The 72,089-nt window shown below is 46.4% G+C and overlaps 1 protein-coding gene across 1 annotated transcript; it reads right to left on the minus strand.

Annotated features, from left to right (window-relative positions):
* Positions 1-26,375: 26,375 nt before the first annotated feature.
* On the minus strand, positions 26,376-53,108 carry LOC132389805 (NACHT, LRR and PYD domains-containing protein 3-like). Its single transcript, XM_059962355.1, has 10 exons — positions 52,996-53,108; positions 36,432-36,524; positions 35,628-35,794; positions 34,543-34,714; positions 34,378-34,443; positions 28,662-30,399; positions 27,759-27,845; positions 27,433-27,603; positions 27,149-27,316; positions 26,376-26,984 (listed from the first exon to the last, which is right to left on the minus strand). Exons 2-10 carry the CDS (start codon positions 36,490-36,492, stop codon positions 26,897-26,899), a joined length of 2,718 nt encoding a protein of 905 aa, XP_059818338.1. The 5' UTR covers positions 36,493-36,524; positions 52,996-53,108; the 3' UTR covers positions 26,376-26,896.
* Positions 53,109-72,089: the final 18,981 nt, after the last annotated feature.

Below are 72,089 nucleotides of genomic sequence, written 5' to 3' on the forward strand. Positions count from 1 at the left end.
AGAAACCAGAGGCGAGTCTGCACAAGGCAGAGTTTTGGGATCTGGATGATGGTCGGGGTAAGAACGTATGATGAGGAAAAGGGAATCAGCAGTGGGGCGTGACAATGAATGATAGAGTAGCAACATTTGAAGCTGATTGACAGAGAAAATATTTAGGTTGTCTGACTGATGACACAAACAACGCCTGTGGTGAGGTGCTACACTGGACGAGGAGCAAGTGTGTGCTGGGAATGGTTTCATCTATTTAAGGAGTTGTTCCTGCTTGTTTATCCTGCAATATTATAACTGGATGGTTATTATGGATTGTCGTATCTGAGATAATGTATCGATTATCATATAATTTGTAAGATTTTGACTTTAAAACTGGATCACGCTTGAATTTGTGGTGCCTTTTTGAAGTGATGGAGGTCATTCATGAGTTTGTATTTTAAAGCAAGATTTCGGTGAATGATATTTGCCACTTGATTGTACCTTTGTAAGTAATCTGATTGAGTTAAACTGTCGCAGGATCCGGCAATGTGTTGGATTGTGTCTGCTTTCTCTTGGCATTTTCTGCACCTACTGCCTTGTTTGTATTGTATTTCATCTCATCTGGTCAGATCGTTGGGATGTCTCCCGTGGAGGGTCATACTCATTCCACTGGTTAATGTTTTCTTTCAGAATGATTATGTATTTTTCTGAGTTGGCCTCTCATGTACATGTTCTGGTCTGTATTTCTTATCACGATTGCATAGACACAGATGGAGTGCTGAATCTTGTTCATTTCTGATGAAAATATATAATTAGAACTTTAATCTGACTGTTGTGTGATTTTTTTTTCATGTGTATTATTTCTCTTCCTCTTGTCCAAAGTACTGTTAATCTAAGTGGGTTTGAGTGTAAATAGTTTTTTTCTAAAGTTCCTACTTATCTTTGTAAATTTACTGATTGAAATGGGACTAAGATATTTTTATTAATGAAAAATTAATGTCTGTATTGATGAAGGTTTATTGCATTTGTTGTATTTGTTAACTATTTAGCTCTGTTTGACAGGTTCTTTTTAAGCATTGAACTAAATTTAGTCAAGGGTTTTCCCAGATACTTGGGAATCAAGAGTCTCGATGAAGGGTCTTGGCCCAAAATGTTGATTCCCATCCATTAATGCTGCCTGACATGCTGAGCTCCTCCAGCATCTTGTGTCTAGTTCTCTAGATTTCTAGCATTTGCAGGTCCTCTTGTTTCCCAGATACTTTTATGTTTCTTGAAAGAACAAGCTGGTAGTGGGGTTGTGTGGCTCTGTTGGTAAAATATTATATAAGATCATTAGGAAGAGGTGGCATGGGGTTGGAATGTGTAGAATCTCTTTGGGTAGAATTAAGGAACAGCAAATCTAAATAAAATCCCTGATGGGAATTGTATGGAGACCTCCAAACAGTGGTCCATAAATTACAATGAGAGATGGAAAATGCGTATCAAAGAGGAATGTTACAATAGTCATGGGGGATAGTCATGCAGGTGATTAGCAAAATTCGGAATGTGTTGGGCTCAAGAGGAGGAATTCCTAGAATGCCTACAAGATGCTTTTTTATAGCAGCTGGTGGATGAGCCCACTTGGGGATCAGCTGTTCTGGATTGGGTGTTGTAATGAACCGGAAATAATTAGGTCACTGAAGTTCAAGTAACCCTTTGGGGCCTGTGATCTTAATATGATCAAATTCACCCTGACATTAGAGAAGGTGGCATTTATGTTACCCTGACATTAGAGACAGATCTGGAATGAAGAGAATTTGAGAGCAAGAGAGAAGAATTCGTTAAAATTGATTTGAAAAGAACACCGGCAGGGATGAAAACAGAGCAGCAATGGCTGGAACTTCTGGAAGAAATTCAGAAGGCTCAAGATATATACATCACAAAGAGGAAGTACTATTCTAAAGGTAAGGTGACAAAACCGTGTCTGATAAAAGAAATCAAAGGCAACATTAAAACAAAAAGAGAGGGCATAGAGCAAAAATTACTGGGAAGTTAGAGGATTGGGAAGCTTTTAAAAACGAACATAATGCAACTAAAATCATTAAGAAGGAAATGATGGAATACATAGGTGAGCTAGCCAGAAATATTCAAGAGGATACCAAATTTTTCTTCAGGTACATATAGTGTAAAAGACAGGCGGAAGTGGATATGTAACCGCTGGAGAATGATGCTGGAGAGGTGGTAATGGGGTTGGGGGTGCATGGGAATGGCAGAAGAAATGAATAAGTATTGTACATCACTCTTATCCGTGAAAGACCCTGTCAGGAATATGGAAGGGTCAGATGCGTATGACTACTGGGTCAGAATGTGTAAAGTTTCGTTACTCAGGAGATGGTTCTTGGGAAACACAAAGGTCTGAAGGTAAATAGGTCACCTGGACTGAATGGTGTACACCTCAGAGATCTGAAAGAGGTGGCTGAAGAGATTTGGAGGAATTAGCAAATGATCTTTCGAGAATCGTTAAGTAAATTATATCCTTAGACGTTCTTTCCTTCAGTACTCCCACTCTCCCAATTCCACCTGTCACCGACCACTTCTTCCACTTCTCTCACCCCAACGCTTCTTCCTCTGACGTCTCATCTCTTTGTTCCCAGTCCTGATGAAGGGTCTCGGTCCGAAACGTCGACTGTTTACAATTTCCAGTATATGCTGCTTGGCCACCTAGCTTCCTCCAGCAGTTTGTGTATGTGTTGCTTGTATCTCCAACATCCACAGTTTTTTTTTCCCGTTTTTGATAAAAACAAAAGCGGGGTCATGTAATAAAGCAAGAATATAGTGGGAAGTTAGATGATTGGAAAGTATTTACATAACCAACAGGAGACAACTAAAAATAGAACACAGGACAGACAAGGAGAAAAATTAAGGTAAGTGAGCCAATAATATCAAGAATCAAGAGCTGTTCATATATATAAATAGTAAAAGAGAAGCAAGTTGATATTGTACCGCTGGAAGACGATGCTGGCGATAGAGCAAAGAAATAGTGACCGAACCGAACAGGTATTCTGTGTCATTGTTCATTGTATTCTTCACACAGGAGCAGCATTAGGCCATTCAGCCCCTCAAGTCTGCTCCGCCGATCAATCATGGATGATCCCGAGTCTCACGGAACCCCATGCACCTGCCTCCTCGGCATATCCTGTAATGCCCTGACTGATCAGCAAACTTTTAGATTCTGCCTTAAATGTACCTACAGACATGACCCGCACTGTTGTCTGCCAGAGAATTCCACAGAATCACTGCTCTCTTACTAAATAAAATTCTCCTTAACTGGTCTGAAAGGTCGCTCCTCAGATTTGAGGATGTGTCCTCTGTTATGGCTATCCCCGACATACGAAAAGACCAGTCCTCATCCACCCTATCGGGACATCTCCACATTCGGTGGGTTTCAGTGAGATTTGCGACCCCACCAGGCCCAAGGCTGGCAAACGCTCCTAATATAATTAACCCCTTCATTCCCGGCATCATCTTCTTGAACATCCTCTGGACTCTATCCAACGACAGCACACGTTCTCCGAGATATGGGTCCCAAATGTTCTAAGAGTGGCCTGATAGGGTCTTATAAACTACCCGCATTATCTCCTTGCTTTTATCTTCTACTTTACTCTAAATAATTGCCAGCTTTGCATTTACATTCTTTACACAGGCTCATCCTGTAAATCAACCTTCTGGGAGTCTTGCCCGAGGATTTATATTTCCGTCTGTACTTGTGTTGCTTGAAGCTTCTCCCCAATCAGATAATAATTCACTATTGTTCCTTTTGCCAAAAAGCACCATGGTACATTTCTCAATATTGTATTCCATCTGCCACACGTTTGCTCATTTGCATGTGTCCTTCTGCAATCACATTGCTTCCTCAGCACTATCAACGCCTCCATCTATCTTTCACAAATTTGTCCCATAGACCTAACTTCGGACTGGGTCCACGTCCGGATTACCTTGGTTGTGTCAATCATAATTTTTGAAGTGAAAGCCAGTATGTCATTCTGACTTCGCTTGCTTTCTGTTTCTCCGATTCGTCCAACCACACAAGTTACTGGTAAAAGTAATCACATATCTAGCATATCCACTTTCCAACCTGACCTGATCATCCGGGGAGACTGACGGCACCAGCGGATCCCCCAAGAATTTCTTTACTCATTCAATCTTCTAGTTTTTAATGGAGAATCCTGTCAGATAGATCTTCTGGAAATGTTTGAAGAAGTTACACGCAGGTTGGTTACAGGAGAAACGTTAGATGTTGTGTACTTGGATTTTCAGAAGACCTTTGAGAAGGTGCTGCTCATGAGGCTGTTTAACCAGTTAATATTCAATGGCATAAGACCCTGAGACCAGCATATGTAGGAGCAGAATTAAACCATTTGTTACATCGAGTGTGCTTCGCCATTTCATCATGGCTGATCCAATTTTCCTTTCAGCTCCAGTCTTCTGTCTTCCACCCGCATCCACTCATGTCCTGAACAATCAGGAATCTGTCACACTGTGCATTAAATGTACAGAAACATTTGGAGTACACATATGACTGTGGTAAAGAATTCCACTGATTCACCACTCTCTGGCTGAAGGAATTCTTCCTCCGTTCCGATTTAAAAGGATTGCCTTCCGTAAAATCCTTTCCACACTCACTCTATCAAGGCCTTTCACTATTCGATAGTTTTCAATGAGGCCACTCTTAGTTTTTCCGAATTCCAGTGAATACAGATACCAAGTGGTCAAACATGTTTCAGGTGACTCGCCATCCAATCCTGGAATCACTTCCGTGAAACTAATTTGAACCATCTCCAGTCAAACACATCTTAGATAAGGGGCCCAAAACCGCTCATAACCCTCCAGGTGAGGCCCCACCAGTTCTTTATAAAGTGTCCGCATTATCCTCTTGATTTTATATTCTGGTTCTTTGGAAATCCACGCTCACATTGCAGGCCTTTTTCACCGCAGACTCAACCTGCAATTTCCCCTTTATGGACTGTTACACAGGACCTCACAGGTCCCTTTGTGGTTGAGTTTCTGTTTGTATTTTCTCTCCATTTAGAAAAGAATCATTGCTTTCATTTCTTCTACCAATGTGCATGATCAGAGACGGTACTACCTTCCATCTGCCATTTCCTGACCCATTCTCCTCATCTATGTAGCTGCTTCTGTAGCCTCTCTGCTTACACAAAGCTCCCTGCCCATCCAGCTGTCTTCATATCGTCTGCAAACATTGAAAATAAAGGCGATGAATTCCATCATTGAAATCATTGACATGAAACGTAAGAAGAATCGGTTTCAACATGGAGCCCTGTGGAACCCCACTCTTCACCGGCAATCATCGTTTCGATTATTTGACTGTTTACCCAGGTTCATCGAAACTTAGTCTGCTGTGCACATTCAGTTGCTGATTTAGCTCAGACAATAAAGGTACTTGTTAATAAATACAAGCTCCTTCTGTAACTAAATGATCGTTATTGCTGATGGGTAATCCTTGTAACGCATTGTCTCAATTGTTACAGCTGCATCTGACATCATCCGAAAGTCAGCACACAGTAGCATTAAACAATGAGGCCTACACAGCAATATCGATATCAGTCTCCAGAACGCCCTGATGGTTTACGCGAATAGAGTGGCTGGAAGTAGGTGTGTGCGATTTGCTCGTGCCTCAGGATTTAGCAGCTGGAGCTTAGAGCAAAAGGGGAAAAAAACGTGCGGCTGCAATAATACCATTGATAATAATTTACCTGTTTACAAACGGTATAAAATTGTAGCATCATGCATCCCATAGCTATTCGACACTCACTTAGGTAATCACAATATAATTACAGAAGAGCAGAAAGTATGCCGTAAGAGTGTGAAAATATGTAAAGATAACTGATAATAGATTCTGTAATTCTAAATCAAGCCCGAATGAATATCTGAAAGCTTTCATGCGGTTATGTTGACTACAAAAATCATTTAATTCTGCCCCACACTAGAGACCATGTCATTTGGACTGGACAACCGCAGAACATTAAACACATTGAACGGTGCAATAGAGCGAGTAGAGCAGCAAGGTCCGATACTCCCCATGGATGGATATGAAACATATAAACACCTGGGATATCAAAATGCAAGGAAATTAGATCATGGCGTGATAAATGGAAATAAACCACTTCAGTGCTTAAAAAAATGCGCCAGAAAGAGCTCAATAGTGAAAATATTACAAAGGCAACACACAGCTTTGCTGCAAATACATTATATTTGTTTGTCAAAACCTATCTGGAAAACTGATAAGGAAAAGCAACAACGGAAATGAAAATTTTAGAAAACACTACATGCACTTGAGAGCAAGCACCTCGGACAAAGGCGGAAGAGAAATAACAGACGTAATAAGTTTACACACTACCCAGATGAAACTTAGAAAGATAACGTTTCATCCAGGAAGACAAGCTTTAGTAATCAACGCGAACATGTGGAATTCTCATATGGAAACCATACCATTAAACATAACTGAAAGTACAATATCGGAAAAATAATAAAATTGTCACTTCAGAACAGAAGGTTATCCGACGGAAGAAAATGACCTTCCACGGAGAACATCCCCACGATCTGAACAGAGCCGATGTCGACAAGGAAACGGAGAAGGTTTGGCTCAGATTTGGAGTCCTTTTCCCAGGAACGGTGTAACACAAGGTGGTGAACTCTGAATCAATATAAAATACAGAAGAAAAGAACAACAAGTTCAAGCCAACAATGTCACGAGAAAGCAGAAACAATCGAACGCGCACAGGATCCTGCAGCAGGTTAACTCAGTTTGATTACTGATACAGGTGAAATCAGGTGGTAAGCGTCATTCACCAAGTTCTTGCTTTAAAATGCCAACTCATAAAAGGCAGCGTACGTTACTACAGAGAGAACCTGATCCAACAACAACTTATAGCCATTCCAGACACACACAACTTCCATAAATCAACATGAACAACACCGGCAATGTGCTGACTTAAAAGAGAATATTGAAGTGCTATTGAAAATGATCAGGGAATAAGATCATAAGACAAAACTGCATTGCACAACACCGAATCGAGAACAGCTGATCCCGCAGTGGGCTCAACCAGAGCTGGTCGTAAAGCAATCTCGGAGGCATTCCAGAGATTCCCCCTGTTTGGATCTGGCACCAACCACATTTTCCAAATCTACCTGTATATTGAAATCGCTCATGATCATCGGAACATTGCCCGCTTGGCATGTATTTTCCATTCCAGAAATTCCCCCTGTTTGGATCTGGCTCCAACCTCATTTTCCAAATCTACCTTTATATTGAAATCGCACATGATGATCGGAACATTGCCCGCTTGGCATGTATTCTCTATCTCCCGTTGTAATTTGCACTCCACATCTTTACTCTGGTTTGGACGTCTGTATATACCTCCCATCAGGGTCTTTTCTTTATTTTCGCAGTTTGTTAGTTCTACCCACAATAATACAACACCTTTCAACACTATGTCACCTATTTTTTATGATTTGATTTCATTTTGTTTTTACCAACAGAGCCACCACAACCACCCGGCCTATCTGCCTGTCCTCCAAGTACAAAGTGAATCCTGGGACATTAAGCTCCCAGTTATAATCTTCTCTCAGCCACTGTTCAGCGATGCCCACAACTCCTTGCACGCCGATCTGCAGCTGTGCTGCAAGTTCATCTCCCTTATTCCAGATACTGTGCGCTTTCAAGTATAACATCTTTAGTCCTGCATTCACCCTTATCGATTTTGTCACCTTTTGCAATTTTGCCCCATGATCAGCCTCTCCTTGTTATGAAGTCTCTCTACCCACTGGCTCTGTAATGCGACCAGTTCATGATATGCACGTTCACTTCTTCCTCCGCCAGATTAGCTTAGACCCTCCCGAACAGACATTGTCCAGTTTACATTGTCCAATAGTAATATTCACAACCGGTCTCATCCCAATGACACCATGCATTAGTAAAAAACAATTAGACTTACACAGCAATAGACATGTAAATCTCCAGAAAGCCACAATACTAAACAACTCCAGATTAAGTGTCCTCGGCTATGCACATACAGCAAATTGGACCAGCTTGAGCTGAAAAAAAAACTAAATAAAAATCAGAATAAAAGAGTTCATTATGCTTGAGATAGACGGGGTTGGTAATGCAGATTAACTCCCAGTACATAACAATTCTCTCAATGGTGTGTTTCCCAAGCAACCTCTGGGTTCTCTACCGCGTCTGAACAAGTCCAGCTCCTGACCATCACATGATGTTTAACTACTAAGCCCAGCGGAACCATTTCTATTGACAGGATCAGGAGCAAAGGCGGCTCACCATGGCTTCGGACGGATGGGGCTTGTCAGCCGGGGTTGGCACTCATCACGTGATGAAAAATTCTGTTCTCAAACCTACGAAAAAAAACCCAGTCCTGGGGAAAGACTCGGTAGCAAACGACGAGGAAAAGTCCGGAGCAACAGCTATACGGCCAAAGCGTGCTCTGTGTATTCTGGCTTTCATATTGTCTTGTGTATCAACTCGGTCGCATCATCCACGGTAGACACTGCCCAATGGAGGGAGTCAATAATAATGGAAAACAGTAAATAAATAAGTAAACAAACAAATAAATGAATGAATAAATAAATACATACGTACATTACATACATACGTAGACAGATGATAGATAGATAGATATAGGTAACTAGAGGTTTAGACTGACAGAAAAATAGACAACTTGATAGATGAATACATCACATTAATATTAAGAGAACATGACTTTCAGAGTCATTGAAAGTGTGTCCATGGTTGTGGAATCTGTTCAGTTTTGCGATGAGAGAAGTAATCCGCGTTGTTGCAGGTGCCTGATGGTCGGAGTGAAGAACTGTTCCTAAGCCTGGTCTTGCGTCTCTTTCCTATGGAAGCCGGGATAAAAGAGAATCATCTGGAAGGTGGACGCTCTTGTTTATGCCTTCTGCTTCCTTGTGACGTCACACGTTGTAGCTGTGTCGCTAGTTTCCTGTGTTTTCACCTGTCGGGTATGTGGGACTTTTCCTGTGATGGGATGGGATGCATCCACTACCTTGTGCAGGTGTTTCCGTTCTGCGGCATTGGTGTTCCCATTCCGGGCCGCCATGCAACCGGTCAATACTGCACTCATTGCTGTGATTTATAGCGCAGTCCAAGCCCAGAATAGAAAACCAATGGCAAACGGCTCCTTCGTCTATAACTCAAAATCAAATTTCAGCATGCTTTCATTCTCACAATCTGACAGCGTGTTGGTTCCTCCGCATTTGGGTCTGTCGCGGTCTGTCACGGGTCAGGTGTCTGAGAACTGGATGGCTGCTAATATATTCTGTTGCTAAGATAGATTCTGGGTCTGAGTCGCTGACACGACGTCAGAAGTGGGTTCATTATTAGCAGATATTCTAAGCGTTCGAATATGTAAATTGTTGGATAGACCAGGTCTGATTAGGTCTGTGCGTGTTACCTTGTGCCTCACCAATCTTACAAGGGTTTTCGCGGAGGTGACCAGGAAAGATGATGAAGGAATCGCAGTGGGTCAAGTCCGCCTGGACTTTAGAAAAAGCCTTTGTCAATGTCGGGCCTGAGAGGTTGGTCCGGAGTGTTCTGTCTTTTGTCACTGTGAATGCGGTAGTAAATTGGATGCAACATTGGCTTACAGCAGGGGTTCCCTTCCTTGTATCCACGGACCCCTCGGTTAATCGTCGGTCTCCATGCAATAAAAATATTGGAACCCCATTCCTAGATGCAGAATCCAGAGGGTGGCAGTAGGTAGTGGCCTCTCTAACTGGAGCCCTGTAGTTACTGGTGTACAGCAGGTGCTGCTCTGCTTCCAGTGTTGTGTGTTATATAGATCAACGATCTGACCGACAGTCTGATAAATTCACTCTGCAGATTTGCGAATGATCCCGATATTGGGTGAGTGGTAGACAGCGAGAATGGCTGATGGTCTGGAATACAGGTCAGTGTGTGGTGTATCACTTTGGGAGGACGGCTTACACTGTAAAAGGGAGGGCATTGAGTACTGCGGTATTGCAGAGGGACCTGGGAAGACTGATCCATAATCCCTTGAAGGTGGCGTCGCAGGCAGATAGGGTTGTAAAGAGAACTATAGGCACATCAGCCTTCAGATATCGAAGCGACGAGTTCAGGGGTTGTGATGCTATGCTGAAGTTGTACAGTTGGAAATGCCTAATATCGAGTATTGTATGTGTTCTGGTCACCAACCTACATGAACGATATCAATAATCTTGACGGAGTGCGTAGAAAAATTAGAAGGATGATGCAGGGACATGAGGAGGGGAGTTGGAGGGAAGGATTGAGTAGGTTAGGAATAGGTTCGTATTCCTCCAAGCGTCTGTGTAAGAGGGAAGGTTTTTAAGAGATGTTCCAATTTATGAAGGGTGTAGATAGCTTAAATACAAGCAGGCATTTTCTACTGAGGTTTGACTAGAATAGTGAGATACGGGTGAACGGTGAAATATATCCGGACAATATGCGGCGGAACATCTTCTTGAGGCAGCGAGAGTGTGGAACGGGCTTCCAACGGAAATGGCGGATGCGGGACCGATTTCAACATTGAAGAGGAGGTTGGCTCCGACAGGAATGGGAGGGTTATGGACGGCATGGTCCAGGTGCAGTCTCCACGGGACTAGGGGGAGGATCAGTTCGGCGCTGGAGGATGAGCAGAAGAGCCTGTTTCAGTGCCGGACTGCTCGATGACTCTGTGACCAAATGCCACTGCGGGATGTTCCCCAGCGGGGTAAGGGTACTCCCGTCAGGCTGGGTGTGGCGAGGCATCAACATGGGACCACTGACCATTTCTCTCATAGTCTGCTGTAGGCAGAAATAATTACCGCACATTTGTGCAATTCTACTCACTCAGTTCAGCAATAATTTGGTAAAACGACATATTATATTGCAGAAAGCAATTTGGAATTATCCTCTGAATTTGGCGGCTCTTGATTTGGCCTTGAGTAAGCTCAGAAACTCCGGTGACTAAATCTCTGAGCGACCGGCACGATGGTGAACGAACTTATCATGTTAGCAGCATCAGGAGAGGAATATGGACAGTTGCCTTTTCGTGTCGAGACACTTTATCTCGACTCTTCATAGAATCCATGGTATGCAGATCTTCGAGGAGGGGATCGCTGCGCACAATTAACCATTTTATTCTCATGCACATCGAAAGGGGTTCGACAATTAGTGCCAGAATCCTTCCTGATTTACCATCAATCCGCTTTCCCCGGCACTCAGATATTTGCGCGGCTCTAATCTGAAGCCAGTGCACGCCCGGAAGCTCAGTTCTTGATGCTGATTCATAATGCTGCGTTATTTCCAATGCGTCTCTCCTTGGACCCTCGCTCTGCTCCTGACGTGCTGTGGCCGAAGTGACGCAATTGGCCTGTTGCAAATCATGTTTTATGAAATGCCAAAGAACCCCCGGCCCCCTGCTTCTCCATGTTTCACTATCTAAACACGAGAAACACAGGAATAGATGGGTTTAATTATCCCGATGCTTTACTGTGTCCGTGTATTTATGCCCCAATACCCACTTCATCTCTGTTTAGCAGTTCAATACGCACTTTTTTCCCAGAATCAATTTCTTTCTGAAATTCAACTTCGAATATCAACTAGTAACTCTGTAACATATTTAATATCGTCAGTGCTAGTTGTTTGCATTAAGACCGGTGTTGATACAATATTTTCTGTGTTTCTCTGTCTGGTACAGCAGCGGACAATGTCTGTAATGCTGGGTTCACTGGTTTACATTTCGCGCCGCATACTCGCCAACATCTGTGTTTGCGACTGACTCCGGTAACAGTGCAAACAGTGAGGGTTTGCGCCAGAAATCATTCATGTTAATGTCCATTAAAATTCAATCCCCGCAAGCAAAGTGACAGTGAATCACATGAACGGTGTGTCATCACGGGGAATTAACGAGACAGAGACTCCACTCGCAATGTGAGTGTGGAATCAGCGCTGATGAGGTGGACTCACCCATAGGATTACAGACTACTGTCGTCACCATCGATGGTCAGATAATGTCCTGTCATTACACGGAGTAGTTTGACAACATCACATTTGGTGTTGCGAGCCCAGCATCGGCCGTCTCTTGAGGCTTCATGACAGGTGTTGAGTTCAGTTGAATGAAATAAGGCGTGTTATTTCCCCACTGGCATTACGGTTCGTTAGAGCAGAGATATTTTTGCTATCTAGCGTTAATTAGAACCAGTCACTGTACAAGTTGTTTTCATTTTTGGTGACCGATTTTTCTATATAAGTACGTCATTTTGTGCTTCAGCTACATAGAGGACGGAAACATCCAGACGCGGTGGACTCTCAACAACGTGTGATCCGTGAAGAGTTTAACCCAGTAGCCGCAAAGGAAATGTGCTCTCCGGGCTTTTTTATAACTGTTTGAGTTCATTTACTAGCTATTTACAATTTCTAAGACAATTAGAAATTGGGAACATTCCAAACGGAACAGCCTTGGATCAACAATGTTTCTAGAGAGGGCTATTTGTTACACAGTCATTGTAATTGTCGGTATCCCGGGTAAGTACCTTTCGAATATTTATACGGAAGCAGAGACCTCACGCCGCTCTCAGCTACTGCTGATGTGATTTTAATCGGTGATTATTAAAAATCCCTAAAATGCTGTTCCGTTCATCTCAACCTCCTGCCCTGTTGTCGTTTTAACCTGGGTCGTGCAGACTTGTCACTGGACTGCTTCACCAATCCCACCCCCCAAAAACAAATTCTCTTCCCTCCTTCAGAAAAGTAAACTCATATGTCCCCCTTCTATTTCTCCAGGCACTGTTCAATTAACGGCCAATCTGTTTTCTATTCTTTGACAAATCCCTTTTTTTCCCGTCACCAAATTCTGAGCTATGTTCCTTGGTGTCAGCACAGTTCCCTCTAAAATGCGGGGGTGCGCAGCCTCGTCATAATTGAAACTCCCCCGCGAACATGGCATTTGCGGACAAGCAGCTGGAATTTCTTTTACACGATGCTAACATCATTTTGAAATTATGCGAAAATCTTTCGAAATCTTTGGTAATATAATAATGAATTTAACTGTATTCATGAATATAATCCATACATGTGCTAAACACTAAACGTACCACATTTACAGTGAAACATTTTAGCTTCAGCGAACGTGCATTGTCATTGTTTCAAGTTACAACACTGTCACAAATGGTCACAATGAAGACAGAATGGAAGTCGGTCGCTCACTGTTCAGAAACCACCATCGCCGTCCCGTCAGAACTTTTCACTGTTGCATCCTCCCTGTCAATTGCGACTGCCTGACAGTGTTTACGTGTTGTGTGTTATGTTTTGTCATCGTTTGACTTGCATATTACAGATTTAAAAAACATTACAAGTGCCGAGCACTTTTAAGACCGGGTAACATTGTTCTGCTCAAAGCAACGGTTTGTCCCCGAAGCAGTAAAATAAAACAGAGGGAAGGTTGCAGCGGTGCAAGATCTTGATTTCAGAATCTGACCTTGCAATCGAATCAAACTCAGACTTTCGGAAAGAAGCGGAGATGCGCACTTCAATTACACTACCCCTCTCCTTGGAGATACCGCGCTTGGAAATCTGTGAACAGTCTTGGTCGCCCTGTTATAGGAAAGGCAGAAGTCCGCTGAAAATGGTGCAGACAGTATTCACAAAGATGCTGCAGGGACTCTCGGGGTTGAGTTACAGGCAGAGGTTCGGCCGAGTGGCATTTTATTGAGGGCAGAAATGTAGCTGGATTCCCAGCGACGTTTACTCACATAGGAGTTGCTCTGTGTATTGAACAGCCTGACAAAGGAAATGGGAGCAACAGAGTCGTTAACAATATTTAAAGTGCACATGGACAGTTTGACTGATCTGATCCAGTCACGAACAACTTTATCAGCTGGCCAGGTTGGTCGGCATGGAGATATTGGGCAGAAGGACCCGTTTCTGTGCTCTATCATTCTTGGACTCTGCTCATCGCTGCTGCATCCGTTAACGTGAAGAGATTAATGTGAGCATGCGCTCCTGTAAAACGCTTTATGCTGCGGTCACACATTCAACAAAGAAAGTATATTTTTACTTCCACTGACAGTGTCCACCAGAGATGAACGATGGATTTTATTTCAAGAGAACAATTGACGGCTGTATTTCTACAAAAAAAAACGATTGGATTTCTTTATTCTTATTTTTGGTCTATTTTTTTCACTGCAGTTAACCTTGTGGCGATCATCATTCTCAGCCGCGGAAACTGCGGTCTCTCCAAATGCGTCACGCGTTACCTGGTGGCGATGGCTGCGGCGGATCTAATGGTGGTGATTATCGAAGTCCTGTTCTACCAGATGGGTCAAGCATACCGATTTAATTACGGATCCTGGACAACGCTCCGTTCTGCCTTGTCCACTACGCCCTGTGTCACGTGGCCGTTGACTGTTCCGTGTGGTTTACTGTCGCTTTCACTTTCGATCGCTTTGTGGCCATTTGCTCGCCTACTTTTAAAGCAAAATACTGCACCCCCAGAATTGCGGGTATGGTGATGGGCGCACTATCTCTCGGCTTCTTTTTTAAAAACATACCATTTTATTTCATGTATATGGAAAGAATAGCGTTGTTGGTGAGGGGTAATTGGATTTGTTTCAGTAGACCTGTAGTGCCTTTCTCGCCATCGTTTGAGGGGTTTTATTGGGTCGACCGTCTATTGAATCCGCTACTTCCTTTCTTCCTCATTTTGACCCTCAATGCTCTGACCGTCAGACAGATACTGGCGGCGAGCAGGGTTCGCCGGGGGCTGAAGGGACGGGGAAATTGCGGGAAACACCGGGATCCGGAGATGGAGAGTCGGAGACAATCCATCATTCTGCTCTTCAGCCTGTCGGCGAGTTTCCTTCTCTGTTGGGCGACAACCACTCTGGTCTTCATTCTCATGCGATGCCTCTACACAGACCTGGAAACGTCCATTCGGCTTTTTCAAGCACAGTTTTGGGGCTCTACTATTCAGAATTTCAGCAGCTGCACAAATACATTTATCTACGGTGTCACCCAGACAAAATTCAGAGAGCAGGTGAAAGTTCTTCTGCTTTCCCCAGCTGTGTTAGTTCTGACATGTTTTAGAAGCCTGTACCGCTCAGTTGAAAGGGTCAAATAATTAATGAATTCCGAAATATAATCAGACCTGCTCTACAAGCATATTGATGAATTGAACTCCCTGAAAACTTTACTTCTCCCAGCAGTTCTGTCTTTCCGTTATTTCAGAAGAAAAACATTCATTTTTCTATTATAGATTAGATTGCTCGGGTAATTTCTCTTCTGTAAAATGTATTTTACCTTGCACATTAAATCCCCCTAATATCCGGTATTACAAACACACAGATCCATTGTGGAAATGCCCATTATCTAAACCTTTGGAGTGACCTGGCCGAGTCTGCCAGTCCCTACATCCATTCTCTTTCTGTCATGTTTGGAGATTTCCCTTAGTTAAATTTCTGCTTTGCCGACTGTATCAGCACGTTGCTGGGGGACTTATTGTCTCTATTTTTCTGTTTGGCTGAAGCTATCTAGTTTCAGCAAACACCGAAGCCCCAGTGTACGGATCAGATATGATTTTGCTCGGCCCTACTTGTCTATGATTTGACACCACGTCGGTACACATTTCATTTTGGCCTGACGGTATTTTATGCAATAAATAAAAGTTGACCTTTCTATAGCACTTTCACAACTCTGGCCCTTTACAGTAATGATCTCCAACATCTGAATATTAGAAGCAAGTTTACGTTTTATGCATTCCACATATATCTTCACCATTCCCACACTGAGTTCGAGCCATTATTGCGGCGGTCACTCCATGTAATCTCCATGTTGCTGGTGTCACGGCATGATAATGCAGCAGTTTGCGAAATGCTTCACAGCGCCAGTGACTTCCTGTTTCCTACATTCCGGTTGTTCACTCATTTTCGCGGAATGCTGTGCGGTGATGGAACTGAACTGTGAGCTGTTTGCTGCGTCCGGTGTGGCAAGGTGCCGGGTTGTAAGCAATCACTAGGAATTGATATCTCTGGGTATCAGCAGAACGAGCGGGGATTTGATTGAAACCTTTGGAGTGCTGCAATGCCCTGACAGTGTAGGTATGGAGAGGAGTTTTCCAACAGTGGTGACCCTACGACCGGTCCTCACGGCTTCAGATTGAGTGACCTTCATTTGGAACACAGATGAAGATTTAATGTTTCATTTCGCCAGGGGGCGGAATTCATTGGCACAGCCGGCTCTCCAGGTCATGTCATTAGGTACATTTAAGCCGGAGATTTGTAGCTTCTTGGTTAATCAGGGCGTCAAATGTTTTCGGGAGAAGGCAGGGGAATATATTTGAAAAGGATAATAAATCACTCTTAATGGAATAGTGGAGCGGAATGGCAAGGGTTTGAATGGTGTGTTCTGTTTCAACGACACACCACATGTTTGGTAAATCATCCAGACTTGTTTTTTAGAGTTTAAACTGTAAATCTAAATTCAAAACACATGATTTCTATCTGACGTTACTGCCGGAGTGAATATATAATTAATAATTTTCCATTTTTTAACCAAGATTCCGTTAACAAGTTAATTAAATATTCCTGTGTGATTCTGTGTGACGTGAATTTCATCATTCATTTTTCAAAGTTCGATGTCTCCCTGTCGATAATTAGATTGCAATAACCAATTGAATCCGGGCATTCACAGGAACTGAGGCTCCACAGAAACAAAGTCAAACCACAAGATGTCGCTGTTTCTCCGGACTGGTGAAAGATTTAGACTGAACTTCCTCAGATGTCAGTAGCAAGAGCGCTTTGTTTTTCATAAACATGAACGAGGAGCGGAAGGACTTCGGGGTATCATAACCGTGATATAGAAGGTTAAAATAATATCGGAAAATATGGCAGATTAAATTAAATACTGAAGATTGTGACTCCCAATAATAAAACACGCCTCGTGCACAACATTCTTGCACTTACTCCACGTGTCTCCCAGTACCAACTGGGACCGAGTTTCAGCATCTCCTAGTTTCCACAGACACCACAACTCCGCCTTTAGTCGCCCAGCTGTACCAATTGATCCCCATCAGTCCACCACTGGCCATTCCCCCTCAACTTGTCCCAACAATTAGTAGCCAGGGGCTCCTATAAGCAGCTGGCTAGCACGCTGAAAATTCAAATAAATGATGCCCACAAAGTAGGAGAAGGCTATAAGAAAATAGCAAAGCCTTTCCAGGTAGCCGTTTCCTGTGTTAGTAATGTAATTAAGAAATGGCAGTTAGACGAACGGTGGAGGTCAAGTTGTGGTCTGGAAGACCAAGAAAATTTTCCGAGAGAACTGCTTGTAGGACTGATAGAAAAGCGAGTCAAAACCTCCGTTTGACTGCAAAAGACATTCAGGAAGATTCAGCAGACTCTGGCGTGGTGGTGCACTGTTCTACTGAGCAATATATGCAAGACGGCCCAAGAATTTTACAGAACTAGGAGCCTTTTGCAAGGAAGAATGGGCGACATGCCCCACACAAGGATTGAAAGACTCTTAGGCGACACGAGTGAATCTGCAGATGCTGGAAATAAAGAAAGACTCTCAGCTGGCTACAGAAAGCGTTTACAAGCTGTGATACTTGCCAAAGGGGTATGACGAAGTAGTGGCCATGCAGGGTGCCCAAACTTTTGCATCGGGCCCTTTTCGTTTGAAAAAAAATTGAACTCTAAGAATGGAAATAAAACAGTAATCCTGCTTAAAATATTAAAGAAATGTGTCAATTTTAACTTTATGTTTCTTTTTTTTTGGAAATCAAGTCATCCTTTCCTCGCTTAGCTTTTCACAGTAACAGAGACTTTGACCAGGGCTGCCCAAAATTCTGCATGCCCCTGTAGGTTGTTGCTTCTCTACCCTGACGGTGGTCTCATCAGGGAAGAAGAGGAAACTGCGGAACAAGAATAGGAATCGGAATTAATATATTTGGACTGGGGGAAGATCTGATTTTGGCGGATGGAGCTGTGCTGCTAAACGAAATGGTTCCCAATCAACGATGAGTCTCGCCAATGAAGAGAAAGCCGTTTCGGGAAGGTTGGACACATCGACTTCCACAGTGGATTCGTAGGTAAATTGTTGTCTCACTTGGAAGGGCTGTTTGGGGAAAGGACTGGTGGTGAGGTTGGAGGTGGACGGGCAGGTGTAGCACTGCGGCCGCTTGCAGGGATGTGCCAGGAGGGAGATCAATGGAGAGGGACGGAAGAGAAACGGAATAACGGAGGAAGCGATCTCTGTGGAAAACGGTGTGTGGTTTGGGGACGGTGATGGGGTGGTTACAATAAATTTGTTTGTACGATCTCTTTGAAGAAGGCGGAAGCTGCAAATTGTGATTTTTTTGGGTGCAGAACGACGTGGGGTGGTAGGTTAGAGCAAGAGGAACTCCATCACCGATAAACTGATGGAAGACTTGGTGAGGGCGGATGGGCTGATCCCACTTTTAAAGCGATGCTACCAACAAAGATATCACTACCTCCCGTCCCCATCTCTCCGCTTTCCGCTGTTTCATTCAGCCCTCCGCAGCTTTCTCCCTCGCGGTGCATATCCCTGCAAGCACCCAAAGCGTTATACCCGCACATTCATCTCCTCCCTCACCACCAGTCCAGGCTCAAACAGTCTGCCCGGTAAGGCAACACTTCACCTGCGAATCTGCTGTGGTCGTCTACTCTGTCTGGAGTTTCTGGTGGGCACTGGTCTATATTACAGAGTCCCGGGATAAAATAGGCTCATTCTGTCGATCGCCACCGCTCCATCCATGAAAGGCGGAGCTTCCCGGCGTCCAAACATTTCCATTCTGATTCCCATTCCCGATCCGACATGTTCGGCCCATCGCTTCCTCTTGTGCCACAGTGAGGCTGACCTCAAGAGGGAGGAGCAACAACTTACTTTCCGTCTAGGTAACCTCTAACCTGGTGTCATGAATGTCGAAATAAAGATACCTCCCCCTCCCCTCTTCTTCCATTCACCACTCTGGTTCATACTTATTCTCACCCGCCTATCACCTCACACGGCGTCCCTTAATACCTCCGGTTTTCCTGTACTCCACTGTTCTCTCTTATCAGATCCCTTCCGCTCCAGCCCTTCGTCGTTCGCCTGGTTTAACCTCTCACCTTTCCCCGCTCACGCCATTTTATTCCGGCGTCTTCCCCCTTCCTCTCCAGATATGAAGAAAGATTTCTACCCGATACGTCGAGCGCTTATTCGTTTCCATAAATGCATCCCGCCCTACTGCATTCATCCCGCAATTGTCTGTCTGTGTCTGTGTGTGTATGACACTTTGTGTGTGTGTGAGTCTGTGAATGTGTGTGAGTCTGTGAATGTGTGTGAGTGTGTGTGTGTGTGTGTGTGTGTGTATGTGTGTGTGTGTGTGAGAGTCTGTGAATGTGTGTGAGTGTGTGTATGTATGTGAGTATCTGTGTGTGTGTGTGTGTATGTATGTGTCAGTGTGTTTCTGTGTGTGTGTATGTGTGAGTGTGTGTTTGTGTGTGTGTGTGTATGTGTGAGTGTGTGTATGTATGTGTCAGTGTGTGTGTGTTTGTGTGTGTGTATGTGTGAGTGTGTGAGTGTGTGTAGATGAGTGTCTGTGTGTGTGTGTATGTGTGAGTGTGTGAGTGTGTGTAGATGAGTGTCTGTGTGTGTGTGTGTGTGTGTGTGTGTGTGTATGTGTGAGTGTGTGAGTGTGTGTAGATGAGTGTCTGTGTGTGTGTGTGTATGTTGCCTTGGATTTTCAGCATCTGCTGAATTAGTTGTATAATAAAATTTGAAAAGGATGGAGACGCACACGAGCGAATTATTCAGAAATAATTCACGCGGTTCGTGTTTTCGGAGAAAATGTGAAAAGAAGAAAATCATCTCTACTCACAATCTCAGCAGGAATAAAATTCAGCACAAACATAAACAGAAATGTGTTACGTGTTCTGCTCCTAATAGTGATGTTCTTTACACGAACGACAAAATACCCTGTAATAACGCAATATCTCACAACGGTGGTGCACCTCAAAATAAAACAAAAGCTGTCACGCTATACCAGTCCAGGTTATTTCAGCTTCCGGAGTGGTAAAGGAATATCGTAAGTGGCGTGCTAGGAAGCGGAGGCGAGGCGAGAGGGCAGGAGTCCATGCCAGGAAAAAAAAAACAAGCCGTAGCATTCCGGCTCTCCCGTCCATTCCGCTCTCAAATAGACATTAAATTAACTACACCCGTGACTCCGCGGGAGTACAGAAGCGGACCGATTCCGGGCGCCACCATTCAACTGGATTTTTTCTGTAACAGATTTGCCCCCAAGCCATCCGACTACCAACCTACTGACCTCTGCTCTGCCTATTGTCTTGTTTATATTTATTGCAATGTCTACAATGTTCTGAGTACTTTATGCAGTCCTGGGTAAGTCTGCAGTCTAGTGTAGTTTTCGTGTCGGTTTCCATATTTCAGTGTAGTTTTTGTATTGTTCATGTAGCACCATGGTCCCAAAAAACGTTGTCTCGTTTTTACTCTGTACTGTACCTGCAGTTATGGTCGAAACGACAATAGAAAGCAACTTGAACTTGAAATCTACAAATTTATAATCACAGAGCAGGGTAATCGGATACGAATGCAAACAGCTGGAAACAAGATCAAAGGCGAATCAGCAACACATCCCAGCAAAGAAGCAGCGCCCAGAGAGAGCAATGCGGAACATGCTTTTGGCATCTTAGGCTCCAGCACCGCGGGCCGATAAAGCGTCTGCGGTTATGGAGCATTTGAGTCTGGCTTGGCCACGACAATAATAAAGCATCATGGAACCGGAAACAGGAATGTGTTGTGTTGAAGTGCCAACGCATCTGAGTGTTCCTCATTCATCCCCGTGCCGCTGAGAACCTGGATCAGATTCCCACATGGCGGATGGTTCTCTCCCACCCAATGGCGAGAGTAGTGCAGCGCTCAATTCGGATGGCCCATTTAGAAAATAAATCATTTCGAAAGTGATACCTGGAGTATGCGGGAGTGTTTTCCACAACTAGAACTTTCAGCCAATTTTCCAGAGCACGGGGAAATATTTTGCAACAGTAAATGTAAATTATGGGTAAATCTCCCTGAGGTTCGCATGTACAAGTTAAAATAATTTGCATTCGAGGTTAAAATTTGCAAATCACTGGACTAGTAACTTGGGCAAACAACCAATCTGGATTGTAATCCAGATTAAACCGTGTCACGAATACAGTTAATTTAACCACTTCCGCTGTAACGACGAAAGATACATGAAACAGGGAGCAAATGAAAGGGTTGCATTGGAACCAGTTGGACACTAACATAATACCTCAATGTCCAGGCCAAGGGAGCCGTATTTTCATTATACTAAATAGTCAATCAGATATAGGTTTGAGTGGGAATCTCTTCACTGTGTTGCACTAACGGGAGCACCATATTTCATACAGTATTCCTCACAAGGGGTCCAGAGATTTCTGTTTTGCCCGATTAGTTGCGAGGGTTGAATTGTCCGCCCTCCGAACACCAATCACACTAGTTTTATCACGTGATGCCCGAACTCAGGCGCCCGATTCAATCACTGAGTGGAACAGCACGGCTTCCCCCATGTCTACACATTTCAGAAGGTCGACTGTTCCTCTGTGGCTTTACTGTACTTTCACATTCCGCAATCCCGTCTCCGAAATGGACAGGATTTCCTGAACCACTGGATCTGCCGGTCGATTCCTTGTTTTCCTGGTCACAGCCTGTAATTCAGACAGTATCCTGGTAAAACCCTCTTTCAAAAGCTGCCGCATACTCATTTGCCATAGGAGTCGAACCAGACGACTGCAGGTTGGCAAATGTGATTCCTCTGTTCAGGGAATGGGAAGAAGATAGTACTGAGAATTACAGACCACAGTCTTACTTCAGCGGTGGCTGAATTATTGGTCAGAAAGGGTTTACTAGTATTTGGGGAAACTTAGTCTGATTGAGGATAGTCAACTTGGCTTTCTGAGGATCAAGTCATGAATCACGAGCCGAACAAATTCTGTGACGATGTGACCAAGCACACTGATGAAGGTAGAACAGTGGGTGTGTTGCAGATGGACTTTAGTAAGGCGTTTGATAGGGTTCTCCATTGTAGGATCATCCATAAATTCTGGGGGCATACGAGCCGGAAAATGTGGCTGTGTGAATACAGAATTAGCTTTCACAGAGGATCGTAGTATTTGGCGAGTATTCCGCTTGGAGGTCTATGACCATTGGTGTCTTCAGGGAAGTCTGTTCCGAAACCACTCTTGCTTGCGACTTTTAAAAATGGTTTGTTTGAGGTCTTGGGGGCGGGATTGAAAGTTTTCAGACGATGCGACAGTTAACTAAGAGGTCGTTAGAGTGCAGGATTTTTATTTAGTTGGACCAGAACATTGCTGATCGGTAAGAGCATCTACGGATATGGGGAGGAGTCAGGCGAATGGGGTTGAGTGGGATCTGGGATCAGCCATGATGGAATGGCAGGGTTCACGCACTGAGTTGAATGACTTGATTCTGCTCCCATGTCTTATGGTCTTATGGTCTATACGGGTTTGTGAGAGGCACGCTCGTTGTACAGCGAATGGTGGGTGGTTGGAACGCTCCGATAGAGGCGGATACACTGGGGCATTCACAAACTCTTATTTAGGCACATTGGTGATATAAATAGCAGGCTGTGTTGTAGCGGATGTTTAGATTTATCTTAGGGTAGATTAAAAGGTCGGTACAACGTCATCGGCCGATGCGCCTGTATTGTGCAGTGATGTTCAATGTCCTATCCTCCCGGTAACTGTCATTGAATTCAAAACTGTAACTGAAATACTACCGGAGGTTTATATGAATTCATGACTATTCCTCTCACTCGTCTTCCCACTGAAGGCAAACATGCCACATACGCTTATAACACCCTGCCAGCTTGCATACACACTGTCAGTGAACTCTGTATTTCGGCGGACAGATTACTCTGTAAAGCAATAGTGGACAATTCTGTTAACCGTCTGTCATTGATCGCATACCTTCACTTACAGTAGAACTCCAAGGACAGCCCCCGCACTTCCCTGGACTCAACTCCATCAGGCACGTCCATCACTGATCTTTATTGTCCAAATGCCACAGCAACTGGTTTAGCATTTTGTTACCCCTGTTCTCCCTCACACAACATTTATTAGCTAAGTTTTTCTTTCATTTCAGAAATATCTGCTGACCTTATTTTTTTTTAATCCATTCACATATTCTGTGTGCTCCTGTATATCAGCTCCCCGCTTTCTTCAGTGATTACGAAAGGAAAGGAGAGGCAGGCAGAACCGAAGAAGAGTGCATGAGCAGTTTCTCAAAAGGCATCACATGCCTACGTTAGCATTCGTTTCAGTAATGACTGTTCATTGCCGGCATGCATAGTCTTTCAATGCCAGATCCGAAAAGCTCGCTATAGTTCTAATTTCAAGCTCTTTTTTTTTCAATGTGCACGGGCTCTTTCTAACGATCTGCCTTTCAGAGAACGCGGTATCAGTGCAATTCAATTAAAAGCAGATGTTAGTCAAAATGTCCTTTGTTCATGAGTGGCAGACAATTGAAAACATTCAACATATTTTCTGCTCAATTCAAACCTACATTTTGAAAAATATCGCCCTGACTCTTCAAAACCCAAGCAAATTACAGGTATAAAGGGATTGTCCTTGAAAATGAAGAACTCACAGATTGCGGTATCAATTAAATTAGCAAGGTGGTTGTGTTCTGCAAGGGAATAGTCAACGTTTCGGGCCTAGACACTTCATCAGGAGTGAAGAAGGAGGGTGCAGGGGCCCTATAAAGAAGGAGGGGGGGAGGGTGGAATGTGCCAGGTGAAAAACCAATCAGAGGAAAGATCAAGGGGTGGGGGAATGGAAGCAGTGAGGGGATCGGCAGGAGAGGTGCAGAACAAATCTAAAGCAAAAGCACTATGAGTAGTAGAATAAGGCAGAATCATGAGAGAGGTGATGGGCAGCTAGAAGAGGAGACAGACTGAACATGGGATTGAGGAAGGGAATTACCGGAAGTTGGAGAGTTCGATGTTCATAACAAGGGGCTGGAGACTACCCAGACGGTATATGATATGTTGCTCCTCCAGCCTGAGTTTGACCTCAACATGGCAGTAGAGGAGGCCATGTATGGCCATATCCAAATGGAAATGTGAAGCAGATTGAAGTGAGTGGGAACCGGCAGATCCTGTCTCGACTAAGCGGTCCCCAATCTGCGTCGGGTCTCACTGATGTAGAGTTGGCCGCACCGGGAGAACCGGATGCAATAGATTACCTCAACAGACTCACCAGTGAAGTGTTGCCTCACCTGGGAAGACTGTTTGGGGCCCTGAATGGTGGTAAGAGAGGAGGTGTAGGGACAGCTGTAGCACTTACACTTGCAAGGATAAGTACCAGGTGGGAGATCTGTGGGGAGGGACGTGTGGACCAGGCAGTCGTGGAGGGAATGATCCTTGCGAAAAGCAGAGGGGTAGAGAGGGAAAGATGCCCTTAGTGGTGGGCTCCTGTTGAATGTGGCAGAAGTTGCGGAGGATAATATACTGGATCCGGAGGCTGGTGGGGTGGTAGATGACGACAAGGAGACTCAGACCCTGTTGTAGTGATGGGAGGATGGGGTGAGGGCCAAAGTGCAGGAAATGGAGGATATGTGGGTAAGGGCATCATTGATGACGGCAGAATGCAAACCACAATTCTTAAAGAAAGAGGACATTTGAGATCACCTGGAATGGAAAGCTTCATCCTGGGAGCAGATGCGGTGGAGACGGAGGAACTGGGAATAGGGAATAGAATTTTTGCATTTGGCAGGGTGGGAAGAGGTATAGTCGAGGTAGTTATGGGAGTCAGTGGGTTTGTAGAAGATGTCAGTTTTCAGTCTATCTCCAAAGATGGAGACCGAGAGATCGAGAAAGGGGAGAGAAGTGCCCAAGATGGACCGAGTGAATTTGCGGGCTGGGTGCAAGTTAGAGGCAAAGTCAATGAAATTGACAAGCTCATTATGGGTGCAGGAAGCAGCACCAATGTAGTCGTCAATGTATCGTCAAGGAAAAGTTGGGGAGCAGTACCAGTATAGATTTGCAGCATAGATTGTTGCACATAACCCACGAAGAGACAGGCATAACTGGGGCCCATGCGAGTTCCCATAGATACACCCTTGGTCTGAAGAAAGTGGGAAGAGCCGAAAGAGAAGTTATTAAGTGTGAGTACCAGTTCCGCCAATCTGAGGAGAGTAGTGGTGTTGGGGAACTGGTGAGGTCTATTGTACAGAAAGTAGCGGAGGGCTTTGAGGCCTTCTTGATGGGGAATGAAGTGTATAAGGAATGGACATCCATGGTGAAAATTAATCGGTCAGGACCGGGGCACTGGAAGTTATTGAAGAGGTGGCGGGCATGGGATGTATCCCGGATGTAGGTAGGGAGGGACTGAACTATGGGTGACAAAATGGAGTCAAGGTAGGCAGATACAAGTTCGATGGGACAGGAGCGGGCCGAAACTATAGGCCTACCAGGACAGTCAGTTTTATGGATCTTGCGGAGGAGGTCAAAGCGAGTGGAGTGTGTAAATTATGAGTTTTTTGGCTGAGGATGTACTGTCTCCGTAGTTAATAAGGGCTGTGATGGTATGGGAAACAATGGTTTGATAATTTTTGGTGGGGTTCTGTTCCACCATTCAGGGCCCCAAACAGTCCTTCCAGGTGAGGGAACACTTCACTTGTGAGTCTGTTGGGGTCATCTATTGCATCCGGTGCTCCCGGTGCGGCCTCCCCTACATCGGCGAGACCCGATGCAGATTGGGGGACCGCTACGTCCGCCACAACAGACAGGACCTCCCGGTTGCCACTCACTTCAGCTCTCCTTTACATTCCCATTCGGATATGTACATACATGGCCTTCTCTACTGCCATGATGAGGTTAAACTTCGGTTGGAGGAACAACACCTCATCTACAGTCTGGGTAGTCTCCAGCCTCTTGGTATGTACATTGAATTCTCTAACTTCCGGTAATTCCCTCCTTATCCCTTCCACCATCCCACCTTCACTCTGTCTCCTCTTCTAGCTGCCTGTCACCTCTCTCATGATTCTGCCTTCTTCTACAACCCATCGTGTTTTCCCCTTAGATTCCTCCTTCACCTTTTCTGCCTATCCCCACCTTGCTTCCCCTCCCCCAGCCCTTGATCTTTCCTCTCATTGGTTTTTCAACAGGCACATTCCACCCTCCCCCCACCTTCTTTATAGGGCCCGTGACCTCTCCTTCTTTAGTCCTGATGGAGGGTTTCGGCCCGAAACGTTGACTGCTCCTTTCAACGGATACTGCCCGACCTGCTGAGTTTCTCCAGCTTTTTTGTACATCAGTGATTTTATTGACTTCATCTTGACAAATGTTCAAAGCTACATTAAACAATGTGTGAGCTGCTGACTTGTGGGAATAAATAACCTGCTCCCGACTCACACACAGTCACATACAATTAACTGACCGGCGACAACGCGTGACAGTTTGAATAATCAGCCCCGTTTCTCACCTTCACTCTGCATCGGGGAACCGATGATTATAAAATCCAACTTCAGGGCCCTGTCCGAGATCGCTGCAGATCCAGGGTCATTGCCGAGGGATTTGTCTATTTAACATCATTATATTGGCCAGGATGTTCTCAGCTCAAAGTGAGTAAAAGGATTCTCTCCCAGGGACACTGGTTTCCCAGATCTAACCCGGCCCCCTGGGCTCTTCCTCTCTGTGTAATTCCCCGGCACGCCATTTGGAGCAGCTGTTGAATCCGGACACGTGCAGCTGGATAGGATGCGGAATTGCGTCACTACTGGATCGCTTTGGACGTCACAGAGTGTGAGACTGGAGCTAGTTCTCCATTCAGATGTTCACAGATCAACTGTCAGTCCGGGTCTGGGTTCCTGCAGAGATCTCAGTTCCTTCCCCCCGGTCTGACTGAACTGATTCCTCCACAAGCTAAAACAGATGGAAGAATAAAGATGAAATAAACAGATTACACAACAGTGTCAGTAACAGGGGACTGGGGTTAACGTTTCAACTACACTCACAGACAAATATCACCAGTAAACCCGTGGATCAGCTGATATTTTATTACATTGAACATTAACACAAACACTCACTCAATCAGCTTCAGACTCGGGAGGGCCAATATGAGGCGGCGGAGAGCGGGGACAGATCGGTCCGTGAGCGAGTTGAATCCCAGCTCCAGCTCCGTCAGTGATATGTTTGTACTGAGAGCAGAGGCAAGATCCTCGGCACCAGAATCTGTGAGACCGATATCCCTCAGCCTGGAGGTGAGTATGAAGGACACAGAGAGACAGGAGACTGCAACACAATTACTGATCACATTAATGTTCAGACACCCACTGACTGTAAACACAATCTCCCAGAGTCTGGTACTTACCCCAGTTTCTCTATTCCACACTTGGGGTTTGTCAGAGCCACAGACACCAGCTTTATTCCTGAATCTCCCAGTTCATTATAACCCAGGCCCAGCTCCGTCAGTGATGGGTTTGTTCTGAGTGCAGAGGCGAGATCCTCAGCACCAGAATATGTGAGACCAACATCCCAGAGCCTGGAGATTAGAGAGAGTGAGGGTGAAGGACACAGAGAGACAGGAGATGGTACAAATCCCTAGTGCTTATCAGTTATACAATTACTGATCACATTAATGTTCAATGTCAGACACCCAGTGACTGTAAACACAATCTCCCACAGTCTGGTACTTACCACAGTTTATGTATTTTACACTCCGGGTTCCTCAGAGCCGCAGACACCAGTTTCACTCCTGAATCTCCCAGTTCATTTCCCCCAAGGCTAAACACAAACAGACAAATTGATGAACTAAGTGATTCAAACCGTGGGTCTGGGGGAATTTCTCTCACTCGGATATTTCAGGAAATATTAACCCCTTCAGCAAATCACTGAACGGAGTTCCCATCACTGCCCAGCTCCAGGGTATTCAGTGAATATCAGTAATGTACTCTGTCGGTGTGACCCTGTAAACTCCACATATTCTATCTCATTCCCCGATGGCTAGAAAAATGTTCCTGATATGAGAGCGTTGGGAGGGGCAGGGATGAAGGATGATAGAAAGCCCACAGTGAGGAAAATTTGTGAAAGGGAATGTGTCGATGGGAGATGGTGGAAGAGACCCCACCTGAGGGAAAGAGGTGGGACGAGAAAACCTGCAGGAGAAAGAGAGGAAATAGTAAACATCCCGTAGGAGGAATGAGGATGAGGATGAGAGATTCCGCAGGTATAAGGGATATGGGAAAAAGGAGATCCGGAAGGGAAAAAATGGGAATGGGGAAGAGATCCCTCGGGAGGATACCAAAGGGAAGAGATAACTGCAGAAGATTAGAGGATGCAGAAATAGATTTTACGGGATGGGTCTTTCTGAATTGAGGACCACAATCGGGAGGAGATGCCCAATGATCTGATGAAGTCTCCAACATCTCTTCACAAGGAAACACAGAACCCTCCCGTCTTTGGAGAATTACTGACCGATCCCCTGGGTATTTGTCACTATTCTTCACAATCTGATTTACGACTGTTTAACCCAAATTGTTTTACATTGAAACAACACAATGGAACTGTTTCACAGTCAGAGTGAGAGATAAATCAAGTTACCTCAACTCCTGGCACTTGTGCAGCCCGGGTCCCAGCCGCTGGATTCCTTCACACTGAATGTGACAGCCCTGCAGGTCGAGGTGTTTTATTGTATCACAGAATCCGATGACATGAGACAGGACCGCGCAGTCAATCGGGGTCAGTGCCATTCCACTGAATGAGAGTTTGTTCACAGATCCCAGTGCGGCCTGAGCCAGTCCACGATTCTGAGACTCAAACAGGTAGTGCAGTGTGTTCAGGAGGCTCCTTTTACGAGATGCAATCCTCGTGTTTCCACTCTGGCGTTTAACCTCCTCCTTCACCCAGTCAATCACCCGGCAGGTTGTTTGATGAGGAAATGGACCCAGAAACTCCTCCAGGCCCCGAGCTGTCATTGGGGAGGAGAGACCAGCCACAAAACGGAGGAATACCTCAAACCGCCCATCTGTCATGTTGTGGGTTTCAGTGAGGAATTTCAGGATATCCTTGGGATGTAGGGTCAGGAATTGTGCGACTGCAGCTACAAACTCTTGGATGGTGAGGTGTGGGAATGTGTACACCACACAGCGGGCAGAATCCTCTCTCTCCAAAAGCTCCATCAGGAACCCGGACAGGAACTGGGAAGGCTGCAGATTGTAGCTGATCAAATCTCCATATGTAAATATGATCTTCCTCTCGGACACACCTCTGAAGGCCATCTGACCAACCCTGAGTAACACATCACGGGGTTTCTCAATCTCACGGCTGTGGTTCTTCAGGATGTTGTAAATATAGTACGAGTACAGTTGGGTGATCGTCTTGGGAACTCGCTGCGGGTCCCGGACTCTTTGTGTGAAGAAGGGGCCCAGTGCCAGAGCGAGGATCCAGCAGTATGAGGGGTTGTAGCTCATGGTGTACAGGATCTCATTCTCCTTCAGGTGTTTGAAAACAGCTTCTGCCACCGTCTGATCTTCAAAATACCTGATGAAATATTCCTTCCGTTCCTCTCCAACAAATCCCAGGATTTCAGCCCAGACGCTGATCTTGGCTTTATCCAATAAATGTAACGCAGTGGGACGGGTGGTCACCAGCACTGAACACCCTGGGAGCAGCTTGCCCTGGATTAAACTGTACAAAATGTCAGACACTTCACAACACCACTCGGGATCTGGGCACTGGTGCTTGGGTTCTGTATCTCTTTGACTGTCAGCAAAATCAACTCTGTGCTCGAATTCATCCAGACCATCAAATATAAACAGCAATCCCTCTGGATTCTTCCAAACATCTCTCAGGATATTCCCAAAGTAAGGATATTGATCCTGAATTAGTTGCCTCAGGTTTTTTCTGCAGTTAATAGAGTTTAAATCCCGGAATTTGAAACTGAAGACAAACTGGAATTGTTGGTATATTTTCCCCATGGCCCAATCATAAACAATCTTTTGTACCATTGTTGTTTTCCCGATCCCCGGGACTCCAGCCACTGCTGCCGAACTCCCAGATTTGGATTTACTCCGGGAAAAGCTGCTCTGGAACAACTGATCAGTCCGGATTTTTTCCAGCTTTCTGCGGAGATGTTTCTCTCTCCACTCCTCGTGGTCTCTGCCTCTTGCCAGCAGCTCATGTTCCACCAGTCTCCGATCTCGAACAGTAGAAATGACCGTGAGCTCAGCGTATCGATCAACCAGCTGGAAAACCTTCACCTTCTCCGTCATCAGGATCGTGTTCGCTCTCAGTTTTTCAGTTTGTGCCCGCAGAGTCTCCTTGTGTTTCTGTTGAGCATCTTCCATGGGAACAGAGATAAAATGTTAGATGTTTCAACTCAGAACTCACTATTTAAGTAGACAAGGATTAGCTCAAAGGTTTTGCATTATTTGAACTTATCACTGGATTTTCTTACACTGAATTAAGTTTAATTAACAGACCCCAAAGTGGACGGAGAGGCATGGGCCAGATAATCATCAGATCAACACATTTCCACATTGATTGTTCAGTGAAGTTGAGTTTTCCCTGGTAGTTTACTGAGCCCCGACTAGACAAACTCCCACTACTGCCACTTCTATCATTGTTCTGTGGAAAAACTTTCAAAGCCCGGTGTTGATGTGGACTTTGGAGATAGAGAAAATGATAGTGGGCATTCTGTCAACGGAATAGGTCACGGGAATCACAGCTCCCCCTCCCCTCTCACCATCACTGATTCAAAATAAAAAGGAATACATTTGTGGATCTGTGGTGTGGTAGAAGATTAGAAACTTGGAAAACCTACAGCACAATACAAGTCCTTCGGCCCACAAAGCTGTGCCGAACACATGCTTACCTTACAGTTTACCTGGGTTTACCCATAGCCCTCTATTTTTCTAAGCTCCATGTAGCCATCCAGAGGAGCCTTAACCAATCCTATCGTACCCTCATCCACCACTGCCGCCGGCCGCCCGTTCCATGTACTCACCACTGTCTGAGCCCCTGACATCTCCTCTGTACCTGCTTCCAAGCAACATAAAACTATGTCCTCTCGTGCTAGCCATTTCAGCACTGGGAAAAAGCCTCTGACTATCCACATGATCAACAGCTTTCATCACTTTATACACCTCTATCAGGTCACCTCTCATCCTTCCTCACCCCAAGGAGAAATGGCCAGTTTCACTCAACCTATTCTCATAGGGCATGCACCCAATACAGTTAACATCCTTGTAAATCTCCACTGCACGCTTTCTATAGTTTCCCTATCCTTCCCATAGTGAGGTGACCAGAACTGAGCACAGTACTCCAAGTGGTGTCTGACCAGGGTCCTATATAACTGCCACTTTACCTCTCGGCTCTTGAACTCAATCCCACGGTTGATGAAGGCCAATGCGCTGTATGCCTTCTTAACCACAGAGTCAAACTCCACAGCAGCATTGAGTGTCCTATGTCAACCAATTCCTCTATCCTGTAACGCCATCGGATTTTATCTTGTTAAGTAGACTCATGAGTTAACTTATAATACGCCTTATGAAAATATAATGACATGCACTGCATCTCCTTTGTCCACCCTGTTTGGAATGTCCTCAATGAACTCTAGCAGATCTATCAGGCAAGATTTCCCTTCATATTAACTATGTTGACTTTGACTTATTTTATAATTAGGCTGTAAATACCTCAATCTTAATAATAGACTCTCACACTTCCCCAACCACTGAGGTTGGGCAAACTGGTCTATAATTTCACAATCAAGAGAGAATCTGTAGATGCTGAAAACGCAGCAACACACACAAAATGCTGGAGGAACTCGGAAGGCCAGGCTGCATTTATGGAAAAAAAGTATAGTTGACGTTCCGGGCTTAAACACTTAAGTAGGTCTGGAAACAAAACGCTGGGGAGGAGAATTGAAAAGTGTGGCGGGGGGGAGGGGGGAGGTGTGGGGAGGAGAGGGGAGAGAGAATTACCAGGCGATGGGTGAAACTTGGAGGGGGAGGGTTGAAGTTGATTGGTTAAAGAGACAGAAGGCCATGAAAGAAAGAGAAAATAAAACAACTTTTTTTTAAAATCTTATTCCTTGGCTTTTAACCAGTCACTAACTGTCTCCTAACGTTCCCTTTACATTAGGCTCCCTGATAAGATCTGGGTCTCACAATGTATCTGAAACCTGCCAGGGGTATGTGGCTTCTCTTAGTGTGTCAGGACCCAATCAGGGTTGTGTGGGGTCTCACAGTGTGTCACGACCCTGCCAGGAGTGTATGGGGTCTCACAGTGCGGCAGGACACTGTCAGGTACGTTTGGGGTCTCAATTCAATCTATTCAGATGTGATAGGCAACGTAGGAAAACATTGATCTTGCACACATTTAATTTAGAGAATGTGACACTGGTAGAAATGATGTTCAATAATCAGGGAGTATATCTGTTTCCTGTTCAGAAATGGGTGTGGTAATTTCACTGTTGGCCCTGTTCCTTCTGTAAACCAGATGAAGGACAATGAGGAACAAGTTTGTAGTGATTTACTAAACCAGTGTTCAGGGACACTGAGGGGTTTCTTTGACTGGATGTGGACTGGAACAGCATTAACAGAGGGGACAGAGACGTGAGTAGTTTGTAAACTTCCTGATTGGTCTATCTCTGGTACCAAATTCAAATTATCATCTTTGGGATTTGTTCCTGTAAGTGAGAGAGACTGAACCAGGGTTCTGGCTGAGATTCCCTATATTTATTTTAAGAGCTTCGAATAATCAAATAAAACATGGTCTGATGCAATATTAATAAGTTTTGCGATATTTGTCCTTCCTATGCTCTGTCCTCTGTTCAATGTGTAGTTGACTGATCCAACTCAGTCTGCGATGGTGAACCCTTACAATCTCTTTAGCCCATGCACTGCCGCGGGCTCCATTTTCACAGGCATGATGGGCTTATGGATGTAGTAAGCTTCTCATCCAGATGGTCACAATTTAACTAATTGCAATATTATTTATAGATATTTTCAGTCCTTTCCACATTCCGTTCCGCAATCCAAAAACCTTCGGTTTCTCTGTCCTAATTCTCATCTCTTCACCTTCCACAGTGTCCAGCACACAAACCGGCACACATCAATTTCAGCTTCTGTGAACTGAGCTGAAGAATTTGTCTCCGATCTCACCCTCAGTAATCCTGTCTCACTGCTAGAATTCCCAGGATTATTGAGTTGGAAATTAAACTGGATACCTTTAGCAATGTTTGCACTAAGTGAGTGCAGATGTGAAGAGAGCAGGGTTCATATGCTGCTTTGCTGATGAAAGTGACGTTATTATTACTATTCTATGAATAGAACTTCAATGGACGAGCAACTCGAAAAAACAAAAATAATCTAAAGAAACTGAAGTCGTTTAGAAAATGGTTAAGGATGAGGCTATCCTGGAGCGGATAGTCGCTGGCAAGAGAAGGATTTGACTTTTTGATATGAAGAAATATTCTTTTTTTTGTCATTCTCCAAATTGCCCCCTTTTCCACTCAAACTCCGGTGGGGATCTGTAGTTGCAGGCCCCAGAGCGGTGTGAGCACTTTCCTCAAACTCGCCAGCTCTCTGCCCCTTTCCTCAAAATGTCCTGTGAAAACTCTCCCTCTGGCAAACACGTTTCCCTGTGTCTCACTGTGTTCTCTGTCACAGTGCCAACATTTACCTGGTCAGACCCTCGTGGCTAAACAGCTGAACCACCCGACGCAAATTACAATCGTTGGTGGAAACGGAGGTCAAATTTCAACTTGATGAACTCCGCCTCAGCCTCATCGGGGTCATTGCGTACCGTTCCGATCGCCCCACTACCGGAGGGATGTTGAGGCTTTAGAGAGGGAGCAGAAGAGGTTTACCAGGATGCTCTCTGGTTTAGAGGGCATGTACTATCATGAGAGGCTGGATAAAATTAGATTGTTATCTCTGGATCATCGGAGGCTGAGGGGAGCTCTGACAAAGGTTTGCCACAGTAAGAGAGGCATAAATAGAGTGAACAGAGAGAATCGTTTTCTGAATGTCTCAAATGCTATTGAAGGTGAGAGGGTGTAGAGTGAAGGGGGAAGTGTCATCGATGCCTGGAAAGCACTGACTGGAAAGGTGGTAGACGTGAATTTTTTGAAGCTTCTAAGAGATGTTTGGTTAGGTACATGGATAAAGGAAGATGGAGGCATATGGAGATGGAGTCGGAAGGGGAGATTAGAGTTTGGGTTTGATTTACTTGTTAGCTGTTTCGGCACAATATTATTTGCCTAATGGCCTATTCCTCTGTTATACTCTTGAATTTTCAACACATGTTCACTCACCTTTCAATTCACTGAGAATCTTGAGTAAACCTTGAGTGGGATTTGATCGATGAGATGGATCAGAACCTGTTTGAATTTAAACACATTAAGTGGATAATTTATGGAAAATTGTGAAGTGTAATGTTTTGCAACTCAGATTTGAATTAATTACTGATATTATCTCACCATACATCTGTATTTCCTTCAGTATTTTGTCAAACTTTGGGACACCAATCCGCATTTTGACAAAGGTTTCCCACATCACCCTCCGGGCGCGGGAGCCTTTCTCCATCACCAGGCTCAGGAGGAGTTTAGAACTGTCCGCCCGCTCTCCCTTATCAGCGAGATCAGAGATTTTCTGTGAAGAGTAACAGTGAACATATTGGGGACTGACAGATTCACACAGAGAATGAGAAGTAAATGATGTGCTCTGTAACGGGATAACACTGAGCAGTCACCCGGACGGGTGCTGATCCTGTCTGGACATGGACTGTACATTCTGAGTGCAGAGCACACGGAGGGACATTCACCGTGAACCTGGTCCACCAGTCAATGAGATCCTGGCTGGTCTGTGACCGCTTCGTTGACGTGGCTCCAAATCCATAAATAATTCCTCACCAGATTTGACCATGTAAAACAGAAATCAGAAAATAACGATCACAGATGAAGAAAGAAGTCAGGAGGCTTTTCATAACAGAGTGAGCAGTCTCGGAGAGGTTGCATAAAAGATGATGTGATTCCTCCTTCAGACCACCAGTGTTCAACATGACTGCGGATTACCGGCTGACACCTGATTCATTTCCTTTCCCTTTTTCAGTGGAGGTTTCTTCAGTGATTACACATTACAACATGGCGGCATTCCCCGATTCACACTGTTTGCAGTTTCAGACTCTAATGTAATAATCTCCTCTCAGAACAGAACACACTCAAGCTCCTGTGGCACCCACTAATGATGTCCTGATTCTCATTGATATCCTGCTGTTAGGCTGCATGATCTTTCCAAATCCAAACCTCCTGTCATATTTCCATTTAATACTGTAAGACCGCACAACTGTCACTTGCTCAACTCAATCTGAGCAGCTACCCACCAGTCTGCAGGGTCTTTGCGCCCCTTTCTATCACTGGTTCAGATTCACATCTTTGAGATTGCATGTACAATATTTATTTCCCAGTTGTTCTTTTCTCTGATTTAATATCTAATGAGTCAGAGGTCCGACACCCATCAGTCTTGTGATGTTGGAAAATTCAAACATGTTCTCCTTCCCACTCACCTGATGTTCCTCTCCACTGAACTGATTCTCGGCCGTTAACGCCAGGCTCACTCCGTGCACCCCTCCTTCCATCGCCTGCTCCAGCCTGTCCCGGTAGAAGTCCGTCAGCTGCAGCAGCTGGGAATCGTCCCAGTTTGCCAGGAGCTCGGTGATCACTGAGCCCGGACCTGTGACGGACAATGGGGAAAATTAAAGAAATTACTGACCCTATATTGGGCAGCAGCTTTCTCTCTGGAACCTAATGATGGTGTGGCAGGTCACCAAACTCAGTCCGAAATATATATGGTAGGGGGAGAGGGGTATGGAGAGGGAGTCAAGATCCGGTGGTAGGGGGAGTGAGCTGCAGATGGGAGAGAAGGAGGACAGGGGAAGCTGGGGAAGAGTGGGGTGGACAGGGAGAGGAGAGAAGGGAGGGGTGGGTAGAGATGGATAGGAGGTAGGGGGTGGGGAGGGATGGAAAGGAGAGGTGGATGAGAGGTTGGGAGAGATGGAGAGGAGAGGGGAAGAGAGCGGAGGGGAGGGGTGGAAAGGAGAGGGGATTGGAGGGTGGGGAGAGACAGGAGGGAAGAGGGGTGGGGAGAGACATAGAGTGGGAGTGGAGTGGTGGGGAGAAACAGAGAAGAAAGTAGTAGTGAGAGACGGAGAAGTAGGGGTGGGGAGAGATGGGGAGGAAATTGCATTCATTCCACTTGTGACTGTGTTCCCCCAGAGATGTTAACTCTCTCTGTCATCTCTCTGCTGCTTTCACAAAGTGAAGATACTGCATTAAACTCAGATACAGAGTCAAGGCAATTGCCGACATACTCGTGACCTCTCTTGATGTTGACATCACTGGAACTCCTCCACTACCCGTCCGTTCAGCCATGTTGAGGACAGTTGTGGTCAGATTTTGCTGCTCTGTAACAAACAAAATTAACAGTAGAGGGTCAAGCATTGATTCAAATATAAAAGAGAACACTGTTTTGTTTTAAACAGAACGATACACTTCCAAATATCCTGGGTCTATACACTGAAAACTTGATACGATCCGATGTACCTGCGCTCATCCACCCACAGTCACACAATACCCATTTCCCCTATCCCTGGATTGAACACCTTTCCAGCATTTCCCGGAGTATCTACTCGCTGTATTGCAGGCAACTCCCTTTTACGAAACAATCCTGGACCTGGAGTAATGTGTCCATGGAATGGCAAGGCAGACTGAGCAGTCAACGCACAGTGCTTTGGTCCTCCTACCACTGGTGACGCTATGGTGAGTATTGGACAATTTTTGCAGCCGTGTGGGTTGAAACATTTCTGCTGACGATACTTCTATTCCTCTCGTCACTGAATTATACAGATTTCTCAGTCACACCTGAATCTCACCGTCTCCTTGCAGTTTAACATTGCACCTATGGCAAAATATGATTTGAGTCTAAAAAACACTCTGACATCCTGAACAATGCAATCCCACCCATAGCATCGCAGAATCTTGTCCAGAACTATGACATTTTCTCGGCAGGATTTTAAGATCATTATTAGCATCTAATCTCTGATCAAGATTTATTTAGGCATTCATCCGGCTATTATCAGATAGTTACACGGCACCTTGTTGAACACAATGTAGGTCCACCATACATCAAAACCAGCAAACGCAAAATCAGATTTACAATAACTAAAACAAAATGCTGGAATTATTGAACACGACAGACAGTACATTGATACTTCGGGTCAAAGACCGTGTAATCAAAGCTGAGCTTGTCTGTAGCAGCGATGTATCTGCTCTCTATCTGTGTTGTATTCTGTGTTGCGTATTGATGATTTTCTTATGCTCCGGAGTGGGGTGGGATCGGGTAAAAGTGAAGGGAATCAGTTCCATATTTGTGCTTTGTCCTGTGCAGTTCACAGCTGGGAACAAACGGATGTATATCTTTTATTATTATCCACTCGAATACATGAACTTACACATGGGTAGACTTCAGTTTCATCGCTACAAAATTGTATGTATGCTCATTTCAAATAAAGGAACGAATACACCAACCTTCACAATCACCAACTTTTACAATCAATATTGGAGCTGGGGGCATGTCATACAAACATAACAAATCCCTGGGGGTCGCCAACAATGTCAATTTGGATTGGCTACATTCTCAACAAATGTTTCTCAATCTGACGATTATTTTAAATATAAGACCATAAGATAGAGGAGCAGAGGTAGGCCACTCGGCCCATCCAGTCTGCTCCACCATTCAATCATAGACTGATCTAATAGTTCCAGTCATCCCCACTCCCTTGCCTTCTTCACCCATACCCTTTGATGCCCTGGCAAATCAACAACCTATTTATCTCAGCCTTAAATACACCCAATGACTTGGCCTCCACAGCTGCTCGAGGCAACAAATTCAATAGATTTACCACCCTTTGACTAAAGTAAGTTCTCGCATCTCTGTTCTAAGTGGACGGCCTACAATCCTGAAGTTGTGCCCTCTTGTCCTACAGTCGCTTACCATGGAAATGACCTTGCCATATCTAATCTGTTCAGGCCTTTTAGCATTTGGAATTTTTCTATAAGATCTCCCCTCATTCCCCTGAACTCCAGGGAATACAGCGCAAGAGTTGCCAGGCGTTCCTCATACAGTAATCCTTTAATTCCTGGAATCATTCTCGTGAATCTTCTCTGAAACCTCTCCAATGTCAGTATATCATTTCTAATATAAGGAGCCCAAAACTGCACTTAACACTCCCACTGTGTTCTCATGAGTGTCTTATCGAGCCTCAACATCACATCCCTACTCTTATATTCTATACCTCTAGAAATGAATGCTAACATTACATTCACCTTCTTCACCACCGACTCAACCTGGAGGTTAACCTTTAGAGTATCCTGCATAAGGGCTCCAAGTCTCTTTCGCATCTCTGCATTTTCAATTCTTTCCCCATAATAGTCCGCGCATTTATTTTTCCCACCTAAGTGCATGACCATACATTTTCCAACATTGTATTTCATTTACCACTTATTTGTCCATTCCCCTAAACTATCTAACTCCATCTGCCGGGTCTCTTATTCCTCAACACAACCTGCTACCTTTGCTTCATCGGCAAATTTAGCCAAAAATCCATCAATCCCATATTCCAAATCATTGACATATATTGTAAAAAGCAGCAGTCCCAACATCGACCAGGGTGGAACTCCACTGGTAACCGACAACCAGCCAGAATAGGAACACTTTATTCCCACTCTCTGTTTTCTGCCGATCAGCTTACGCGCTGAAATTTCAATGTGAACTCGATCATACTGTGATCACGGTTCCCTAAAGTTTCTTTAAGCTTAAGCTCACTTATCACCTTCGGATCATTGCACAACACCCAGACCAGCACAGAGGATCCACTAGTGGGCTCAACAACAAGCTGTTCTTAAAAAACCATCTCTTTGACATTCTACCAATTCTCTCCCTTGAGGCCCAGTACTGACCTGGTTTCCCCAATCCACTTTCATGTTAAAATCCCCAGTGATTATCCTTCTGACACACCTTTTCCATCTCCTGCTGTAATTTGTAATCACATCTTGGCTGCAGTTTGCAGGCCTGTTTACAACTGCCATGAGAGTCCTTTTACACTTTCCGTTTCTTAACTCAACCCACATAGACTCTACACCTTCCGATGGCAAGTCAGCCCTTTCTAATGATTTAATATTATTTCTTATAGACAGGGCCATATCACCTGCATATCTGCCTACTAACCTATTTTTCTGATACACCGTATATCCTTGGGCATCCTTTAGCCAAGTTTCAGAAATGGCCACAACCCCATTCTTGCCAATCTGCAGCTGAATTTCAAGAAGGTCCATTTTATTCTGTATGCTGCGTGCATTCAAATACAACACTTTGAGTCCAGTATTTACTATTTTAACTGCACAACGCCTCTATTGACATTTAAATCTTACCACTATCTGTGTTTATGCCTCATCTCCTGCCTTTTGTTTCTGTCATCTGTGTTGTAGGTTATCTTCGATTTATTTCTGTTTCCGCTTCCTCAGCCCTATCACTCCGGTTCCCACCCCCGGATAAATAATTGAAACCCTGCCTAGCAGCTCTATTAACCCTGCCTACTCGGATATTTTGGCTTCAGGTGTAACCCGTTACTTTTGTACAGGTCGTCCCTCCCCCAGAAGCGACCCCAGTGATCCTCGTGATCCTGTCCCCCACACCAGTCTCTCAGCCACGCATTAATATGCCTGATCATGCCATTGATGAAAACACTATTAGGAGAACACGAATAGTAAACACTAATAGGAGATTTTAGAACACCATTAGGACACAACGCTGTGCCCATTTCTATTTCTAAACTTTCAATGTACGATCACATAGCAAAAAGTTTTCAAGTCGTTCCCGGACTCCTAAAAGAACCTCAAAAATCACCAGATCTCACTGATTCTAAAATCAAACCTCACTGAAATTTGAACACTCCTTGCAAGTGTTATGGTCTCAGTGAACAAATATATAATCGTCCCTCACACCGCAACACCTGGAGGTGATATCCTTCTGTTCAGTATAATGAGGCTATTCGGCCCATCCAGTCTGACCCAAAGTTATTCTCCTGCGTTCACCCTTAAACCCTCAATCTCCTTACAATCAAGAACATAACAGTCTCTGCTGTATCACAGTGACAGCCCCCTACACCCTGTGTGGCAGCAATTTCCACAGATTAACCGTCCATTCGCTGAAGAAACTCCTCTCATCTCAGTTTTAAAGGGAAGTTTCTTTATTCTGAAGGTGCAACTTCGGATTTCAGACTCTCTGACCAATAAAAATATCCTCTCCATGTACACTCTACTCATGCTGTTCAACATTCAGAGGTTTAAGTAAGTCCCACCCAGTCCCGTCGCTCTGAACACCACTGAGCACAGGCCCAGAATCATCAAACGCTCCTCATAGTTAAAGCCTGTCATTCCTGTCATCATTCTTGTGAACATTGTGAGCAACAACTTTACTGAACACATTTTCAGCAATAACAGGCAAATCGGTACCAGGGTAACTTATGGGGAAAAAATGATTTATTTTTACTGTTCTACTAACCATCCCAAACTGAGCACCTATGCTCAGGTTCATTATCAGAAGATTAAACCATTCCAGGGTGAATGCAATTTTTAAAAAAACTGGAATTATTTGAGATGGTCAGCAGGTATGGAATGGCCGTGGGAAGAGGAACAAAGACACAATTCAGTTACACAAATTTCACAGAATGGCTTCAAACATTTTCCACTTTTAGTGCAGATCACCCGCATCCCGACTTTCTCAAATCGAAACATAACACACACAATCTAGTGCAAGATCTTAGCGGGCCATCCCAGCCCCGAACCGTCGACTGTTTACTCTTCTCCATAGATTCTGCCCAGCCTGCAGAGTTCCTCCAGAATTTTGTGTGTGTTAACTGGAGTCTCTGTATGATTTCCGCTGCCTGACAGACAGGTGACAGTGGGGGGCAATATCCACATACAGTTTGAACACTCGACCGTGTCCATTTCTACTGTTGTATACACGGAACAGCTCACTTAATCTCAGCTTTTGGAATTGGAGCTTATCCTCTCCTCAGAATATCAGTCTTTGCTTCCCAAGGAACTTCAGAACCAAATATCTGAGCCCAGAAGAGAAACACTCGCTCAACACGTTAAAACCTCAGTGGCCCGATGCTCCTCGCCACACAAACACTACCTACCCAACGCTGCATTTTCCAAATTATTTCATATTTACACCAGCTACATTTTAAATTATTCCCTCCACATCTTCCCTCCTCCACCGGTTCACAGAGTTTTTGATTCGATTCACATCCCGGTCCGATACACAATTCAGACCCAAATGGAAAATGTGCAGGTTTCATTTAAATCACTTTTGTGTACAAACACTAATTTCTATTCACATTCCTCTGGCTTCACTGGACGGGAACACTGAAATATCATGAAGTGAGAAACGGCAAGAGGTGGTCTTACACTACCACTGTTTCATTTACGGTGAGTGTCACTTTAGAAACGTCTGGAGGAGGCGGGACTATGAAGTCAGTGTAACAAGCTGTAACAGAGCGCTGGGACTGGCCGTGAGAGGGGAGAGAGGGGAGAGAGGGGAGAGAGGGGAGAGAGGGGAGAGAGGGGAGAGAGGGGAGAGAGGGGAGAGAGGGGAGAGAGGGGAGAGAGGGGAGAGAGGGGAGAGAGGGGAGAGAGAGAGAGGGAGGGGGAGGGAGAGAGATGACTGCAAGCTGCTGGCAGGTATTTTACTGAAACAACGAGTTAAGTTTGATACTTTCCAATACCCAAAGGATTGGGTTCATCAACGGCACATAATACATCGGATGTGTGACTGGTACTCGTATGATACATACGTGGATTCTGTTGGAGTATCCTGTGGCAATCACGTTTGTTGAACTTTACCTGGATCCGGGTGTGCCATGTGGTAACCACTTGTGTGAAGCAATATTCTGTGACTGTCATCGTGTGAGAGTTCTACGTGGATTTTTGAATGACTCGGCGGATAAGATCTTCGGCAACAGTTACTTTGACTTCCCCAGCGTGGATCCCGTGGAACTGCGTGATCCCCTCTCTCTACATTTTAACATGGATTTACAAATATCTCCCCTCATCCATTCCTTGAATTGCTGAACCTTTCTACTCTGCCATCTTAAGACTTTAGTAAATGCTCCAGAGCTTGAATTTTTGGGAGCCACGCACATGCTGACTTCTGTCTATTCCATGCATGGGCAAACTACGGTCGGGGGGCCATATGCGGCTCGTTAAGCTTTTTAATCCGGCCCGCAGAACTTGATGAAATTATATTAATAAGCCTTGTTAACGTTTTTTCCCCGCAATTCTGGCGTTTTCCCAATAGATGACGCACTCTATATACATTGACCTTTGTTGAGGTGCAGCGTATGACTCCACATTTGCGCTTTACTCTTTGTTCGGCTCGACCTATTTGTGTGAACAGGCGTTCAGCGTCATGAACATCAACAAAGCCAGCCACAGATCCAAGTTAACTGACCAACACCTCAGATCCATCCTGAGAATCGCCACAACAAAACTAAATCCAGACTTTGATGTGCTGGCTAAAAAGGGAGACCAACAACACTGGTCCCACTGAAATTAAAAATAAGTTTCTTCGTTGTGTTATGTAAAAAATGCATTTGAAAATATTTTTTTCAATAAGCCTTACATGTTACATGTCATTTCTGTCAAGTGATGGACATGAGTAGTGCGCAGGTGCACGTACGTTCTCAAAATAAAAAATGCGCTCCAGATCAAATAACGCGCTCCACATACTGGCGCGCTGTCACTGTTCTGTCCTTGTGCTGGTCGTTGTTGAGTTTTGGCACAGGGGACAATTGAATAAGAAGGAGCAGGACAAGTGGACCTGCATCTCCTACCATTTTTGAAATAAAGACAGGCAGGAGGAGAGTGATGATGATAATATCTTGAAGGATAACAGAATTTTCAGTGCTTTAAAATAATAACTGTTACTATTAAAAAAGCTGTATTTTATTCATTTAATTTTCAGTGTTTTAAAAGTCATTTCAATAAATAGCTAAATACCATGGACTTCAAAGACAGATATTTTGTTGTAATGCATTTGTTCATTTTCAATTGAAATTAAAGCACATGTTTTCTACATATCCCATGATATTTTATTTTCTCTTATGAGGTGTATTACCAAAACACTCCGTCCATCTGCTCCTGGTCCGGCCCCCCTGTCAAATTTTAGAACCCTTTTTGGCCCACAGGTCAAAAAGTTTGCCCACCCCTGGTCTATTCCGTTTAATTTTCTATATTCTCAAATAGATGCTAATAAAGACAGCGGTTTTAACATTAATCTCGGACTTCAACAGAATCAAGGGCTTTGCTTCCACTGGCCATTGAGGAGAAGAGTTCAGAACACCCTCAATCAACACATGAACAATAGATGTATCCGTCTGAAATTTGAAATTCTGAAAAGGGAACAGGCGTTTGCTGTACAGATCCCGCACCTTCGCTTTGAAGCAGGTGGCCATTGTTCTATAGACCTGTTCTTAATCTTTACTAAGCCTGTGGAAAATGTCAATCGTGCAAACAGTTAACAGAGAAAAACATTTGACATAGAAAACCTGCAGCACAATACAGGTCCTTCGGTAAACAACGTTGTGCCGAATGTAAACCTATCCTAGAAATTACTAGGGTTACCCATAACCCTCGATTTTTCTAAGCTCCATGTACCAATCCAAAAGTCTCTTAAAAGATCCTATCGTATCTGCCTCCACCATCGTTGCTGGCAGCCCATTACACCACTCATCACACTCTGTGTAGAAAAAGTTACACCTGACATCTCTTCTTACCGACTCCCAAGCACCTTAAACATGTGCCCTCTTGTGGCAGCCATTTCAGTCTTGAGAAAAAGCCTCTGACTATCTGCACGATCTATGCCTCTCACCATCGTATACATCTCTATATGGTCAACTCTCATCCTCTGTCGCTCCAAGGAGAAAAGGCCAAGTTCGCTCAACCTGTTTTGATAAGGCATGTTCTCCAAACCAGGCAACATACTTGTAAATCTCCTCTGCACTCTTTCTATGATTTCCACATCCTTCCTGTAGTGGGGAGACCAGAACTGAGCACAGGGTCCTATATAGCTGCAACATTACTTCTTGGCTCCTAAATTCATTTCCACGATTGATGAAGGCCAATTCACACCGAATGCCTTCTTAACCACAGAGTCAACCTGCGCAGCAGCTTTGAGCGTCCTATGGACTTCGACCCCAAGATCCGTCTGATCCTCCACGGGGCCAAAAATCATACCATTAATACTATATTCTGCCATCATATTAGACCTACCAAAATGAACTATTTCACACTTTTCTGGATTGAACTCCATCTGGAACTTCTCAGCCCAGTTCTGCATCCTATCAATGTCCCACTGTAACCTCTGACAGGCCTCCACACTATTCACAACACCGCCAACATTTGTGTCATCAGCAAACTTACTAACCCACCCCTCCACTTACTCACCCAGGTCAATTATAAAAACTGCGAAGAGTAAGGGTCCCAGAACAGATTCCTGAAACACACCACTGGTCACCATGCAGAATATGACCCGGCTACAACCACTCTTTGCCTTCTGTGGGCAAGCCAGCTCTGGATCCACAAAGCAATGTCCCCTTGGATCCCATGCCTCCTTACTTTATCAATAAGCCTTGCATGGGGTACCTTACCAAATGCCTCGCTGAAATCCATATACACTACATCTACTGTTCTTACTTCAGAAATGTATTTAGTCACAACCTCAAAAAATTCTAACACTAGGAACAGAAAAAGCAAAGCTGCCAGAACTGGCTCAAAATAAACAAATATCTCCTTGATCGCTGATACAATTCAGAAACAACTTGTTGTTTGGAAATAAAGATCCAAAATAAATACCTGAAACTGAATTTTTCTTAAGTCAATTCCCCAAGAGTGTGAGAGCTTTCTGACAGTGTAAATACTGTGTACCGTTTCTTGCAGATAATCCCGCCCACAACCCCACACATATCACATGTAACCATGGCAACACACAGAGTGCTGGGAGAACTCAGCAGGTTAGCTAGCATTTAAGGATGGGGGTAAGCAGTCGATGTTGTGGACCGTCCCTTCATCCGGACTGGACTGGATAGGGGAGGAGGGCAGATGATTGACTGATTTGGAAGGTGCGGCTTGTTGTTCTGTGAGACTCGGTGCTCAGGGTCTGCGAGCAAGCAGCTGCCTGTCTGTCACATTCCTCAGAACAAGGAGCGGCCGTTCCGCTGAAATCAAATCCAAACCGGTTCGACAAAACACTGTCATTCAAGTGTGAAGAAAGCTTAATATTGCATTTAACCCCTTCTTCTACAGGTAAGAGCAGTAGAACCAAAGGCACAATGTAAAGAACATTACTGGGCTCTCGAATGTCGACTGTACTATTTTCCATAGATGCTGCCTGGCTTGTAGAGTTCCTCCAGCATTTTGTGTCTGTTCATATGATGACCCCACCACTCCAGGGATCAGGCTGGTGAATCTTCATTGCACTCTCTATAACAAATACTCTCTAACCTCTTTGTTCATCCTCTATGGAATTAATTTCAATCTTCTGTAGCCCTGTGTTGCCCCAAACACTCACCTCCCTCCCCTGTCACTATTTCCACCTTCCACCTCCCCCCTCACCTGGATCCACCTCTCACTCCCCAGCTCTTGCCCCATCCCCACCCCTCACCTCTTTTCTCTGACTATTTCCCATTCACTCTGTCCAGAGGGAGGGTCTCGGCCCGAAATGTTAACGGTCCATTTCCTTCCACCGATGCTGCCCGACCCACTGAGTTCCTCCGGCAGTTTGTTCTTTGAATGTCAAGCAACTGAAACTTTTTTACTAAGCTCCCAAGTGGAACCTTGGCAAATGCCTTGCTAAAATCCACGTAGGCAACATCCACTATCTAGTCTTTAATAAGAATGCTGAGACACGACCTACCAGGCACAACGCCACGCTGACCATCCTGGATCAGTCAATGTTTCTCCACATAGTCATATATCTGGTCCCTTAGAATAGCTTTCAATAACTTTCCCACTACTTACATCAGGATTCCCGGCCTCTCATTTGCTGGTTTATTTTTGGAGGTTTTCTGAAGCAGTGGAACAACATTTGCTATCTTCCAGTCTTGGGCTACCTCACGTGTCGCTACGGATGATTTAAATATCTCTGCTTGGGCCCTGCAATTTCTGCACTTGCCTCCACACCATCGTAGGGAGGACCTTGTCAAGTCATTGTCCCTAATGTGCTTTGAGACAGCAAATAACTCCTCCTCTCTAATCTGTATAGGGTCCATTTATTACATCGAGTCATTTTGCAGTATGGCCGTCCCTGTCCATATGAGAAAAGTTAAAATCACCTACCATCACAAATTATATTTCTACAACAGTCTGCAATCTCTCAGCAAATCTGCTCCGCTAAATCCCACAGACTTTTGGTGATCTGTAATACAATCTGTAATAATGTGGTTTTATCATTCTAATACCTCAGTTCTGCCCATAAAGCCTCAGCAAAGGAATTCTCCTGTCTTTCCTGACTGAGCACTGCCGGGACATTTTCCTGGAGTACCAATGCACCCCTCCCCCATTTGATTCCACATGCACATACACATTTAAAACAATGGAAATACAGAGCAGCCAGTCCTGCCCCTCCTGCAACCAAATCTCACAAATGGCTAAAATGTCATAATTCCACATGTTGATTCATGCCCTGAGCACATCTGACTTTCCTTTAATACTTCGTACATTGAAACATGAGCTGCTCAGAACCTTAGTCGCATCATGGTCAGCCTGCGATTCCTGACTTTGTCTGCTGTCCTAACAACATCTGTTTGAGAAGATTTCTTCTGCTCGCACTCAGTAGAAACCACCCTGGAGAGTATTTGTAGCTGATGGAAACGATGTTGTTTCTCTTAATCCATTTGGACAGTAATTGTCTCGTTAACATGAACATGTCAGGACTCCCTACTCCCACTAAGTTCACAGCCGATCCCGACCAAAGCCGAGCCTTGCTCTAAACGTTGAATCGGTGTGCAGAATCATAGACAACACTTACCTCTGATGCTGTAACCGGCTGGCGTTCAGTGTGGTCCCAGCAAATCACAGTCCGACTTCCCCGGTAACCAACAATGGTCTTACAACGACGTTCACACTCTGTACGGAGAGTTGAGTCTGAGCTGCTGCTCCCGAGGCCACTCGGCTGTGATGTGTACGCCGCTCATTTCAGATGGACAGGGCCGGGTGAGCCGGGGTAGAGCGGGACTGCCGCAGCCTGGTCACACCAACTCTCACCGGCTCAGGACGGGTCTGACAGCAGGAGGGGGCGAGAGTAGGATCAATGTAGCAACCCTTAAGAGGTTAACCTTTCTGTCCGGATTTCCTTGTGGATCTCTCCTTTTTCTTTCATAGCAACCAGTGGGGCGGAGTTTCTCTGTTTAACTCAGCGAGTCCCGAGCTGCGAATTTGATCCAGCCCGGGTTCTGGGAAGGTCTGAGCTCCGCCCTTTATGTAAACAGGACTGCCCGGCGTAGGTTCGGACTCCCCAACCCTGGGAAACGCACACTGGTGAATGTGGCCAGGCATCAAGGGTTTATAGACTACGTAAGACTTGACTGTACCAATGACGCCCCCTCCCTGGCACTCCAAACAATGCCTCAAAGCACACAACACAAGCCAGCCAGGAAAGCCACTACCCTCACAGCTGAGCATCCAATGTCTGCAACAGCAAAGTTACTGAGGACTCTGGCCAGAAAGCATCCAGACTGAGCTCACAGAAAGAGTGTACATATGTGCGTTGTTGCCTTCACAGCTATCGTCAACACTTCACTCATCCAGGCTGCTGTTCCCCCGTGCTTTAAATCATCCACCATCATCCCTGTACCAAGGAACTCTACACATTCAGAACAAAGTGACCTGCTGCCCAGTGGAGCTGTTGCCGATCAGCATTAAGTGCTTTGAATGGCTGATAATGGCACAGATCAAAAATTCCAATCCTGGTTCACTGGACACTCACCAGTATGCTTACCGACTGAATTGCGAAGTGGCAGATGACGTTGCATCTGTCAATCCCCTTGGCCTGACATGCCTAACAAAGAGACAATTAGGTCAAAATGTTGTTTCTGGATTTCATTTCAGCATTCAACACTGCTGTCCCACAAACCTTGAACTAATTTCCACTGTTATGGTCTGGTCCAGAGCCCGCATTCCAGTTCTTGATCAGGTTCGCGGACTCTGGATCTTGTAACCATCCCCCATTTCACCCTTGAGCCCAATTAGTCACATGTGTGGAATACCTTGGCTTGTTTGGGCTCAAGGAGGTGCACCTGATGCCCATCGGCTGGCGGTATATTTAAGGGGCTCTGGGACTGAGTAGAGTTGAGGGGTTGTCCTGTTCATCCTGGCTTGGAGTATGCACCATTATAGAGGAGTTCTGCGAGTGAGTCTGGAAGTCACCCTGGATCGAGCTCCTTTCCTATCCCTTGCCTCCGTCGGGTAAGCCAGGCCAGACTGCCATTGCTCGGTGGAGGGCTCTGCCCCTTCCTATCCCTCACCTCTGATGGGTTGTGCCCCGCGACCTATCCAGGTGCCCCGTGACTTCCCCAGGCCCCTGTGTTCCTGCTTGGGAGGTCTGGGCCCTGCCCAGGAGTTATGTGGCCTACCCAGAAGACTGCCCCTTCCTATCCCTCACCTTTGATGGGTTGTGCCCCTGGACCTGCCCAGGCCCCTGTGTTTCTGCCTGGGAGGCCCGGGACCTGCCCAGGAGCTATGCAGCCCACCCAGAGAACTCCAAGATCCTGCCTGAACCCCAGAATCACTTTGAACGCCACGTCCCTCACGCACGCCACAGTCTCCACATCTTGTCTATCGTTTAGTTGTTCCCGTCCTGTCCCTAGTACTTCAGTGCCTGCATCCTGCATTTGGGTCCAGTCTCATGTCCCCTTATGACACCCACACCTCTGTCTAAACACACCACTATGCATCTGGGTGGTGGACTTTCTAACCAACTGACGACAGACAGTCAGGGTGTACAACTGGTCCTCCCTTCCCATCATCGTCAACCTGTGAGACCCTCAGCCTTGTCATGAGACCATTGCTCTACACTCTGTTCACACACAGTTGCAAATCCAAACACCAGAACAAGGCCTACCTGTCATCAAGCACGTATCCACAAAAAGCTGCTAGAACAGTACCATAATATTATCAAGGTGACACACCCTGGTCAGGGACTGTTCGTCCCACTCACAATAGCCCATCAGGGAAGAGGTGACATAACATCCACACCAGGACAATCAGCCTCAAAACAGTTATTCTCCCTAAACAGTAAACCTGATCAACACCTCCACTCTCACCAACGCACCCCTCCATACCCTCACCACTAATTTAACATTCCCTATCAGTCAACATATGTCCAGACACTGCTGTGCCTATCACTTTATGGACATACAATCAATGTATTTTTAAAGCAATCATAATGTATGGATTGTGTTTTTTTTATTATTATGCTCTCTATCATTTTGTTTTTTTTTTTCCTGTCCTGCTTCAGTCCGAGAGTAACAATTATTTTGTTCTCCTATACACCTGTGTACCGGAATGATATTAAACAATCTTGAATCTTGAACCCTGGGGAAAATACCACGACCAACCACATTATCTAATCTCTCTCTTGACTTTATAAACTCCTACAATGTCACCTCCATTCTCCTCTGGAATGAAGAGCCAGCTTGGCCAACCTCTCCCTATGACTGGGCCCTCTAGTCCAGGCAACATCTTCAGCAATCTCGTCTGCACCGTCTCTAGATTGATAATATCTTTCCTACAATAGCGTGAACACAACTGTACATAATACTCTGTGCAGCCATAACAACTATTTACATGACTACAATATATTGCCCACAGTCCAAAATGTGAAGGCCAGAATGATTAAAGACTTTATTTCCAGCCTCTATACTTGCACGTCCACTTTCAGTGCACAGTACACTTGTACTCCCAGGTCACTCTGTTCCACAGCACTCCATGCCCTCCCATTCACTATACCAGTCCCACCCTGGTCTGACTGTCCAAAATGCACCATCTTTTACTTGCCCACATGGAAAACTATTTGTCATTCCTCAGCCCAACTCCATAACAGACCCAAGGTCCCTTTGAAATTCAAAGTAACCTGTCACAATATAAGCAGACTCCCGAATATCGTGTCAAACCTGCTAACCATGCTACGTACATTCATATTCAAACCAATGCCATGAATAATGAATTATAAAGGTCTCAATTGTGACACACACATTCCGATAATCACAGGCCTCCACTCGCGAGATCCAAATTCAACCATCACCATCTGCTTCCTGTCATCGAGCCCGGTCTGAATCTACCTCTTCAGTTCCCAGTGAATCCCATATCACCTAATCTTACAGATCAGCTGCCATGTGGAATCTTGTTACAGACTTTACCAAAGTTCAGATGAACAACATCACTGTCCAACTTCACCTATCCCCGTAGTTACCTCTTCAAACATTTCCAGAATACTTGAGAGGTATGATGTCCCTCTGGGTGGTGTAGTTGGTGATTTCTCCATAACCAACGTCTAACCACCCGAGACTTCAGCTTCATTGCAGACTCAGGAAGTTCTGATCCCAGCTGCAGAATTACCAACTTGTATGCTGCAAGTTCCATATCTTCAGAATCACCAGACCAATATTACAGTATAACCCACATACAGACTCCTCTGGGATGTTTTGGTGTTTGTAGAGTTCATCTATCTGGACTGAAGCGTGCACACTGTCTGTTCTATATTCTCAGTGACTCCATGCCAATATTATAACCCACACACAGACTCTCCTAGGACACTTTGGAATCAGTGATTTGCCGTGGTGTTCCTGTCATTTCCGATTCACAAACTAAGGTGGAACTGGAACCTAATGACCCTTTGCCTGGGCCAATGCTCAGGCTGGTTCACCGGTCTGCAGATTGTGAGAGGATGCGAATACACTTCAGCTTGTATCAGCAGCTAAACTGAGCACGTTTGATCAGTATATCATTGCTGTGAGGAATCTCACCCTGCACAATTGGCTGCCATGTTTCCCACAGTGTAGCAGGAACAAAGTGGTTTTAAAGAAAAATCACTAAATAGAAAACACTGAGAACTCAGTGCATCAGGACACATCTGTGAAAGGAGAAATGGTGGAAGACCCAATTTCAGAAATGGGACAGTCCAAGATCCTGCCCGATCAGCTGAGCAATTCCAGTATTTTCTCCTTACTTTACATTTCCTCCAAAAGTAGTTTTTTTTTCCTTCTACTTGAATGCACAGATATTAATTGGTTGCAAAACGTTTGGGACACCCCAAGCTGTTCAACAGATTTGTGTTAATGCCACCCCACTCCACCAATTTGTCAGTTTTCAGTTCCTTCTGACCCTGATGTAAACACATCCCACACAGTCAATGCTCACAGCATTCTTTCCTCCCACTATCACTCTGTTACATTTGCTCCTGAGGCCACTGTCTCTACCCTGAGAGGCGGTGAACACAGAGGGATAAAATGTGCATCTCTTCTTGCAGCTTTGGCTGGCTGTTACCCTGGAAATGGAGGAAGTGACTCTCCAAAAATAAATGGAAAATGAAACACTGGACCTCTAACATAATATATTGAGATTATTATGATAAAGATTAACACTGCAATATTTTTAACAGTGGAACTAAAATTGACATGGCGGGGTCTACCCTGCCACGTGCTGTACAATTACGTGCTAACCACAATTAACCAAAAAAATACACAATTCCTGGAAAACAGTGAGGTAAAGCATGAATGACAATAGGCAGTAAGTGCAGGAGTAGGCCATTCGGCCGTTCTAGCCAGCATCGCCGTTGACTGTGAAAATGGCTGATCATACATAATCACTACCCCGTTCCTGCCCTCTCCCCATATCCCTTGACCCCGCTATCTTCCACTTCGCAATGAAGACAAAAGTTAGAGGAAAGATTGCTGATAGATATCATTGAGCTGATGGGATACAGTCTGGACAAGACTGAACAAGGTGGGCAGGGAATGAGCAGAAAGAATCAGGTGGGAGAAGTGATCAAGAACAATCCCTGATGGTCCTCCAGCAAAACACAGGTACTGAATTAATAGTATATACTACTGTAGAAATGATTCTAAAATGACAACACTAGGACAAATAAGAACTGGCATCTACCCTTGCCCCTCAGCAAATTTCATCAACTCACCATAAAACGTATCCCATCCGCATACCTCACACCTTCGTACAGCTGCTCTCTTCTTTTAGCTTCCAGAAACAGCAAAGAACTGAGGACACAGCTGAACACACCATGGAAACGAGCCTCCCCATGGACTCGCTCTATACTTCCTGCAGCCTCAGTAAATCAGGCAACATAATCATCACTAATCAAATCTCACTGAGTTCTCTCAGGTCCTGTTGAATTTATTGCCAAGTGCACAAGTACGGGAAGGTACAGGTACAGAGAAACGCTAACTTGTGGCAGCATCACAGGCAAGTACATTCAGATAACACACGGAACATAAATTACACGATTCTCTGTCAGTAACAATATGTTTACGTTATCCTGCTAATAGGACTAGAACAACAGGGGCTGAGCGGCGGCTCATCTCAGACGGTTCGGTTTGAAGGTCTCAGAGCCCGGACCGACCCGGGCAGATTCTGTGAAGGAAGCGAGGCGAGGCCGCCAGTTCGGGGAAGTTCATCCCCTCCCCTTTCAGGATTCACCGACCACCCTGTGTTTCTCTCTCCCTCCCCACCCCCACCTTTTATTCTCCAGTTCTCTTGTTTGAATTCGGGACCTCCCCGCTCCGGACCTGTTTCAATACTCACCGAAAGGAAATTGTCCCTGGCTCCCCGCCCCAGGGGGCGAGGGTGGGAACCCCCTCCCGATCCCAATCCCACCGCCGACCAGCTTCAACAAAGAACGAAAAACAACACCGCCCTTCCCGCACTGAGCATGCGCGATTTCGCCAGCGCGTCACCAGGTAAGGGGGCGGGGCCTCGGAACCTGCCTGTCCAGGTAGACCCATTGTCTCAGATTGCTCCTGCCCCACCGAACTCATTTCTGCAAACCTTGACACCGTCTTATCCCTCCTTGTTCAATCCCTTCCCATGTATTTTCGTGACACTTCTCACAAACTTTTGGATTTTTTCAAAGATTTTAAGTTCCCTCGCCCCCACTGCTTTATTTTCACCATGGACGGTCAGTCCTCATATACCTCCATCCCCCACCAGGAAGGTCTCGAAGATCTCCGCTTCTTTTTGGATTCCAGACCTAACCTATTCCCCTCTACCACCAGTCTCCTCCGTCCAGCGGATTAGTTCTTACTCTCAATCATTTCTCCTTTGCCTCCTCCCACTTCTTCCAAACCAAGGGTGTAGCCATGGGCACACGCATGGGTCCCAGTTATGCCTGCCTTTTTGTTGGCTTTGTGGAACAGCCCATGTTCCAAGTCTATACCGGTATCCATCCCCTTCTTTTCCTTCGCTGCATTGGCGGTGCCTCCTGCACGCATGCTGAGCTCGTTGACTTCATTAACTTTGCCTCCAACTTTCACCCTGTCCTCAAATTTATCTGGTCCATTTCCGACTCCTCCCTCCCCTTTCATTATCTTTCTGTCTCCATCTTTTGAGACGGCTTATCTATTATAAGCCTACAGACTCTCACAGCTACCTGGACTATTCCTCTTCCCACCCTGTCTCTTGCAAAAATGCAATCCCCTTCTCGCATTTCCTCCGTCTCCGTCGCATCTGCTCTCAGGATGAGGCTTTTCATTCCAGGACGAAGGAGATGTCTTCCTTTTTTAAACAAAGGGGCTTCCCTTCGTCCACCATCACCTCTGCTCTGAAACGCATCTCTCCCATTTCCAACTCCCATGCCCTCACCCCATCCGCTCGCCACCCCACTCGGGATAGGGTTCCCCTTGTCCTCACCTACCACCCCACCAGCCTCCAGGTCCAACGTATAATTCTCCGTAACTTCCGCCACCACCAACGGGATCCCACTACCAAACACATCTTTCCCTCCCCCCTCTTTCTGCTTTCCGCGTAGATCGCTCCCGACGCGACTCCCTTGTCCATTCATTCCCACCGATCTCCCTCCTGGCACTTATCCTTGCATGCGGAACAACTTGGAAAGATCCGAGATGGCGGCGCGACGCAGCTTGCAGCGGCCACTCCGGAGCTGATTATCTGTTATTTGTGAAGTGGGGTGCCGTGCGCCATCATAATCGACTGAAAACGGACGTGGAAGCACGGAGAAACACCGGGAAATCCCAGGAAGTTCTTCTTCGTTGTTGCTGTTGCTGTGAGGTCCAACACTCTGTTGGGAAGAACAGGCCCCCAGTCCTCGGGGTCGCATTGGCGGGGCCGTCTTGATACACTCGGCAGAGGATGGTGCTCGGAGAAGCTGTGCCGGAGGGGATGGTCTTTGGCTCGGAGGTTCGACGGACTCGGCGCATTCGGTGTGTGCTGCGTCTGCGAGGTTGAGTCGGGTGGCGCCGTGGGGGCCAATAGCGGGGGTATTCCCTTCTGCCCACCGGCGTGGGATGGCGAGTCTGTCGGGACCCTGGGGACTTGTGGAAACTGTGTGGTGATTTCTTTTGAATTTACAGTCCTTTAACATCTTGGACTATTTTTACTGTGCCTATAGTCTGTTTTTTTTTTAATCAATTACGCTATTGTTTGCACTGTTGTAACTATATGTTGTAACTATGTGGTTTTGTGCAGGTCTTGTAGCTTTAGTTTTTGGTCTTGTTTGTCTGGTGGATTTGGAGCTCCTTTCCGGGGAACGCGCTAAGATGGTAGCGCGATATTAACACGCAGCAGCCTCTCCGGACTCTGGATTGGGGATTGCCAAACGTTATGTGGATTTTCTGGTGTACTCTGTTTTGTCCTGTGCTTTTGTGATATCATTCTGGAGAACAGTGTCTCATTTTTTAACTCATTGCATTTGTGGTTTCTAAATGACAATAAACAATCTGAATCTGAAGTGTGTTACGAAGGTGAAGCAACTCTGAGGGGCCGAAGGGTACAAATTCCCCCCCTCCTTTTTGAAAATCGCAAGATCGCTATTAATTCGGGTCTGGGACCCAGGAAATGAGAGAGAATCCACAAGGTTTGGAATGTGTCCTGGCCTCAGCGAGACAAAGCCACTGATAACGGCCATTGTCTCTGGGAGACGGAATTGTGTATTGAGTGCTGTACTATTCATTGAAGCCCTCAGGGAATGACCAGAGTGGGCTGGTTGAGGGATTGCATCATCCCAACCTGAATGACATCTGAGACCCCGTGAGTAAGGATAAAAGAGGGTCTGGGGAACAACCCCTTCAGACGCACCAGGAGAAACGCTAGGAATCCCGTGACAGCGTTTAATAGCGACAGTCGGTGGGGTTCGTGTGCGTCCTTTCCCTTGCCTGGGATTGGCGGCCTCACCACGGAAGAACGGCTTTAGCTAAAGGAGAGGCCACAACTGAACGGCCACCCCCCAACGAGACTCCCGACGGATCGAAATCATAAAGGTTGGAAAACCCGTAGCGGTAACTATTCCATTCTATTCTCTCTCCAACAAAGTGCAACACAGCGACAACCAAAAGACGGCAGCTTGTGGAACTGCAGTGAACTGTATATTTCCATTGGACAATTCGTTATCCCCGGGACAACGATAGAGCTTATTTCTTATTGATTATTAATATACCCGCACTTTTAGATTTAGTATTGACGACGTATATTATCTGTATATTTGCATTGATATTATTTTTGTGTATTTTTACTAATAAATACTGTTAAAAATAGTATCGGCAGACTTCAACAGACATCTCTATCTTTGCTGGTAAGTGACCCAGTTACGGGGTTCGTAACAAGTGCTACACCTGCCCTTACACTTCCTCCTTCACCACCATTCAGGGCCCCAGAAAGTCCTTCCAGGTGAGGCAACACTTCACCTGTGAGTCGGCTGGTGTGGTAAACTGCGTCCGGTGCTCCCGGTGTGGCCTTTTATATATTGGCGAGACCCGACGCAGACTGGGAGACCGTTTCGTCCGCCAGAAAAAGCAGGATCTCCCAGAGGCCACACATTTTAATTTCACGTCCCATTCCCATTCTTATATGTCTATCCACGTCCTCCTCTACTGTCAAGATGAAGCCACACTCAGGTTGGGGGTACAACACTTTATATACCGGCTGGGTAGCCTCCAACCTGATGGCATGAACATTGACTTCCCTAACTTCCATTAATGCCCCTCCTCCCCTTCTTACCCCATCCCTGACATATTTAGTTGTTTGTTTTTTCTTCTCTCTGCCCGTCACTCTGCCTGTTCTCCATCTCCCTCTGGTGCTCCCCTCCCTCTTTCTTTCTCCTGAGGCCCCCCGTCCCGCCCCCCGTCCCACGATCCTTTCCCATCTCCAGCTCTGTATCCCTTTCGCCAATCACCTTTCCAGCTCTCAGCTTCATCCCACCCCCTCCGGTCTTCTCCTATCATTTCACATTTCCCTCTCCCCCCACTACTCTCAAATCTCTTACTCTCTTTCCTTTCAGTCAGTCCTGACGAAGGGTCTCGGCCTGGAACGTCGACAGCGCTTCTCCCTGTAGATGCTGCCTGGACTGCAGTGTTCCACCAGCATTTTGTGTGTGTTGTCAGGAGAAGGGAAGATCTGATTGGGGAAAGAGGTAAAAAGCTGGAGAACAACACACACAAAATGCTGGTGGACATCCTGACGAAGGGTCTCGGCCCGAAACGTCGACAGTGCTTCTCCCTGTAGATGCTGCCTGGCCTGCTGTGTTCCACCAGCATTTTGTGTGCTGCGGATCCGCGGTAAAACGGGATCACGTGACGGGTGGAGGGTCTCCCACGTGACCCGGTGACTCCACTCCTCGCCCCTCACACTCTGCCCGACCTCCCCACCGCATCTCCCACATTATCCCATATTTACACCGGGTACATGTTTCACATTTCCCCTCCGTATATTCCCGTCCCATCCCTCCACCTCCCTGGTTCACTGTTACGGGTTCGAATCCCATGCCGGTCCGTCTAACATTTTAGATCCAAAACAGGATTGTGCAGGTTTCATGTAAATCAGTCGATGTTTATAAATACTAATTTGTATTCACATTCCTCCTGTCTCACTGGACAGGAACACTGAAACATCAAGTGAGAAACAGCAGTAGGTGGCCATTTAGCCCCTCTAACTATCAACAAGATGGCGGCTGCTCTCCCATCTCAGACACATGTTTCTGTCCGATCCTAATTTCCTCAATCCCTTCGGTCTCACACATGAGTCAGCCTCTGTTTTACGTGGGGACGATCACCGAGTCTTCAACAACCTCTGTGGTGGGGATTTACAGACATTCACCACCCTCGGAATGGAGACATTTCCCCTCATCTCAGTCCCGGACAGAGCACTCCTTTTTTCAGAGACTGTGATCCCTGGTTCAGCCGGTAAGGATGTTGTGCATTTCAATGTGTCTCAATCCTCGATTCTCTAAATGAAAGGGTTATCACATTTGATCTTTATTCATATGATGAGCCCAGCACCCCAGGGATCAGTCTGGTGAATCGGCATTGCACTCTCTCTAACAAATACTCTCTAACTTCTTTGTTAATCTTCTGTGGAATTAACTTCCATCTTCTGCAGCCCCATGTTGCCCCAACCACTCACCTCCCACCCCTGTCACTATTTCCACCTTCCCACCTCCCCCCTCACCTGTATCCAGCTCTCACTCCCCAGCTCTTGCCCCATCCCCACCCCTCACCTCTTTTCTCTGATTATTTCCCGTCCACTCTCAGTCCAGAGGGAGGGTCTCGGCCCGAAATGTTGACGGTCCATTTCCCTCCACAGATGCTGCCCGACCCGCTGAGTTCCTCCGGCAGTTTGTTCTTTGGTCTGTATAACCCGTGTTAGTATGGGGAGCGGGATTTTACACCAAATTCCAGGCACAATCTCAATAAAACACAAATAATTGTCACTCTGCCCGGACCATTGGCCCCGCTTGCAGGGCAACAGTCTGCCGGTGTTTGCCCCCAATGTGGTGAATCCCTCTGCTCGACACCACCGTGTGCTCAGACATTTCCACAGATGAGCCCCTCCTGTCCCCACCGGGACAAAAATCCTGTCCGCCCCCTCTCTCACCATCTTCATCCTTTCAATAAAATCCCTCCCCGGGGAATCGGCATCGAACCGACGTAGCGAGTGCTCTCCTCCTGCCTCTCAGCGATACATCAGACTCCGGCCGCAGGAGACGCTTCACAAACGCTCCAACTTCCCTCGGAGGGAAATGGAAATAAATCAGAAAGCGGACATTGACTTTGAGGTTTTCTCCGCTCTGAGGAGGCGGTCGGCGCTTGAGCGGGAAAAACTCAGCGGGGTAACGCCCACTCGGCTTGTCCGCCTTCGCGACTGGTTGTAAACAGTGATTGACATCGCTTAGCACCAATAGGAATAGCGTAGCTCCTGAATCCTCTGTTGACAGCGGTGGGGAAGGGGCTGGTCACGTGATTATTAGCCCAGCCGTTAAACAGATAAAGCTCGAGCACAGCAGCGCGTGGGTGACGTAAGACACCGCGCACGTGAGGGCAAATCCCGGTGTGGGGAGCCCATGTGTGACGTCAGGCGCGTGCGGGGAGGAGCTGTGTGACGTCACCTGTGGGAGAGCGCTGGCATTTAAAAGCACCTTAATGGACTTTTCAGTGGGACAACATTAATCACGGGTTTCATCACTGAATCCAGTGTTGTGGGATGTAAATTCCCCTGTTATGTGTCCGGCTGTGCCGTGTTGTTGGTGGAGTGGGCAGCGTGGTGTTTGTCTCGATTCGGGTCACAACACCAGAACTGCCAGCGGAGTCCACACACAGTGTATTAGTCAACAGAATACACTGTGTGTATTCTCAAGTGAGGAGTCTGTGTGGAGATGCAGCTTCCCCGGAGGTGGACGAAAGAGGACACACCAACAGGAGGAACCAGCTGCGGGAAGACATGATTTTTCAGGTCTGATGACGAGCTGAAGGTACCATAACCTTCAGACTGAATCAGAAAACCATTCTGAGGGTATTTGAAATGTGCGAAGCAAGGAGATGTGATCCTATGTCTCCATCAGACCCTCAGTGAGATGGTTCCAGTTATAATGTGCAGGGATTAAAGCACAGTGTTTGAGGTCTGATTTAATCACTGATTCTGACACAGTGAGAGGGTTAGTTTTGCTGTAAGGAAGCAACATTAATGCAAGAAGACACAGGAACTTCATCAGTTGCCAGTTGTTTAGCAGAAGTGACCAATCTCTATGCTACTTTGACAGAAACAGATATTCCCAGAGGTGAGAAAGGGGTGCAGTCTGGTTTATTTGAGGTTGGAGAGGGGTGTGGAGTTTTGAAATCAATGCTTCGCGGTGCCACCATCGTTAATTTAGCATGTCCGGAGTGGTGGATCACACAGCACGGAAACAGGCCTTTGGCCGGCCATATCTGTTCTGACCATCCACTCACTGTCTACACTGGTCCCATTCATCAGCACTTGGTTCACAGCCGACTGTATCTCGGCAGTTTCAATGCTCATCCTCTTCGTAAATGTTGTGAAGGGACCTGCCTCCACCACCACCTCGGGCAGTGAGTTCCAGATTTCAGCTACCCTGGTGACACCGGCTCCTCCGCTGTTGTGCGGGGTAGGGTTGTTTCCTTTGGGGGGGGGGGCTCGATGTTATTGTTCCCTTTTGTCCAGAGGGGTGGGGTTTGTAGATTGATGATCGGGATGCCGTTCTTGTTTTTAAGCTGGGGTTGGGGTGGGAGTTTGATTTTTCTCTCTAAACGACTTTCATGCTCTTTCTTTGTTTTTTGGCTCTCTGGAGCAGGAAAAAAAAACTCAGCGTGTGTCGGGGTGATGACTTTGTTTTTGTTACAATGAGGGAGAGGTTGTTTTCTTGACACCACTGTGTCGGGGTGATGATTTCTTCTCTGTCGGCTGCCTCGTTATTGTTTGGGATTCGGTCGATCAATGTATTGCCGTCAGCAAATCTAATTAGCAGACTGGAACCCTCCACTGCAGCCCCACAGTGCTCTATGTACTGATTGCAAAGCTACGAAATTGCATGTGAATAGCCTCCCCTCCTCCAACTCCACTCTTTCTGCGTCACCAGCAGACTGGGACATATCACATCTCGCTGCCTCCGCCAGGATGTGGCGGCTCATTTCCTAGCGTATGCGAACCGACTCACAATTAGATAGCCTACGGGGGTTTGCGAGCACAGAGCTTTGGAGCCTCTTCGCCATGGGGGGCCGGTTGACAGAGGCTTAAAAGTGAGGCTGAAGTTTTCGAATAAAGTTTTTCCTTCGACTGCAGTTACCGACTCCGTGTCGTAATTTTAGCGCTGCTTGTAGCACACCGCTACAATTGGTGACCCCGACGGTCCAAACGATTTTTGGACCAGAAATGACCGACGCCGCCTCTGTTCATGCGGTTTCGTTGACACTGCCGGGTTTCTGGACACAGCGCCCGGACCTATGGTTCCAGCAAGCCGAAGCCCAATTCCACGTTCGCCGGATCACCTCAGAAGACACCCGCTACTACTACGTGGTGGGCTCCCTCGACCAGGACACAGCTGCCCAGGTCGCGGAGTTCGTACAGTCGCCCCCGGCAGACGGCAAGTACACGGAATTCAAAGCCCTGCTCCTCAGGATTTTCGGACTCTCACGGCGCGAGCGGGCTGCCCGTTTACTGCACCTGGATGGCTTGGGCGACAGACCTCCATCGGCTTTAATGAACGAGATGTTGTCTCTGGCCGAGGGACACACAGGCCTCATGTTTGAGCAGGCATTCCTGGAGCAGCTGCCCGAGGACATACGCCTGCTGCTGTCCGACGCGGATTTCAGTGACCCCCGGAAGGTGGCAGCCCGGGCGGACTTGCTGTGGAACGCCAAAAAGGTGAGCGGGGCGTCCATCGCACAGATCACCCAGCCACGCTCCCGGCAGCAAACCAGTCCAGGCCCGGCCGCAGAGCCCACTAACCCCCGGCCCAATGACCACTGGTGCTTCTACCACCAGCGGTGGGGCGCAGAAGCCCGCCGTTGCCGCCCGCCCTGCAAGTTCCCGGGAAACGCCAGGGCCAGCCGCCGCTGATGGCTACGGCGGCTGGCCATCGGGATAGCCTCCTGTATGTGTGGGATAGCAGGTCGGGACGCCGCTTTTTGGTCGATACTGGGGCTGAGGTCAGCGTTTTACCTCCGACAAGTTACGACACTCGCAGCAGGGCACCGGGTCCCCCCCTGAGGGCCGTGAATGGCAGCACAGTAAGGACCTATGGCACCCGTCAGGTGCAGCTACAGTTCGGCCCCAGCCAGTTCACGTGGGACTTCACACTGGCCGCCGTAGCCCAACCGCTTCTGGGTGCGGATTTTTTGCGAGCTCACAGCCTGCTGGTTGACCTGCCCAGGAAGAGACTGGTACACGCCGAGACCTTTCAGACGTTCTCCCTGGGCGCGGCCCAGTTGCCAGCCCCTCACCTCGGCTCCATCACGCTGTCCGACAACGACTTCACCAGGGTCCTGGCGGAGTTCCCATCGGTTCTGGCACCGCAGTTCACAGCAGCCATGCCCAGGCACGGCGTACAGCACCACATCCCGACACAGGGACCACCCCTCCATGCCCGTGCTCGGCGGCTTCCCCCGGACAAGCTCCGACTGGCGAAGGAGGAGTTCCAGAGAATGGAGGAATTGGGGATCATCCGGTGGTCCGACAGCCCCTGGGCTTCCCCCCTGCACATGGTGCCCAAAGCGACTGGGGGCTGGAGACCGTGCGGCGACTACCGCAGGCTGAACGAGGCTACCACACCGGACCGCTACCCTGTGCCGCACATTCAGGACTTTGCGGCAAACCTGCACGGCGCCCGGATCTTCTCCAAGGTCGACCTTGTCCGAGGGTACCATCAAATCCCGATGCATCCTGACGACGTCCCCAAGACGGCTCTCATCACCCCGTTTGGCCTCTTCGAGTTCCTCCGCATGCCGTTCGGCCTGAAGAATGCCGCACAGACGTTCCAGCGGTTAATGGACGCGGTGGGACGGGACCTGGACTTCGCGTTCATCTATTTGGATGACATCCTCATAGCCAGCGGCAGTCGTCAGGAGCATCTGTCCCACCTCCGTCAACTCTGCGCCCGACTGAGTGAGTACGGTCTTACAATCAACCCTGCCAAATGCCAGTTCGGACTTGATACCATTGACTTCCTGGGCCACAGGATTACTAAAGACGGGGCAACCCCTCTGCCCGCTAAGGTAGATGCGGTCCGCCACTTCCCCCGACCCACCACGGTCAAAGGCCTTCAGGAATTCGTAGGTATGGTCAATTTCTACCGCCGCTTCCTCCCTTCAGCTGCCCGGATCATGCGCCCCCTGTTCGCCCTGATGTCGGGTCCGAGCAAGGACATTACCTGGGACGAGGAGTCCGCCGCCGCTTTCGTTCAAACGAAGGAAGCTTTGGCTGACGCCGCAATGCTAGTACATCCCAGAATGGACACCCCTACCGCCCTCACAGTGGACGCATCAAACACGGCAGTCGGTGGGGTGCTGGAGCAGCTCATCGCAGGTCGCTGGCAACCCCTGGCGTTTTTCAGCAAACACCTGCGGCCACCCGAGCTCAAGTACAGTGCTTTTGACCGGGAACTGTTGGCGCTCTACCTGGCAATCCGGCATTTCAGGTACTTCCTAGAAGGTCGGCCCTTCACCGCGTTCACGGACCACAAACCGCTTACCTTTGCGTTTACGAAAGCATCCGACCCCTGGTCATCCCGCCAGCAACGCCACCTGTCCTACATCTCTGAATACACAACGGATGTCCGCACGTCTCGGGTAAGGACAATGTCGTGGCGGATGCGCTCTCTCGCCCTACCGTTCATGCCCTTTCCCAAGGGGTAGACTTTGAGGCACTGGCAGAGGCACAGCAGGTAGATGAGGAGATTCCGAGTTACAGGACTGCAGTCTCTGGTTTGCAGCTCCAGGACCTCCCCGTGGGCCCAGGTGAGAGGACCCTACTCTGTGACGTCGCCACCAACCAGCCCCGTCCGGTCGTCCCCGCAGCCTGGCGGCGACGTGTTTTCGACTCCATTCATAACTTGGCGCATCCCTCCATCCGGACAACTGTCCGGATGGTTTCCAGCAGGTTCGTTTGGCACGGACTCCGCAAACAGGTCAGTGAATGGGCCAGGACGTGCATGCACTGCCAGACGGCCAAGGTTCAGCGGCACACCAAAGCCCCACCGCAGCAGTTCCATCCCGCCCACCGGCGTTTCGACCACATTCATGTGGATATCGTGGGACCCCTGCCAGTGTCGCGCGGAGCGCGTTACCTCCTGACTATCGTGGACCGGTTCACAAGATGGCCAGAGGCGGTCCCGCTCACCGACACCACCTCCGAATCTTGCGCCCGAGCCCTGATCGCCACCTGGATATCCCGCTTTGGTGTACCAGCCCACATTACCTCCGACAGAGGCGCCCAGTTCACCTCCAGCCTGTGGTCAGCTATGGCCAGCCTTTTGGGGACTCAGCTGCACCACACCACTGCCTACCACCCACAGTCGAACGGGCTAGTGGAGCGTTTCCACCGTCACCTGAAGTCGGCCCTCATGGCCCGCCTGCGAGGAGCCAACTGGGCGGACGAGCTTCCCTGGGTCCTTCTCGGCATCCGCACAGCGCCCAAGGACGACCTGCACGCCTCGTCGGCCGAGTTGGTATACGGCGCGCCCCTGGCCGTCCCCGGGGAGTTCCTACCAGCCCCGAGGGGGCAAGAGGAAGAACCCGCTGCAGTCCTGGGCAGACTTCGCGAGAAGCTCGGTAACCTGGCCCCCATACCCACTTCACAGCATGGGCGGCACCCGACCTGCGTACCCAAAGATCTACGGAACTGTAAGTTTGTGTTTGTACGAAGGGGCGGGCATCGGCCACCGCTGCAGCGGCCATACGAGGGGCCGTTTACGGTGCTCCGGAACAACGGGTCCACGTTCGTGCTGGACGTTGGGGGGAAGGAGGAGGTTTTCACGGTGGACCGCCTCAAGCCGGCCCATGTGGACCTGGCGCAACCGGCCGAGTTTCCGGCGCCTCGGCGCAGAGGCCGACCTCCCAAGCAGGTTCTGGCCCAGGCTGTGGACATTGGGGGGTGTATCGCCGGTTCTGGGGGGGGGTTATGTGGCGGCTCATTTCCTAGCGTATGCGAACCGACTCACAATTAGATAGCCTACGGGGGTTTGCGAGCACAGAGCTTTGGAGCCTCTTCGCCATGGGGGGCCGGTTGACAGAGGCTTAAAAGTGAGGCTGAAGTTTTCGAATAAAGTTTTTCCTTCGACTGCAGTTACCGACTCCGTGTCGTAATTTTAGCGCTGCTTGTAGCACACCGCTACAAGGACATTAAACTGTGAACAACTGTGATCAGGGGCTGCTCTCTGGAGTACTCCAAACGCTACCTCCTTCCAGTCTGAAAACGACCCACTCATGCAGACACACACTACCGGCAGTTTATCGATCTCCAACGAAAAAGCCTAATCACCTTCTCCCGATGTTCAATACCATTGCCGACTGAGTTTACCAGCGTCAAATGCCGGGAGGGACATAATAATCAGAAAGTCTGCAGTCACAGCCGTGTAAATAAAATGTGATCTCAGTGGGTGTGTGGCGCATGCTCAGAATGCGAAGGAGACAGACAAACTGAGCCAAGTCACAGACTGATGAAGGGGAGGAATGATCCATTTTGACACAGAGAGGGAAGCGGAGAGTTTGATATTGCGCCTGATGCCGGAACTGTGGCCAGTTTAAAGATGAAATCTTGTTCCTCTAAATTGTTTAGTGATGTGACAGTGTTTTAATCAGAAGGCATTATGGAGACTAAAATTATTTCAGTTGAAATGTTGTCCGTCACCCACTGACTTGCTTTGTAAACGTTTAGCAGTGTAGGAAGTCAAAGGATTTGTGTATGGGAATCACAAACACAACAGCTCGTTAGTTCCGCTGTATCTGTCAGTTCACCAGCGCTTGAATGCCGCCGATGCTTGAATGTGGAGGCGGAGATGTTGGAGAAGACAGCGCCCCACTCGCTACAAGGAGAGCCCGAGCACGTGTCCATGTCCGTGATCTGATTGGATACATTGCCATGACGTCGCTAGCAGTGTGACGTCATTCACTGGCTCTCATTTTGGAAGGGATTCAGTCGGCCATCGCAGATACACTAACAGCTTCGCTCTGGGAAGCGGCCGTTCACCTGCTCCGTGTGTGGGAAGAGACTCATTCAGTTAACCCACCTTGTGATGCTCCGGTGAGTTCACAATAAATAGAGGCCACATTTCTGTCCGGAGTGAGCAAAGTGTTTTACTCAATCATCCCAGCTGCTGCAACACCAACAACTTCACATCAGGGAGGAAGTTCAAATCAGCTCCGTGTTAAATGTTTAACCATCACGGTGACTGAAGGCAGCTTCAGGTTCATGAGGGACTGTTACTGTCAGATTCTGCAGTTCTTGCGGCTGCTCATCGCACCCAGGACTGAACCCTGGTCACTGAGCATTGGAGGAGTCTGTTCTGCTGATGTTAGCCTTAAACTAGACTGGTGTTTACTATTGTGGAGCTGTGATATATAAATCACCTCTGTATCAAATTCCGTGTCTCACTGGAGAGGCCACTCGGCCCATCTTGACCCTGCCCATGTTTCTGTTCCATATCAGTATATGAAAATATATCCCTGCCGTTCCCCTCTTGCTCTCCCTGAGATGACAGGTTGCAACTAGTCACCTCTCCATGGGATAGGAAATTTGTTACGTACCCCGTAACTGGGTGTTTAAACAGAAGAGAAAGAAGAATCCGGTGGAGTCTGGTGGTACCAAACTAAAGGTGTTTATTAATAAAAATAAGCAAAACCATATCATAATGCGAATATACATATAAAACAAGTTAGCAGTAATAAACCTAAAAGTGTAGGAATAATAATAAGCAATAATAAACAAGCTCTATTGATGTCTAGGGGTAAATGGATTCTCATAGAAAAGTATATAGTTCAGTTCAGTCATGAGTGCTGATGTAGTTATGTTTGTTGTATTGTAATCATGAGAGAGAGGAGAGAGAAGAGAGAGAGAGAGAGAGAGAGAGAGAGAGAGAGAGAGAGAGAGAGAGAGAGAGGGAGAGAGCGAGAGAGAGAGAGAGAGAGGGGGGGGAGAGAGAGAGGAGAGAGAGAGAGAGAGAGGAGAGAGAGAGAGAGAGAGAGAGAAGAGAGAGAGAGAGAGAGAGACTGCTCGGAGATTGTGTTATGGTTTCTCTGCAAGCTTGTTTCCACTTTTACAAGGACTCTGTCAGCTTCTGTGTTCTTCCAGAGAGAGAAGGGAGGAACTGTTTGATGGACAGCTGGGGCTCAGCACGGTGAGATAAGTAGAGGTCCGCTGATAGACCTCCAGACACATGGTTTTGGACACTGAATGAGCTTTGTTGTGTCCACAGAAAAAGGTGGGTTTTGGAAGATCGATCAGGAGAATCGATCAGTGGCTTTCGCAGTGTGAAAAGGCTGTGACCGGTGGGGAGTTACTCGTGTGTCCATCCGTCGTCTGGGTTAATAACTCCACCACAGAAGAACGGTCCCGTTTGTAGTGTCACAGTCGGTGACTTCTAAAGGATTTCGGAGGACGACGGGGCATCAGCTTACCTGAAGACACAAAACTCTCCCTCTCTCTCTCTCCATCACTACTCGACTCAATCCCACGAGCTGAAACGAACTTCACTCATCACCGTAAGACGGTATCCATTCACCCCGAGGCGTGAAGGAGCTTGGCTTTCCTATTCCACACACACACATACACACACACACACACACACACACACACACTCACACACACACACCCGCACACACACACACACACACACACACACACACACACACACACACACACACACACACACACACACACACACACACACACACACATACACATATATATATATAAAATCATTGATAACCTGTTTGATATATCTGCATTTATATTGCTGTAGTTACTAATAAATAGCATTAGTTTACTGCAATACCAGACGACACGGTGTTTTATATTTCTGCTGGTTCTTTGACCCGTAACGGGGTACCTAACAGTATCTACTCCAAATATAAAAGATTAAATGAAATAAACAGAAGTTAACAGTGTAATGCGTATATATATAGCTCCCAAACTATCAAGCTTGGGAAACAATGCTTAAAGTCTTCAGATGGTAAATTAGAAAAGTTCAGTAATCCACGGAATAAGTGAGTGAGAGGAGAGATTTGTAAATCCATAGGAAAATGTAGAGAGAAGGCAATTATGAAGAATTCCACACACATTCCACGCTGGGTAAACGAAATAACAGTCGCCGAAGATTAGAAATATCACCAGGTGACAGTCACAGGAAAATCGACTTCAAGTGGTTACCACAGAACACCCCGATTCCAGGTAAGGGACAACAAAAGTGACACCACAGGATACTCCAGCAAATCCACACATATTGATGATACGAAGTGACAGCCACACATCCGTTGTGTACTGCGTGCCGATGATCAGATCAACCGTACCTTTTGGGCATGGAAGAGTTGCAGCCTATAACAGTCACACGCTGCATTTCCAACAGCTTGTCTCTCTCTCCCTCTCCCTCTCCCGCTCCCGCTGCCGCAGCTTGTGTCTGACGTCACAGCCCTCCTCACTCAGGCATTTAAAGCGACACTCACAGTAAACGAACCTGCGGTCTCGCAACACAATGCACCTCTAAAGTCTGACAGCAGACTAGCGAGTGAATCTTCGATGGTGCAGAGTCAGAAACAGAAGAGTTGCCAGCCTGAATCAGGGGCTTCAGAGAGAAATGGGGTCCAGAGGAGGAGGAAGAATAAGACCAGCAGGATGTGGTTAAAAGTGAAAGATGAGAAGCATTTGGAAACTGCTTGATCGAAAAAAAGGGGGGTTAATTTCTGAAAAACACAGGTGGAAATCAACAGATCAGGCAGAAATTTTGGAGAGGAATAAATAGAAAACGTTTAGGCAGAGCCCCTTCCGCATGCCTAGCCTGTGTACTCCGCTGCTTAGTTGCTCTCTGAATTGTTTTGTGTGTGTGCGTCTCTGTATTTCCAGCAACTGCAGGAACTCCTGTGTTTTATATCTGCATTTTACTTTGGCATTAGATACACGTTGATATTGAGTATATTGGTTATGGGAGCAGCTTTCTGCGTTAAAACAGCTGCAGATTTTTTCTATACCCAAGATAAAAAAAATGACATATGGACATTGAACCGGTGCTTGCAGAAATATTTAATGGCACCGTGATTACCCATAGGGCCATGCGTTAAGAATTTCGTCGGCGCTGAAGCGCTGATGAAATGCGCAGGCGTCAGGCTGAGGCCGTCCCTGAGTTTCACGCATGCGCGCAGTACACAGAAGCCTTTAAAAATGTCGGTTGCAGGTAAGAGTGATTCTCCGTGTTTTTATCTTAAACACCGATTTCGAGATAATTCCTCTGAATTTCGGACACCGTGACCAGCAATCCCGGGACAGTCCTGTTCTCTTCCCTCTCTCTCAGCCCCACGATCCGTACACGGGCCCCGGGGAGCTTCCGGCTGATGAGGGAATGGGAACCGATGGATCTCTCAGACAGAGCTGAGCTCCAGCTATCTAAATGCAAGGATTAGGAACTCGGAGAAAGGGAACAAAATCTTTTACATCAGCAATTGAGAAAATCGGCATTAGGACTCTTTTCTGTAGATGCTGCCTGGCCTGCTGAACTCCTCCAGTATTTTGTGTGTGTTGCTTCCTCTACCTCCTCTTGCTCTGGACTTTTCTACCGGCGAAAACATGTTTTGTCCCATTCTCTCTGGGTACGTAATGATATCAAACACCTTTGCCCTGGGCAACAAGTAGCTTTCACATCACAAATGTGCCAGACTCCAGTGAGACAGACTACTGCCCTTCCCTTCATATTCATTGGGATTTCATTCACTGAGTTCACCACCGTCAGTCATTGGGGGAGGGTTCAGGGGGAATATTTATGTAGAATACAGAAACTAGTGATGCCTGTTTGCATTTTGGTGATGCAAAAGTTGCTGGAGAATTTGCAAGTGGGAAGAAGTGGAGTGATATTTGGAAATCTGACTTTTTAAAGTGTAATTTAGCAAGGAAACCACATATGGACAATGTGCAAAAGCTTTGGTGAGAAAATCCTCCATTTCCTGTTCCAGGCCTGCTACATAGGTTGTGTGAGAGTGCAGATGAACTCGATCAAACCCAGAGGAGATCAAAGTTCCTATTGACAGTGATTTGCTAGATGTTAAAATGAATACCTCTCTATATAAAATTCACTGTGCACGTCTTGTCACTGGGTAAAAAATGCACAGTGCAAGATATATCTGCACACTGGTTATTACAAATTAGAGGGGAGATTACTACAAATTAGAGGGGTATTGGAGGGAAGGAGGGGAGACCACCAGTGTCCCTGATGCCCTCACCTACAAGATGTGCAGCTTGTAACCCAGCACTTCAGTGAGCTGCAACTTGAAATGGGTGAATTCCAGATCATCCAGCAGTTGGAGGGGGTGATAGATATGACATGAAGAGAGGTGAGTTACTCCCAAGGTGCAGGACACAGGAAACTGGGTGAGAGTCAGGAAGGGGAATGAGGTTAAATAGGCATCGCAGAGTACTCTAGTGGCCATCCCCCACAACAACAGGTGGACCACTTTAGAAGCTGTTGGGGGGAATTACCTGGCAGAGGAAAGTCAAAGGGCTGATGGGGGATTTGTCAGAGGAACAGAACAAGAGGGGACGAATATCCTAGTGGTAAGGCTTGCTAGTGGTAGTGAGCAGGGGAGGGGGTTAAATAAAATGTGGTTAAAATAAGTTGTAGGGGGAATGGGAGCCAGAGTGACAGAACAGATAATGGAGAGGGTGAATTGAATTGACTTTATTAGATACATACTTCATAAACATGAGGAGTAGAAATATTTACCTTACATCTCCATCTAAATGGGCAATGTGTAATTTATAGTGATTTATAATAGATAGTTTGTACATAGGACAGTAATATAACATTGAAATGCAATTGTATCAGCATGAATTAATCAGTCTGATGGCCTGGTGGAAGATGATGTCTCGGGGCCTGTTGCTCCTTTTGCTGTGATACCGTTTCCTGGATGATAGCAGCAGGAACAGTTTGTGTTTGTGGTGAATTGGGCCTGTTTGTCCCCGATATTCGTTGGGACCTTTTTACACACCTGTCTGTGTAAATGTACTGAATCATGGAAAGTAGATTGTGCAATGTATAATTTCCTTGTTTATACTTAGAGACATTTTTTGGTGTATAAAATGATGAGGGGTATTGAGCGTGTGAGTGGCCAGAGGAGTGTTTTTTCCCCCCAGGGTTGAAATGGTTAATGCCGAGTTTCCACACTCCCAAAGACCCTTTGTCCATCTCCTGAGTAAATTGAGTTTGAAAAATATTTAATGTCTCCCCCATCTGCTTTGGTTCCACTCGTGGATTGCCATTCCGGTCTTCCAGAGGACCAACTTTGTGTCTCGAAATCCTTTTGCTCTTAATCTATCACTAGAATCGCTGAGGATTATCCTTCACCTTTTCTGTGACAGCAACCTCATGCCATCTTTTAGCCATCCTGATTGATTTCTTATGCGTTCTCTTGCATTTCTTATACTCCATAAGAAACTGACTGCCTATCCCTGTTGTGCAATTCCATTTTGTGCTTTACCAGGGTCTCAATATCTCTTGCAATCCGAGTTTCCCTACAGTTTCTATCTTTACCTTTTATTGTGACATACCCGCTTACTACTTTCAAAATTTTGCTTTGAAGCCTCCCATTTACCAAGCACACCTGTGCCATAAAGCAGCCTGTCCCAGTCCACAGTTGCCAGATCCTAGTGTTGATTCCAGGTGTTTATCCATGTCCTGGACACATCCACCTTTCCTACGCTGCTCCTTGGATTGAAATATACAGGGCTCAGCATATTCACTGCACCATGCTCAATTTTTTCATTCCTGACTTTGTCTGAGGCCTGAACAACATCTGTCTCCACAACCTCTCCAATCTCTGTTCTGTTATTCAGGCTCCCATTCCCCCTGCAACTTTAGTTTAACCCTCCTTACCCCCACCTCCCACCATGCAGATCTATCACCCCTTTGGCTTTCCTCTCCCAGATCAATAAAAAGGAGGTGCATACCAGGTACAGGCAGATAGGAGCAAATGGGGTACTTATGATATACAGGAAATTCAAGTGAACACTTATAAAATAAATAAAAGAAGGCATGAGGTTGCCCCAGCAGACAAGGTGAAGGAGAATCCTCAGGGATTCTGCAGATATGTTGAGAGCAAAAAGATTGCAAGGGAAAAAAATTAATTCTCTGGAAGATCAGAATGGTAATCCATATGAAAGTATGGCATAGACTTGGGAAGATTTTTTTTGTATCCGTATTTACTCAAGAGATGAACACAGAGTCTATAGAAGTGAGGCAAAGCCGCATCAACTTCATGGACCCTGTACAGATTACAGAGGTGGAGGGGTTTGAGGCAAATTAGTGTGGATCAATCCCCAGGGCCTGACAAGTTGTTCACTAGGACCCTGCGGAGGACAAGTGCAGAAATTATTGGGGCCTTAGCACAGATATTTAAATCATCCTCAGTGACAGGTGAGGTTCTGGAGGATTGGAGGACAGACAATGTTGTTCTGCTGTTCAAGAAAGGCTGTAAAAATGAACTAGGAAATAATACGTTGGTGAGCTTTACATCAGAACTGGGAAATTTATTGGAATGTGTGTGCAGGAACCAGGTATATACTGTAAGTATCTGGATAGGTGTGGACTGGTAAAGGATAGACAGCATGGCTCTAGCCAATCTGTTAGAGTCTCTCGAGGAAGTTATCAGTGAAGTGGATGAAGGCAAGGCAGTGGATGTTGTCTA

Source organism: Hypanus sabinus, unplaced genomic scaffold (genome assembly GCF_030144855.1).
Source record: "Hypanus sabinus isolate sHypSab1 unplaced genomic scaffold, sHypSab1.hap1 scaffold_662, whole genome shotgun sequence".
Lineage (NCBI taxonomy): Eukaryota > Metazoa > Chordata > Chondrichthyes > Myliobatiformes > Dasyatidae > Hypanus > Hypanus sabinus.

Coding starts and splice junctions, on each gene's coding strand:
- LOC132389805 (XM_059962355.1), bottom strand. CDS start 36,492: ATGGCTGAACGGACGGGTAGTGGAGGAGTTCCAGTGATGTCAACATCA. Junction 34,444..34,542: donor GAAGGAAATACAGATGTATG/GTGAGATAATAT, acceptor AAATTCAAACAG/GTTCTGATCCATCTCATCGA. Junction 27,604..27,758: donor TGTAAAATACATAAACTGTG/GTAAGTACCAGA, acceptor TCTAATCTCCAG/GCTCTGGGATGTTGGTCTCA.